This window comes from Lactuca serriola, chromosome 8 (assembly GCF_051521515.1).
Source record: "Lactuca serriola cultivar US96UC23 chromosome 8, Lser_US96UC23_V15, whole genome shotgun sequence".
Taxonomy (NCBI): domain Eukaryota; kingdom Viridiplantae; phylum Streptophyta; class Magnoliopsida; order Asterales; family Asteraceae; genus Lactuca; species Lactuca serriola.
The window spans coordinates 276575851-276647939 of NC_136415.1; the positions used below are offsets into that span (position 1 = coordinate 276575851).

General features: G+C 32.5%; 3 protein-coding genes across 3 annotated transcripts; 1 reads left to right on the forward strand and 2 right to left on the reverse strand.

The window, feature by feature from the left end:
• Positions 1-13350: 13350 nt before the first annotated feature.
• Positions 13351-26684, reverse strand: LOC145068109 (uncharacterized). The gene is made up of 28 exons (XM_079015094.1): positions 26532-26684; positions 26090-26360; positions 25912-26005; positions 25646-25773; positions 25481-25565; positions 25257-25338; positions 24963-25159; positions 24745-24865; positions 24456-24635; positions 24233-24307; positions 23905-24128; positions 23774-23832; positions 22324-22739; positions 22227-22244; positions 21625-21750; positions 19813-19963; positions 19643-19723; positions 19247-19384; positions 19094-19156; positions 18627-18689; positions 18322-18447; positions 17976-18233; positions 17439-17874; positions 17054-17343; positions 16946-16965; positions 16404-16833; positions 15060-16274; positions 13351-14930 (listed from the first exon to the last, which is right to left on the reverse strand). The coding sequence occupies exons 1-28, from the start codon at positions 26682-26684 to the stop codon at positions 13351-13353; spliced, it is 7080 nt and encodes a 2359-aa protein (XP_078871220.1).
• Positions 26685-29115: 2431 nt separating this feature from the next.
• Positions 29116-32384, reverse strand: LOC145070371 (uncharacterized). Its single transcript, XM_079017303.1, has 3 exons — positions 30847-32384; positions 29763-29844; positions 29116-29423 (listed from the first exon to the last, which is right to left on the reverse strand). The coding sequence occupies exons 1-3, from the start codon at positions 31485-31487 to the stop codon at positions 29193-29195; spliced, it is 954 nt and encodes a 317-aa protein (XP_078873429.1). The 5' UTR covers positions 31488-32384; the 3' UTR covers positions 29116-29192.
• Positions 32385-53395: 21011 nt separating this feature from the next.
• LOC145069368 (cold-regulated 413 plasma membrane protein 2-like) lies at positions 53396-54351 on the forward strand. The gene is made up of 4 exons (XM_079016289.1): positions 53396-53595; positions 53712-53819; positions 53907-53977; positions 54098-54351. Exons 1-4 carry the CDS (start codon positions 53402-53404, stop codon positions 54349-54351), a joined length of 627 nt encoding a protein of 208 aa, XP_078872415.1. The 5' UTR covers positions 53396-53401.
• Positions 54352-72089: the final 17738 nt, after the last annotated feature.

Genomic DNA, 72089 nt, shown 5'->3' on the forward strand with positions numbered 1-72089 from the left:
AGGGGATACGTGATGTCTTCCATGTACGTTACCTACAAAAAAGTTTAGCTGAGGAACAAAGTATTTTACCATTGGTCGAGTTATGGGTTGATGAGTCTAAACGACTAGTAAAAGAGCTCAAAGCAATCTCGGAGCATGAATCCAAGCAACCGCGGAAGAAGTGGGTGAAACTTATCAAGGTCTTTTGGAAGAACAAACATTTAGTGACATGAATTAGGGAGCTTAAGGATGATATGAGGGCTCGATACCTTGCCTATTTCTTCCGACTCCTGATTCCAGGACGAAATCCACTTAGGAGGGGGGGGAGGATTGTAACGAACCAAATTTTCCCACTTTTCCATTGAGGTTAGTTCCGTTACATTTTCATGTTAAGTTACTTTTGTAATTGTTAAAGTTAACTTTAAGGGGTTAAAGTTTAAGAAAATGATTCTTATTTATATAAACAGGTCATGGGGACATTTTCTCACCCTTTAAGGGCATAACATGAAAATTACCAAGTATTTATACTTCACTTAACCCTAAATTCGGGAATTGATAGCCATTTGCAGCCAACAAATCCTAATCTAAGCCCCCACCTTGTTGAGAGAGTGTTCTAGGGTTCTTGTCGTTGGTGGTGAGTGGAAATGAAAAAGAAAGGTGAGGTTGTGGGAGGACTTTCTGTGGAATTCTAGAAGCTTCCTTCCAACCTATCATCTTGGTGATTCAATTCTTTATTTCCAGAAGGTAAGAATAGCTTCCTTTTATCCATCTTGATGTTCTACAAATCACACATAAGGAAAAACCTTGGAAATGCAAAATTCTAGGTTTTGGTGCATTGGTTGGTCCCGTTCTTGTCCTAATGATTCTAGTCACTTGGAAATGGTCTTGAGGGGTTAAGATCATCTAAATTGAGGTTTTGATCAGACCCAAATTTAGCATAAGGAAGAGATCAATCTGTTTCTTCAAAACTGTAACAGTCGGTTCTCATGATGTGAACATCCATGTGTCACGCCGTTGCAGTGAGTCTTTGATCGACTAGGACTAGTCCGACTTTCAGTCACGACGTGAACATCTAAGTGTCATGATGTGGCGATAGAACCTGATCGGCCGGATCACAATGAATGTTTGGCCCACGACTTAGCATCCTCTTGGCCACAAATTGGGAATGCTTTGGACAGAACCAATTTTATTCTATGTTCGGTTTTGGATCAACTCTCTGTGTATTCTTTTAAGGGTGTTAGATTACTTGTTTGAATGTGTATTTCCTCTATTCATTTCTCCATATACCTTGGAATAGAGGTGAGTCATTTCTTGTGGTGGTTTAGGTACTTTTATTGGAAGGTTAACATGCTATTGTATCTATCTTAGGACTATTTGGTTTGTGTGTTGCTATAACTTAGAAAGTATGAGATGCATGAAATATGATATTATGAAGTATATGCAAAAATAAAAGATTTAGGAAACCCTTGGTATGCTAGAATTCCTAATTTTATCATACATTCCATAAAGAGAGGAAGTAAGGCTATGCTAGTGGTGAGATTGTGCATGTTGTAAAAATTGTGATGTTTTTACATATGAATCGTGTTTTATCACACTTAAATGAAGCTAGGAAATGCATGCTAGAAGTTGATTGTTAAAAGTTGTAACTCTTTACATGTTACTAAATATTGTTTTATGGTAAATATGTGAGTATGCCTTTGATGTTTGTTATAGGATCTAGTATCCCACTGATTAAATGATAATAATTCACAAACATGATTACATAATGATATCGGTGAGATATGTGTTTCCCATATCAACAAAGTAATTAATTAAAGTAAAAATGGGAATACATGTAGCGGGGGTAAAAGTAGAGTAACCTAACTTAGGTACATTCCTGTATGGGATATCACGATGGAAGGATATCGTTGGAGGAAAAGAGCCTAAGCCAAGTCGATGTCGAGTGGTTTTCTAGTTAACCATTTCGAAACATGGTTATGGTGTAATTGGCGTACTGGGATTGGTGTAACAACCATAAAAATTCAACCAATTTTAACTTTTCAAAAACAACCTATTTTCTTACTGTTATTACAAAAAGGTTTTCAATACAATTATTATCAGAGTCTTCCCAGAATCACATCATAAAACATAATCATGAGGAGCGGTACGATCACGCCTTTGCCTTGCCACGGTCTCCTGAAGAACCTGAAAAACATTAAACCACAACTGTAAACCCGAAAGCTTAGTGAGATACCCCCAAAATACCAACCACATATACCATACACACATAACATGAGATATCATATCCGATCACAGAACATCCATGCACTTCGGGTCTACTGTGTGACTGATCCGCCGCACCGGCCAACAGTCCACCTGGTCCACCCTCCGAGTCTAGCCATATACGTCGAGTCTGCAGTGTGATTGGTCCTCCCGCACCGAGCCTTCAATCCACCTGGTCCACTCTCTGAGTCTACAGTATGACTGGTCCGCCCGCACCGGGCCTTCAGTCGGCCTGGTCCACTCTCCGATCCTCGGCACGTCTGGTCCGCCCTCTTGGGGCCTACAGCCTATCCGGACCGCTCGCTGGGCTTTCGGGACAACCGGTCCGCCCTAGGTATCTTGGCCTACAGCACAAAGCAGGACCCGCCTCAACCCAACCCCAGTCCAACAACCATGTGCACATAAACATACAATCATATAACAATTCACAGTCAACAAGCCGATCTAACAGATCACGTAACATATCATCATCCTAACCAGGATACCGACCTAACCGGTCACTAGCATAGCATCACCCTACATAACAGGATACCGACCTTAACCAGGTCTCTAACATATACCATCCTAGCTACCAGGATGCAAGCATATCAAAGCCATAACATAACAACAAATACCCGGATCTCAATCCGATAAAGAGCTGGCCTTGGTGCCTTAGACCCTGTTGATATAATGAGGATAACTCACCTCGCAACTACCGACTGAAAGATAAGCCCAAGATGCTCCGACCACTGATACGATCTCCACCACTAGCCAACACCAACACTGAACTCAAACAAAAGCCAATAATTACCAAAATGCCCCTGGAAGTCAACTGGTCAACCCTTGGTCAAAGTCAACCTCCTGACTAACTCTACTCGCCGAGTCAACCCGATGAATCGCCGAGTCCTCATGCTCAGAACTTCCCCAATCCACGACTCGACTCGCCGAGTCACCCCGAGACTCGCCGAGTCCCACGACTCTGAGTCCCCTCGCACTCAACTCACCGAGTCCTCCCTTGACTCGCTGATTCATGGCTCAACTAGAAGAAGTTTGGACCTCACGACCAGACTCGCCGAGTCCAAGAACAGACTTGCCAAGTCCAAGGCTATCTTTAACCTACTTGCCGAGTTGTTCTTCCAACTCGCCGGGTTCCAGTCCATCTTCAAGTAACTCGCCGAGTACACCTTTGTGACTCGCCGAGTACCTCTAGATCTTAACCCATACAAAAGCCTTCCAAGCCATGCAGTTGATCCAAAACGTAGATCTACCCTTCTATAACCCATCCATCACGTAAAGTGGCAAACTTTATGTGAATCCAAAGAGATCTAGGCATTTTACACTCTAGGGCTAGGGTTTGGGACAAGATGGCTTCACCAAACACTCAAGAACAGGGACTTTAATGCACTCTAGACCTTCTCCATTCCAGATCTGAGGTAGCAACCTCAGATCTAACCTTCAAACTCGAAATACCACAAGCCAAACTTTCCACACACTCCAAAATTATGATTCTAGATGAATAACAGCCCAAGAAACGAAGTAATACCTCAAAAGGAAGCCCCAACAGAAGAGAAATCCGAATCTTAGCCAAACCCCTTGCTCCAAGCCTCCTAACTCTCCAAGATCTCCTCCAAAATCTCTTCTCCAAGGTTCAAATGCACTCAAATCCCTCACAATCGCATCTTAGGGTTTTCTGGACTTCAAGAGAGGGTAAAGAGGCTGGGGAGAGGGTATAATGTCCTTTATATAGGGCTCATCCTCCAAAATTAGGGTTTTCTCCACTCAGCGCCTACTCGTCGAGTCCAGCCTCCGACTCGCCGAGTCGGCCACTTAACACGCGACCAGAGTCGCGACCCTACTCGCCGAGTCCACCCATGGACTCGCCGAGTTCCCCTTTCATACTTACACTTGGAACCCTAAATTTGCACTCCTAAACTTGGGATGTTACAATTAGAGTGATGCTGGTGATCTTGGATGCCATGTAAAAACATCACGTTTGGGTGTAGGTATGCTCATAGAGGTACCATGTACTACCTTCGAACGACAACGCATAACGACACACACTCATATTCAATATAGTGAGCATAGAGAACCAAAAACAGTGTTATAGGTGGGAGTCGCTCCCCATTTGGTGCACTAGGTCACTAGGTCACGTTGGTAGTGGACGATAGTGAGCGCGGAGTACCAGGGACAGTGCTATGGGTGGGGGTCATGCCTCATTTGGTGCACCGGTTTGCCAGATTACACTAGTAGCGAATGAGGTCTTTCTTGGGGAGTTTATCGATGTATTAGACCCTAGTTAGTGAGGAACATTAATAGTAATTATAGAGAATAAAATAAACTAATAATTACGACAATGAAAACAATTTCCAGATTAATATATGCAACTATATATTAGTAACTATCGATGATTGATGCATGGATTGATGTGATTACATGTTTTTACATAATTTACATGTATGCTTTGTTTCCATGAAATGATCTTGAGATTGACTCACTGTGCTGATGTTGACACTTGTTTCTTACATTTTTTTGTGGCCTTGGCATTGGTATAGGTAGCTTGATATTAATGCCATTGTGAGATTGGGATCTTTTGGGTAGTTATAGTTTGATACTAGCGATGATACCAGTTTGAGACTTGATGTAATGTTTCTACATTTGGTTTGGTATTTGTTATGGTTTGAATTTTACAACTTTGAATTATGAAGGGTTTTTGTGAAAGATTTTCAAGTAACATTGGTTGTGTTTTCTTAATAAGATTTTCGCTAATGTTTTCTAATTAAAATTTGTCAAAAATAAAAGAAAATTTTTGGGTGAAAAATCATGGTGTTACAATTTATGTCTTTAAATAGGCATCAAGGGCCTGATATCATCATTTTTATGAGACCATCAAAAAGTTTGGTTTCTTAGAAAATCCTAATGATCCATGTGTATACATCAAAGAAAGAGGGAGCAAACTTGTTTTTCTAATTTTGTAAGTCGACGACATATTACTGATCGGGAAAGATATCCCAACGTTGAAAGTGACTAAGGCTTATCTAAGCAAGTCCTTTCAAATGAAAGATCTTAGGGATGCTACATACATACTCGAAATTAGGATGTACATAGATAGATCCCAACGACTCATTGGTTTGAGTCAGATTACATATGTTGACAAAGTCATAAAATTCTTTTCAATGGATAACTCAAAATGAGGAATTATACCCATACTTACTAACACCATTATTTCTAAGATAGATTTTCCTAGTATAGATGATGAGATCAACAGAAAGAGTCACATACAGTATGCTTCAGTAGTAGGTTCAATTATGTATACCATGACATGTACAAGGCCGAATGTAGCTTATGCATTGAGTTTAAATAGTCGGTATTAAGTTAATCCTAGTGAAAAACATTGGATAATTGTAAAGAATGTCCTTAAGTACTTGAGAGGACTAAAGATGTGTTCCTAGTTTATGTAGGAGTTAATGAAGAGCTTGTTGTAAGATGTTACACTGATGCTAGATTAACCACTGATCGAGATAATTCTTGATTATAGTCGGGATATGTATTCACACTCAATGGAGGAACCATTGTCTAATAGAGTTAAAAGCAAGAATTAGTTGCACTTTCTGCAACATAATATGATTATATAGCTATGTTGTAGGCAACTTAAGAAGTTGATTGGATGAAGAAATTCATCGGTGATCTGGATGTTATCCCAAGCATAAAAAACGCCATTGAGATGTTTAGTGAAAACACTGGTTCCATCGCTATCACAAGAGACCTGATGGTTACCATCAAGACTATACACATTTAATTTCATTTCTTAAGAATTGGAATTGGGAATGATGACGTGTTACTAGTGAAGGGTCGTAATTTTGAATAAATTAGAGGATGGTGAAGATAGTTTAAGAGAAAGATGTTGCACCTAGATACAAATATTCAACCCCTATTATCAAAGTTGTCTCTTTCCTAGGTTGTTAAGCCTAGCGAGGCTAGTACAAAACAAGGGGGAGAAGGAGTTCAAATTGAGAATCCTTATTTTGCTCCAAAGATGTTTAAGAAACCAGATGCTATCAAGATTACTTTGGGTTATCAAAAGATGATTTTTTTGGAAAGTATTGTTCCATATAAACTTTTAGGATCTAGTTATGCTCTTATGATTGTGAATCCTCCTGAGGGCAATCCTAAAGATGAAAAACCCAAGAATGACAAGGAGCTTGAAAAGTGGAAGCAAATGGAGATTGAGCTCAGCTAAAAGGAAGCATAGAAAAGAGAAAAAAAGGCTAATGAATTGACTTACAAAGATCTATGGCCAGAATTAGCAGTTAAAAGAATGGACGAGGCAATCAAGAATGTCCAAAAATATTGGCCCAATCCAAGATCTTCATTTGTTATTGATAACAAGATCAATTGCTAGTTATATTTTCCGATGCCAACAAAGACATTTTTGTTTAGAATCCTTATGACTGGTTCATGCTATTTTCTATTTTTTTTTCAAAGGACAAGACATAATATGTGAATCCAATATTGTATTTGAAGAAAATGATACGACTCTACTTCATGGATATATGTAACATGGATGTGGAGATACCTGGTTTTTTGAAGAAAAAGATTTCTATTGGTTGTTGTGATCAGCCAAAGTATAAATTAAAAAATAACCATCATGTATTTCATTGAACACATATAAATTATAAAAAATAACTATCATGCATGTATTTCATTGAACACATACAAATTATAAATTTTTTTTAAATCAAAACAAGACAATTATATATATATATATATATATATATATGTTAATATAAAGCAACAAATGTCATTCATTATTCCGAATATAAAATTAGAAAGAAAAACTTAACCACACACTATGTAAAATAATGTCTAGATACCTAGTTCATAATCATATCACTCTTCAAAAATGAACTTGACAAAATCTTCTCGATCTTGTCCATCCAAATTCCAAAAACTTAACACGGTTTTCAGATCATGAATTATTTTCTACTTTCTTTAAACCTATCCAAGGCACTTAATGACTACATTCTTGAAACCCTCGAAGGTTTTATTTGTACTTATGTTTCTGCTAGTATTGCTTGATTCATGCTATTCGCTGTTTTTTCTGGGTTTTCTCTAAGGACATTAGTTGCAATAGTTATTCCCTTAATAACATCAACAACTCTACATTTTCTCTTATTTGAGCCTGCATTTGGAAATTCTTCATTTTTCGTGGTTTGTTCTTCAAAACTGTCTTCTATTTGTTCAGATTGTTATTCATTATTTGCATCTTCTTCCATTTAGGCAAAATGCTTCGCTTTATTACCTTGAGCTCTATCCTTTCCAAAAATAATACATAAATCCTCATAATGAGGTTAGCACATGAAAATATAATATAAATAGTTAAGAAGTAACAAAATATATAAGACTTTTAATATTGCACATGTATGTAAGAATCCCAAACTGCTAGTTCAGTTGTTATAGAATGAGTGGAACTATCATAACCTAAACCACTTGTGTTCATACCATTCACCATATTGTAAATGACATGCCGATCTTTTTTTCATGGTTTTAATCCTTGAATCAATATAGGGTTTACCCAATATGTTTGAGCTAGGGATTTTTTCCATTCAATGTGTTTTCTAGATGTTGTAAATATCCAAATTTAAAGCCATTATCGGCTTTAAATCCTCCCATGTTTACCAATGCTTCCACAAGCTTGGCATCTTTAGTAATTTTCCAGTTGCGAAAGTTTCTTCTTTTTTCTATCACGTCTATTGTTATAAACATAAAAATTAGATGAAACCATGCATGCAATAAAAAAATACCCAACCATATATATATATATATATATATATATATATATATATATATAACAAATATAACTAGTAAATAACAAACGTAGCACAAAATTTGTTCATAGTAAATGATAAACATAACAAAAAGATAAATGATCAATGTGTAGTACCCCAAGAATCAAACATAGTTTGCCCTAAGTTGTTTGTAAATGTAGTCCACTTGGTTGATATACCAACATAAGTGATATTACCATCATCTTCACTACCGACATCTCCGGTTCCCTCGTCTAGTTCAAAGCGGTTCTAAAAATGATAAATTGTCATTTACCACATTATATAATTATGAAGAAGACAACATTTCATTATGATCTTATTTTTTAGATCAATAGGATAATATGAATTGTCCCTTAAAATTCCTCATTTTGCCTTCAAAATACCAAATCATCTTTCTATAACATCTCTCGCAGATGAATGTATCATGTTGAATAATTTTTTAGATGTAGTTTCCTAGTTGGTTGGTTTCCAACATGCCAGTCATTCAAATGATATCTTTGTCCTCTATACGAGGATAAGAAACCTTAACCATTTGTATAACTAGCATCTACCAAATAATAACTTATATATGTAGTATAATTAGTATTATTAATAACCAATACATATCTACAATACCGATTATTATGCATACTCACCCTTGGGACCTTCAATCCATGTGGTCGAAGTAGGGCATCTCGAAGCACTCTACCATCCGTAGTTAGGCCCTTCCATCCCAGTAAAACATACATAAATTTCACATCTTGTAAACACACCCCTAAGGCATTTGCGAGGATATCATTTGTTCTTGTCTTGTATTTAATGACACTAAGCACTATATGTGTGTTCCATCTAAATCTCCTAGATAGGTCTACACGATATAAGAAAATAAATGGTCATATTTCATATCAAGCAGTTCATGTACTAGTTAAAATTTTATAAGTAATATATATACCTTGAACCACTTCCATCTTTGATCTGTAGAGTTTTCCTCAACAAGTTCAGATTTCTTAAGCATATGTGGATGCAACCTTATAACCACATTGCAAACTCGCATAATAATTTTGCTAATTGTATCTCCAGAATGCTGGAAACGACTATCATGAACCGATTATTCACATTATGTGCAATAATGTGAAGAAATATGGCTACTTATTCATCAATATCTATGTCTATTTGTTTTTAACCCACCCAATCTGTGAAGTATTTAACCCAATTTGTCCAACATATTCGGTTCATCCTAAGGTGTGATTTGCACGCTTTTATAAGCATATTTTTGCAATATTAATTGTCGATCCACATCAGACAATATGTTTTTGATTAGTGTTTTACCCCATGTATATTTGTAGTAACTTGCACATCATGATAAAAAAACCATATAATAGTTTTCATAACTTCATTAAAAAAATATAACAACTATTTGCCTTATTTTTTTTATATGTTTTCTTCTAGTTAGACTAAATCAAACCATTTCTTGATCATCTCCTATAAAAGGAAAATTTTATACTTCAAAAGGCAACGGCTAATAATGTTGTGAAATTAGATCATTAATAAATTTAAGTTGGTCGCAGTAAGTTGGTTCAAGCTATGAGTATAAAAAGGAATTAATTGATTGTTTTAAAAAACAATTTTATCAAATACAAATCTATGAAAGTAATAAAAAAACTAAACAATCTGTTAATTTTATTTTGTGAATTTATAGGTTATTAATTATGATTTTGGGAATAATTTATGGACTTTTGTCTCATATTCTCCTCATATTCTCCAAGAAAAGAAAGATATTTGGTAAATGGAGTGAACACAAACAATTCATCGTAGACAAATAAAAAAAAAGACCACATAATCAAAAATACAAACACTTGGTATGCATACTCATAAAAAGAGTGATGGAACATCCCAATAATAATTCTAAACCAAAAAATTTACAAGAGCATGTACATGTAAATAGAAAATTTTATACTTTATCCAAAAAAAACCATAGATGAACACTATCACAAATGTGAATATATTATGTTATTGTCTATCATGCAAAGATGAAGCACAAACGAAAATTGTATAAAACAATAGTAAAACACAGTGAATTGCAGGGAAATAGAAGGATTAGAGAGGCTTACTTGTCAACGGAGACAATCCAGTAAATAACAAGAAGAATGACAAACCATAGGAAATACGGTAGCACAACATTGATCGGTAGATGGAATCGTTTATATATATATATATATATATATATATATATATATATATATATATATATATATATATATATATATATATATATATATATATTTCTTATTTTTGTTTTAAATTACACAATTGTCCTCTTATTATCTTTGCGATACTGTGAAATAAAAAAAATCATCTACGTGATCTTTTCTATGATTATGTACTCTCATCGATTATATATATATATATATATATATATATATATATATATATATATATATATATATATATATATATATATAATCGATGAGAGTACATAATCATAGAAAAGATCACGTAGATGATTTTTTTTATTTCACAGTATCGCAAAGATAATAAGAGGACAATTGTGTAATTTAAAACAAAAATAAGAAATTGAATTTAGATTCTTGTTAGACGGTGGAAGAAATAGAAGTCTTTCAAATAAGGAACTAAATGGTCAATATGAAAATCTAATTCTATTTATTTTGTAAGCCAAACACGTTTTCCATAGAATTTTAGTTTCCAATTTCTTCTAATTCCTTAGGAATCATGCGGAACAAACACGTCTTTAGATTATCGGTCCTAGGCTCGTCTATTTATAGGGAATATTTAGAACCCTTACGGAATAATTACTTGGTCACTAAGTAATTATCTACAAAATTTGACTTTTAAATCTTTATATTTAAACCCCTCGAGTCTACAAGCTTTTGTTAATTAATTAACACTTAAATCCGTCATTACATAAAATCCAAAAAGACTCCGCCTTTAATATTAATATTATCAACTCTTATGACTATGAATATTATTTCCAACAATCGGTAGAAGATTTTGATTTTCCAAAGATATGCCGGCAACTTTGTGTACCTCTAAACATGTTGGAAAAAATTTGACGCAATAACTTGTATTTTGATATGTTAACATTTAGTTTGAAACTAAATTTATTGTAAACATTCCTGAAAGAACAAATAGAGAACAAATGAGACTTAGAGTGGAGGGAAGAAGAGTTGATGCTAAGGCAATAATAACCATGACTTAGAGATGCAATAGTATGAGATTATTATCGGTATCAGATCAGAAAAAGCAAAGAACCGTGAGAAATGGCACCATAGCAAACCAATCTTTAGACATCGATGGGTTATGACAGTCAGAGAGGACTACATCAATAGATCACGCATGGTGCAAATTAGTAGAGATGGATGTGAAACTTTCTTTTAATCGATTGTATGTAGGCTAGCAAACGACTAAACCTAACTTGATACCATGTTAGATTGTGAAAATCCATATGCATTAGTATATTTAATAAAGAATGTTACAAAATGAACCCTCTACTATACATGACTAAATAAATAAACATATTATTTAACAATAATAACCCTTTAACATATGCACTAATTATTTAAATTATTAAATAACATAATATAAATAATTTAATATATTAACTATTTATAAAATTTAAAAAAATATATAAAATAAAAAGCTATCATGAATGTACACAACATTAAGGATGAACTTTTTGTAACTGTGGAACTAGATTACTCAAAACAAGTTTGGTTATCGGCACCAGGTAATTGGATATCAAGTGTGTCGGTTACAGGTCCATCAGGTTTGGGTTAAATCGGGTCTAGTCTTGGAACCGAAATTTGAATGGCCATGTTTTTGATGTTGTTGCATGTGTCGAATTAGGCATGTCCATGCTAAAAGCTAAACCTCTTGCGTATGGCTGTCAGTTAGGTCATCCACATCAGTGCAATGTCACTAATCTTTCAATTGTGCCACATTAGCTTTGCAATAACTCCTCACATCAACGCAATAACACTCATCTTTCAAAAGTGGTCCCCACTAGAATATCAATTAGTTTATATATATATATATATATATATATATATATATATATATATATATATATATATATATATATATATATATATATATATATATATATATACTCAATAAAAATAGCGAATAGTAAATTAATATACATATAACTATTTATAATTCAAATAAAAATAGCTAGACGTTAGAAAACATGAAAATCCTAACATTACGACATTGATCAGGTTATCTTCAAATGTTCCAATTCCATTCAACAAATTCATTTGCAATTAACGGTTTAAAAGGATTGTTGTGTATCCTAAAAATATTTTGATCAACAACAATGAAAATTATATAAAAAAACAAAATTAGTAAAATTTAAAATAATAAAGGATTTAATTTTCATTTTATTAATTTAAAATATATTTATATAGTGTAAACAAATATCGAGGATTCAAAATATTAAACAAAAAAAGTAATTTATATTTAAATGTGGGGCCTATTATCATTTGCAAGCCTTTCAAATTTGAAAGGAGTAATCAAACGTGGCACCTATATTGGATCCTAGTGGCATTGCAAAAGGTTTGAAAGGCCTCGATGCAGATGGTCTTAAGCTATTGCAAAAAAAAAGTCGGCTTTCTTTTTTAACTGCGATCGAATAGGTTTTTGATCGGCTCCAAAAAAAATCCTTCATCACAAAGTTACCAGACAGTTGAAATAAAAATAAATAAACCAAAACAGCCCCTAAAAAAATAAAAATAAATAAACTAAAACAGCCCCTATTTATTATCACAGTACAACTCTCATATCCTATTTTCTTTTATACTAGTAGGGTCAAAAATTAAAAAACAGATTTATATTATTAATAAGAATTAAGTTTGTTTAGCAATATTTGTAATAATTATTTAAAATTAAAATTAATATAATTTTGTAAAAAAGTATATAAATTTGAATATATGTTAAATAGAAACACAATCAATCCATCGAAAATTAAATATGAAGATAACTAAAATACATCTTTGAATATGTGAATGATTTATGAAGTGTGAGGGCAAATCAATATTTTTTGTAATGAGGGAGGAATCAAGAAACACCATGTGGCGTCTATTAAAGTCTGAAAATGAAATATCAAAACAAACTGAATATTATGGATTACAATGCTATATAAAGAATAAATTATTTTAAAAAAATGTTACAAAAAAAAAAAAAAAAACATAATTGTTAGAATTTAATGGGTAAGAAGCAGTTATAAATTCCTAAAAACTTCCTTATACACAACATTTGAAGTTTTGTTTGTAAGTCTACCATCCTTATCTAAAATTAACAATTTCAGTCATTCTCTACTTTGAACTCTAGATAAGGCAACATACAGTTGTTCATGTGAAAAAACAGGATCCTTGAGATACAGACCAACCTTTGATAACGACTGCCCCTGACTTTTATTAATTGTCATTGCAAAACATACAGCCAATGGAAATTGTCTTCTTTGAAATTTGAAAGGAATTTTTTTTTTTTCAGATGGACTTAAAGACATTCTTGGAATAAATGTTTGTTTTCCGATATTAGTTCCAGATATTATAATTGCCTCAATAACACGTTTGTCAAGAGATTTCACTTGTAGTCTAGTGCCGTTACATAATCCATTTTTCTGATCAATGTTTCTTAGTAACATAACTGGAACACCGACTTTTAGAATTAACTTGTGATTTGGCAAACCTGATACCTTAAGACCATTTAAAATATCAGGGGAGTATAAATTGGGATCAAACTGATCATGAACAAACTCGGATTGGCAAAGAGTATCTGAACTTAAATATTCTACTTCTTCTCCGGGAAACAATGCTAACAAACGATCATTGATTTGTTGGACAACTTCATTTTTTGGAGCTAGTATAGCTCTTTCTTGAAAATAACTCGTACCGTTGAAGTTTTCCAAGATTGAAGGATATACAAACTCAATTAATGAACCTATAGGATCATGTGGATCACTAATGAGAATATCATCCGGAACATCAATAATCGTTTCACCATCGTTCAAACCACCAACTTTTCCTTCTCCTATGTCCAAAAGCCAGTTTGCAAAATTTTGTATTTTTCGAATATCAGATGGATCCTTTCCAACGGTTAGTCTCATGTTTTTTGTTAATCTATGGACTTTGCATTGTTGCCATATATATGAAGAGCTTAAAGAAGCATTAACGATATTTTGTCTGCTACCTCCTTGAACAACAGGTAGAATCTGCCTGAAGTCTCCTCCAAAAACAATCGCTTTCCCTCCAAATGGAATATATGAGTTGGTAGACTTATCAAACTTACATACATCTCTCAGAGCTCGATCTAAAGCTTCAAATGCATGTTTGTGGACCATAGGTGCTTCATCCCAAATAATCAATGAGCTTTTTCCTACTAATATGCCGAGTTCACTATCAGGCGGTATCTTACAAACAGAATACTCGGTAAGATTCAACGGAATTATAAACCGAGAGTGTGCTGTCCTACCTCCAGGCAATAATAAAGATGCAATACCACTTGAAGCAACATTTAAAACTATATCACCATTACATCTAATTGCTGCAGATAACGTCTTCCAAAGAAAGGTTTTGCCTGTTCCACCATATCCATAAACAAAAAACACACCTCCTTTATTATCATTGACTGTAGTCATGATATCAAGAAAAATATTGCGTTGCTCGTTTGTTAATGCATGAAACATACTATCAAACTCTTTCTTTAAAAGCGTTATGTCATACTCCAGCTCCTCCATGATAAGTCGATTTGTTGAAGAAGAAACTGTGTCGGAATCAGGGTAAGGCATTTGTTTATAATGTTTAAGACTCGTGTTGTTACGAAGTAAAATCTGTTCGATCTCGAACAAAGTCAGGTTTTTGAGTTGATCCTCATTGAGTGATAAACCTGTAAAAAATGAACAATATGTCAAAAAGAATATAATATTAACCAATTTAATGGTAAAAAAAATTATACCGTGCATATTTAAAATATATATAATCCGTTTTTACATATAATGATACGAAATTATAATACCTGGAGACTTTAATCTACGCTGTTGGTTGTAAAGAATACCATCTGACAAGTGTTGCCATGTATTTTCCCAAACAAACTCTGGTCTACCCAAACTGTTAGACATTAACATCGTAGCAAATAAGAAACGAAGATAAAAACCAGTTCCTGAATAACTTGCTTCCTTAATTGCATCAACGTATTCTTTGTCATCATCTAAGAGGCCCAAAGCATAGCATGCATCTCGAAAAGTAGGAAATTCTTCACCGTTTACCGTGCGAATTTCTTCAAATGATTTTGGACCTTTCACTTTATTTAAAAGAATCCGTAAGAAGTAAACTTCGCCAAGTTTAGGTGAAACAGAGTGAATCCTTCCTATTGAACGCCCAATTTTCCTTGGCTTCCACAACTTATCATCAGGTTTCCAAACAAACTTTGTAGGAAATTCAACATATGTAAGTTTTCGTGCATCTTTATTAATTTTATTACATTCCATCCAAGATGTGAACATAGAAGAAGCAACTGAAGGTTGTTCAAGAACATCGTCAATATCATCGTCTGCGGCATATATGACTTGTTGTTGATCAGGAAGATGAAAAGGTAGTCGCATCACAGAAGGATATCGGTAATGAACATCGTATTTAAATATTCGCCATGATGCTTCACATGCAGATATATATCTACAATCATAATAATCTTTTATTTCATCGACAACCTTTTCGTGATTAGAATCAACGTTGATGTCAATAGCAATTGTAGCTCTATCTGGACCTTTGTTTATATATTTAAACAGATACTTTATGGAAGATCCCTGATTGCACCATTCAACATTAATGTGTGCCTGATATCTTTTCAACAGATATTTGTTATATGGAACAACACTTCTATTGTCTAACTTGACACCTGATTTTTCGACAAAATATCCATTGTTTCTTCTCATATATAAGGGATAACCGTTGACATCAACCGAAGAATGATCACAGAATTTCTTTGGAAATTTTTTCGAACATTGCTTGTCAACCATGCATGGACAATTCATATTTTCAGCTCCACAAGGACCATGTATCATGAATTCACTTACAAGTGAATACAATTCTGGATCTTCATTGATATTTGGAATCTCAGCAGAAATAATCATATCAATATATTCAACAGTAGGCCGCTTGGAGTTAGCATGCATAAACAGACAAATATGACAATGTGGCAAACCTCTTTTTTGAAATTCAATCGTATAGACCACTGCAAATTAATTTTATAAATAAGATAATCTTTGTACTGGATGAAATATATTTGCAAATAACCAAAAATATTAACAAACTAAATAATCATTATAACAAAACTATTAGAAATAAATACAAGTTTTATTACCTCCTTGAACAATGCCGAAAATTTTATTTTCCCGTATGTCTTTAATCAAAGCATCGAGCTTTATTTTGAATAGCCTACATAAGATATCAGGTCTATCTTCTGGATTTAGTGAAGTGTTATGAAGAAACCTTTTAACTTCAGGCCATTTTGGATTACATGTAAAGGTTATGAAGAAATCAGGATATCCAAACCATTTACATAAGGACATGGCATCAAGGTAGTTTTGCATCATATAACGTGCACCACCAGTGAATGAGGAAGGTAAGATTACACGTTGTCCAACGTTGGATATATCTTTATTCCCTAGGTTCTGTTGAGTACGTAACTTTTCATAAGACTCACATCTAAGAATTTGTTGTTTGCTCCTTATGAAATGTAATCTCTCACTTTCAATCATAGTATAAGCATCAACCAAAAACTGTTGAACAACCTTTTTGAATTAAGAATTAGTGAAAAATATTGATCCCTGTCTTGTATTCTATAAGAAAAAAACTCTCTCATTGTACAATTGGGCCTCTTGCTGTTGCTTATTGGTGTAATACCTCGATGTGGTATGTCAACCCTGTAACCATCATCACCATATGGAAACAGTAGTGGATACTGAAGAGGAAGGTATGATGGATGTAATTCACTAATACGCCGTAGAGAACCTGATGACGTTTGAACAACAATATCTCTATTATCAATTGAATCACCAATATCTCCAACAATTAAAGCGGCAACCTTAGAAGCAGATGGTAGGTTGTATATCCTTCCATCTTGGTCCCTTCTTCCAATAAGTCTCAACTTGATATCAACATGAGGGTTTTGATGAAAACAATCCCTAACCATTCTATAAGACTGAACCAAGACATTATTTGAATCCAACGTCAACTTCAAATCTTGTATAATATCATTATCAAGGACAGAAGAATTTGACGTAGATCGTTGATTATCTCCACTGCAAGTAACATGAACATATAAACATAAGATAAATAAATAATATAATGTTGATGAATAAGATATCTATTAATGTGATAATTGTGAAAAGTGTACCCAAAACATGTCCGTCTATTCGCGATCTCATTATCAGTATCGTATATGTATAACTGAGAGAATTTTGGTTTTAACCCATGTTCCGGTAAAAGGCTTCCGATACTATGATAATTTTGACCGCTAAGTCTAAAAATGTATGGAGCATTTCCTCTATTGATTGAGGAATCAATCTTTCCACCCATTGACGTAAAAGAAAACATAGAATTGTAAGAACGAATGTTCTTCATGAAGTGTTTGCTTTTAGAATCTCCCGATGTAAAAAGATGGGCATAACTTGAAGGTGCATTCTTTAAAGTTGGTAGTTCAACTTTGCCATAACCACAACATAAAGAATAATTTTGACTCTCATTTTTTTTACATTTGATAGATTCATCTTTCCATAATTTTGCAAAACATGTTTGGCATACAACAATCTGATCACCATGATCCAAATAATCTGTCAATTAAGGTTGACATAAAGATGTTAAATTTGTAAGTTTATATAAGTGAAAAATATTGAATGAACAAATATAAATATTATATTTGTATCAAAATTACCTTTTGATATACCGTTGTATATGTTTTGCTCATTTTGACCATCGATTTTGTCTTGATCAGATCTCAAACCAAATATTGGAATAGGAGTTAAATTTGGCCTTTTTTTCTTTGCTTTATTATTTGGATTAGCTAACAGGACTGAAGACGATTTTGATGTTATTGTAGATGATTTGTTGGATGTGTCGCCATTTGAAAATACAGAGAATTGTCTAATATTTGTTAACGGCGAGTGACAACTATTATTGGAAATATTCATGGCTGCGGAAAAAATTGAAAGTATACATTGTTAAATATGATACAATAATAATATATGTTACAAATTAAAATGGTAAAATAAATGAGTTACCGTTGGAAATGTTAAATAACGGAGTTCTAACATTTAAATGTGATGGAGGAGGTTGTAACATTGCTTGTTTTGATGTATTTGAACTTGTTTTTGATCGGTATGTGCTTTTATTTCGATGTACAACTCCTTTGAATTCATATAAAAAAAATGGTTATCAGAAATGTAAAATTGTTTAATAATTATTTTAATATTATATGAATATGAATATTGATAAAGAGATGATATAAAAAGACGATGATGTAATAAATTTTATTACATATATTTAAAAAAAACTTAAAAAGTTTAAAAGCAATCAAGTACGTTACCGTTTGAATCCAATTTCATGTTTGGTAACGGTGTCTGAAAACTGTTATTGGGAATATCGATGACTGAGAAAAGAAGATTGAAATGTAGATTATCAAATATGATACAATAACAACATATATTATAAAAAAATATGGAAAAATAAATGAGTTACCGTTGGAAATGTTAGATAACGGACTTCTAACATTTAAATGTGAAGGAGGAGTACGTAACATTGTTTGTTTTGACATATTTGCGCTTGATGTAGATGTGGATACACTTTTATTTCGATCGACAACTCCTTTTAATTTGATTGGAAATAATATCTTATTAGAAATGGATAAATATTAAATAATCTTGTAAATTTTTAAATAGTATATGAATACTAATAATGATAAATAGATAATATAAAAAAATATGGATGACAGAATTTTTATTTTACAGATTTAAAAGAGAGAAAAAAAAGTGTATAAGCAATCAAGTATGTTACCGTTTGAATTCAATCTGATGTTTGGTAACCGTGATTGAAAATTGTTATCGGAAATATCCATGACTGGTAAAAGAAGATTGAAGGTATACATTATTAAATGTGATACAATAAAAATATATATTATAAGATAAAATGGTAGTATAAATGAGTTACCATTTGAAATGTTAGATAACGAAGTTCTAACATTTAGACGTGAAAGAGAAGTTTGGAAATTTGATTTTTTTGAAACATTGACACTTGATGTAGATGCGGATAGGTTTTTATTTGGATGCACAACTCCTTTGAATTTGGCTGCAAAAAAAATTGTGATAACAAATGGATAAATTTGTAATAATAATGTAAGTCCCCAAAATATTCTATGAATATTAATATACAAAAAGACATAATACAAAAAATGAGCATATGAGAAAATTCAATTTAGATATTTAAATTTAAATTTAAATAAAGAATAAAGAAGAAAAATGTATAACGAATTAAGTAAATTATCATTTTCATTTATTTTAAAAATATGTGATGTTGATGTAGTTGTATGGATTCATTCGGTCGAACCTTTTTTTTTATTGTCCAAGTATAATTTTCTTATTCTTCTTTTCTCTGTAGCCTGAACATGATAGATATTCCTATTTGAAGCTGCATAATCAAATATACACACATGAAATAGTTATAATTCAGATTAAAAACATTGATAAAGAAAGTTGTAAAATATATAATGAACGTACCGTTATCACCAGGGTTAGTAACATTTGTAGAAGTTGGAATTTGACTGACTGATGTAGTGTACGAATGTAATTGTTTTGTATTATCTAGATAGAAATTATTTAATTTTATCTTCTTATTAGTCTTAAAGGAGTCCATGTTAGTAGTTGCTATCTGAAATGGAACAAAATATATAACTTTATACAAAAACATTATATATTGAAATTTATTGTCAAATTTAAAAATAAAAAAAAATGTTGTCGATTGAACTTACGTATGACATGAAATACTAAAGTACAATGCCTTTATATGTAATGTTTCCGAATTTTGTTGCAGATATAATTTTTTTTGTACTGTATTGTTGGATTACATTTTTCTTTCATTCTGTTATTTTACTTTGTAACTATTGGAACTAATGTTTATTATGTTATAAAAAGATAAGCATTGTTGGAAAAGATACTATTAGGGAGGATGATTTTGATGAATGACTTCCAATTCCATAGTTACAGATTATGATATATCAAGGATATTAGGTCTAAACATATTAAAAGAAACTATATACCCCTGATGTGAAAATTACCAATATGTCCTGGAGTAGTAGGCAGATAAAAAGATAAAAAACAAACAATGACAGCATCAGTGGTTCAAGCATATCAGGATAAAAAAAAACAAAAAAAAGATAAGATTGCGGTAATTGGAGAGGGCATTTTCGTCCATTGAACCTAATTATAAATTGTTAGTTATTGCAAGAGGTAAGCAGTGAAAACAAACATTCATACAAAGAAATGAAAATCTGAAATAAACATGCTAACAAACATTCATGGGATTACATCTTAGTGGTATGTGCTTTAATGGTAAACAAATCTATGTTATTTTGGGCTTCATTTATTACATCACAAGGAATTCCATGGTGAGGGCATTTTCGACCTTAGCATATATAAATGTTGTTATGTGGATTGTTTCGAATTTTATTGCATATATATATTGTTAATAAAAATAAAAGTGTTGAGATAAATATAGAGTGACATAACAAAAAACAGAGAATTGGACAAAAATAACAAATGTTTAAGTTTGTCAAATCCATGGCGCAGGCATTTTTGACCATTGAAGTTAATTATAAATTTTTACTTATTGCAGGAGGTAAGGTGTCACAACAAACATTCATACAAAAAAATCAAAATCTGAAATAAACATGCTAACAAAAAATATATACCCCTGCAACAGGTAATGCCTTTATATGTATTTTTTTCGAATTTTATTGCATATATATTGTTAATAAAATGTTGAGATAAATAGAGAGTGACATAACAAATCTTTAAGTTTGATAAACCGAGTGAGATAGCAAGAACATAATAAGATCAAACCCACCTAATAATCAAATTCAAACAGGGATTTGTCAAAAAACAGTGATTCAAGCATATCAAACCGACCATAAAGACCCTGTTGAATGTCCATATTCATATTATTGTCCTTAATGCCTGCTGCCATATTCAGATTACTGTCTTTAATGTCCTTTACCGAGCATATAACGAAATTTGATTCAAGCATATCAAGTTCATAAAAAACAAAAAACAGAGCGTTAACTGTTTACCAATCGATAACGTACGTTCAATACTGAGAAAGGGGACCGATAGATGAACATAACATAAGTTTTTTATCGTTGTTATGATCGTATGTTTGCAATTAACACAGTTTTTTCCCACAATTGATAATAAGAAACTTACAGAATTACTGTTGTTAATGTCCTTAATCGAGCATATAACGAAAATTGATTGAAGCATATCAAGTTTAGAAAAAACAAAAAACAGAGAATTGCATAAAAATAAGAAACTTACAGAAGGATTGAAGTTGCCGATTGAAGAATGATTCTTGATTGCTGGAACACAATGTGTCGATGATGCTTGATTGCTGAAGTGTCGATGATGCTTGATTGCTGGAACACGATGCAGTAAATTCCGAATCTTATTCGTATGTTTCAATTATATATTGAACATAATAAAATCCAATCGACCCAACAATGAAACTTAAATGTAATTGATACTCTTGATATTGATACCATAAAAAGATGTAGTTAATCGGGCATATAAATAAAATTGATTCAAAATTACATTCGATTTCCATCCATAATCGGAATTTCACATTGAAATTGCCATATTGCCATAATGCCATATATATTTGGATTATTAATCAAATCAAAGATTGTAATAGTACGTGAAACCAATCAGGGGTAAAAATGGGATTTAACATTGACAGGAATGTGAATTTTTGGTAGGACAGAAGTCAAAAATTCAAACAATCGTTTTATTTATTAATTTATTAATTTATTTATTATTTATTTATTTATTTATGCTTCCAAAGGACAACGTTAAGGCAAAGAAGTATTTGCCAGTTATAATAACATACCAAAAGAGCAACATACGAATTCAATTCATATTACAAGCCGATTGCAATTTGACTTTCAAAAAAACAAGATTAAAAAACCCAAAAAAAAAAAAAATTCCATCATATAATGTCTTCAAATGTGTTTTAGAAACCACAAAACCAGCTCTTCTTTCTTCAAAGGAATACTCAATAACCTCTTCAGGAACAATCTCCTTTATCAAAACAGGGGTAGGTGTAACAGCTGTTTGCATCGCAATAGAACCCGTAGTATATGGGGTGGAGGGTAAAATCGGAATTAAATTTGTTTTTGGAGTTCTATTTGTATTTTCATCCTCTAAACCAAATATCGTAGTTTTAGTAGGGGTAGTAAATGGCGACATATTGTTATTGTTATTTTGAAATGTTTTTTGTAGCATGTCGTGTTTTTTCTCAGCTTCTGTTGTGACATTAGGGGTAGTTTTGGAAGAAATGGGAGAAAAAGGCTTGCGGAATCCATCGCTTTTTTTGGTAGGACGGGAAGTAGTAGGGGTAGTTTTGGAATTGATATCCGGTTTAGGAGTTGCATGACCTAATGATAATCTTCTGTTGCTTGTAGTATTAATTTATGGAATTTAAATGATTGAAATTTTAGAGCTGATCAAAAGAATTGACAAAGGGCAAAATTGACATTTGATGCATTGTTTATTCTGTTGCGTGTTCAATATTATGAGAAATCTCATTTGACAGCTTGATTACAATTTTTTTTAATACAATACCTCAAATAATATCAAAGCACATTCCCAAGAATGCATGCACCAATATACCATTTTATTGTGAAAATTATGAATATGTCCATGTTTAAAAAATGATCATTATTTTGAACAGGAATTTATTGAATGTATTCAAATTTGAGACATCTTTTTTATAAAGCAAATATACTGATATCTTATAACACGAAAATGAAAAGTAGAATGTTATTGATTGTAATTTTTTTTATTTTTATTGCAAATATATTGGTAAAAAAATCTGTAAAAACATAATGGTTTCCTTCAATTAAAGTATCAATAGACACACATAATTTAAAAGAAGATTAATCTAATTACAGCCATAACCCAAAAAATAGTTTTTTACAGTTAATGAGAGAATGCTGAATGTGATAGATGAACCTAGAAACAACACACGTTTTAGAGTTATGTTGGGCATTTAGTTGGTTGTGTATTTGATGGAAACTCCATTGTTGCCCATAAATTATTCCAGAGCTATGTACTTTATTTATGTTATCACTTTAATTTCACCAGAAAAATTATTTATGAGGTTAAAATGAATACATCCTTGCCCAAAACCAAAAATATCCCTTATTAGTATCTATGATTGTAAATACAAGTAATGTAATTTAGTTGTATGTAATATACTTATTTGTATATGCTTGAAACGAACTAATACTTGTCAAGACCACCATCGTTAAATAATTAGTATATTTCTGATAAGACTCTTTAGAAACATATTTCTTTGCTTATTTTACACATAAATACACAAACATATATGCCACACATTTATTAAAAGAAGATTAGTCTAATTACAATGATAACCATAAAATCATAATCGTATTAAAATATAGAATACCAGCGAAAATAAAGCAAGAAGTATCAATGTTTGAACAGTGGACACCACAAAGAGCAATACTGTGAAAGAGAATCCAAAAAAAATCCAAATTCAAGAACATTGTTGATTAAAAAAAGACAATCTGAAATTACTTTTCAAGCTTTGGTATTAATAGACCTGTGTTGGCATCAACTTTGGAATTCAATTGAGGGACCTTGGTGGACGAATTCACATTATCATAATCATCAACATCAATGGTATCTCCAACATTTCGTTTTTTTACTATTGTTGGGGAATTATACTTGAATGGACTTGTAGCTTCAAATTTGTCAGGCAATGTTGGGGTCAAATTATCACCTGTTTGCGATATCGCATCCTTAAAACAAAATGTTGTAAATAGGTTTAGTAATAAAATATCAACAAAAAGTAATTTTTAAAATAGATTATATAAAATTAAATAATGTAAATTTATAATATAACCTTTAAGGACTTTGTTTCTTGAGATACTTCATGAGATGCGATTTCTGTATCATCAGCATTTGCAGGACTACCTGCCTGATTTAGAAATTTAAATATTTATATAATTTGTGGGACATAGCTCTCAATCAATATAGATTTACAATTTATTAGTGAAGATCATTAAAAAAAATATGCATCATAAAAAGTAATATTAAAAAAACAAATAAAAATAATATATAAATACCTCGACAACTAACTTTTTTTCCAAAGCATCGATAACGTTACTATCAACCGTATAGCCAAGTATCCCAAACCGATTGTAGTTATTGGATACATTAAAACTATTAACATCTATCTTAAAAGCCATCTTTTTATGCTCCAAACATTTGAGGTCATAAGGATATAATCTTGGATTATCCCCAGCCTGGAATAAATGTGTTATATAATATATTTATGTTTAAAAGCACATTAATATAAAGAAAATACAACAAATAACAGCAATTAACAAAACAAAAATTATAATTATGTTATACCTGTTTGATTTTATCTATAAGATCACGTGCGCGTTTTTTGACGAGTCTATAAGCATCTCTATCGAAGAGAGTTAGAGTGATTGTTCCAGAATCATCTTGCACACGAATAGGTATTTTATACCTATAAAAAATTCCCACATAAATAAACATTAAATATGTTTAATGGTTAATAATGTAGTTAAGTTGTTCAGTTAATATTTTCTTAAATGTAAAAAAACCTTGGAACAGAAGAGATCTTCTTATTTTTACAATTATCACCATTGCATTTTAAAACGACACTTGCATCACCACTATCTGGACCACTAAACACATCTTCTGTTTCAACTTTCTTTCCACAGTTTGTACACGCATCATAATACCAATCAATATCTTGGCGAATACCATAAATGGTCCCGACAATGATATATTGGCCGACCTAAAAGAAATCAAAACGATCATAAAAAACATTATAATTTTATTATCTGTTAAATAGAAAACAATATCACATCAATACAGATAAAATATTCACATACATCTTGTGGTTCTATCAAATCGACAACATTTTTAACTTTGTAATTATTCAAAAAGTCATCAGATTCCGAATATGATTTAGAACTTTCAACAGTCAAAGAAGCAGAAGGGTTTTGAAGTCCTCATAATCCAACCAAGCTGTTTTTAATTTAGGAGTTTGAAAATAAAATTATAAAATTATTGAACAGAAACAACAAAACGATGAATTATTAAAATGTACAGTTACCTATCTGTGAATGTAACAATTTCGGGAAGATTAGCATTTATGAACATCCGTGTTTGTTCATAATAACTGTTAACAGAAGGTGTTGCTGATGAAACAAAATAAAATAATATATAGAATGAGTAATATAAAAGACTAAAATAAGGTTGATTGGTATAAAAAATTTACCGTTATAGACATTAATTCTTGCAAATTGCAAAAGGACAATCACACGACCAACTTCTTTATGAGCTTCAAGATAAGAAATTAACTGGTATGCAATATCTCCAAACAACGTAACGTTAACCTGCAAACCTCTGCAAAAATAATAATGGTTAAATGAATATATAATACTAAAATTCTACATGCAAGTTGTAAAGTAATGAATGTAATATATAAGATATAAGATATAAAATATAAGATATAAGATATAATATAAAAAAAGTTTTGGTTACTCTAAGTTTCTTATTTGTAAAGGCAGCCTATGTAGAGATTTGCTGACATCACGGGAATCAAGCTTTCCTAATGAAACAACTTCACCAATAATATCTACAAAATGATAATACAGAATGTCAAAATGATGTGAATTTAAAGAATTAAATATAATATACAATCAATAAGGAGGGAAATTACCAATTGATTCATTAGATGTAGCTGTTGCAGAGATAATTGTTTCAAAAGAAACAAACGAAAATCCATATGTTGTTTTGGATTGAAAGTGTAGACACTCGTTAACAGTTGTTCTTCCATGCAAATTTAACTTGGAGGTTACATCACTTATTTTAAAAGTGTATTTGTTAGGAGCGATAGTGGGGGACCGGATGTAAACAACTTGATCTTCTTTCAATTTGGACTCAAACCTTTGAAAATCTCTTGGATACACACTTGCTCGGATTTTTGTACACTATTCACATAGGGTAAGAATATTATATAATGTTAAAAAGGGAATTTTTAATAAATATAAATTGGTCAACATTGAAGATAACATCTTCAATGATTGAGTTTGAATAATATTATTGGAATGATCAAATAAAAAAATGGTTTTGAATAATGCTATTAAAATAGTAGATTTTACCATTTCATCCATGAGTATCATCTCAATTGATCTGACAATAGTGGGGTTGCCATCTGAAAGCGATTTCCACAGCCGGATGATAGACACTTTTAGTGTGTAATCATCATTCATATTGTCCAAGTCTCTAATGAAAGTAATCTTTCTTTCTGCCATTGTCACTATAACAGAAAAGTACACAAAATAATTACAATTATGTGTATGGAGTACTAATAATATAAGAACAAACTGAATAATACAATATGGTTATATTGAAACATTCATACGAAGAAAACAAATTCTGAAAGAAACATGCTAACATAAACTATATACCCCTATACAGCATTCATAATTAAAAATAATAATGATAAGTTTGATCTGTATATGATTCCTTTGTTTGAAAGAAAACTTCAATTTACTAATATACCAAATGTATCCTTATTAGAAAGAGGCCCTTAAGTTGGATTTGTAAAATTTAGTAAAAATAGGTAAAAATGTTAGGAAAATAAGTCAAAATTCTGATGGATTTAAACAATGATAAAACATAACCTAAACAGGAAAATCAGAAAAATAGGAACCAAGTAAGATGCTAAATTTGACAGAAAACAAAAGTTAAATGCTATAAACAGTGGTTCAAGCATATCAGGATTAGAAAAAAACAAAAAAAAAGATAAGATTGCGGTAATTGGAGAGGGCATTTTCGTCCATTGAACCTAATTATAAATTGTTAGTTATTGCAAGAGGTAAGCAGTGAAAACAAACATTCATACAAAGAAATGAAAATCTGAAATAAACATGTTAACAAACATTCATGGGATTACATCTTAGTGGTATGTGCTTTAATGGTAAACAAATCTATGTTATTTTGGGCTTCATTTATTACATCACAAGGAATTCCATGGTAATGAATTTATTAAAAAAATATCGATGTAAAATTTTGCAATAGTAATGGATTTAAACAATGATAAAACATAACCTAAACAGGAAAATCAGAAAAATAGGAACCAAGTAAGATGCTAAATTTGATAGAAAACAAAAGTTAAATGCTATAAACAGCCATAAAACAGAAAGTGCAAAGTGTGATTCAAAATTTATATAGCCATTTTATAGAAATTTGACAGAAAATGAAATGCTAACTGTTTTGTTATAATTACTTGTTTGAAAGAAGCATGCTATAACAGGTAAATAACTGAAAACTAAAATTCTATATTATGGTAGACAAAGGGTGTTAATGGAATTGTAAGTAAAGTTTACTGTCGTTAATGTTTGCTGCCATATTCAGATTACTGTGTCTAATGTCCTTAACCGAGCATATAACGAAATTTGATTAACACAGCAATCGAGAATCATGGCCGTACATATACACAACCAGAACCAAAATTGATAATAAGAAACTTACAGAATTACTGTCGTTAATGTCCTTAATCGAGCATATAACGAAAATTGATTGAAGCATATGAAGTTCAGAAAAAACAAAAAACAGAGAATTGGAAAAAAATAAGAAACTTACAGAACGATTGAAGTAGCCGATTGAAGAATGATTCTTGATTGCTGGAACAATATGCAGTAAAGAATGATTGTTATTCCTATGTTTCAATTATATATTGAACATAATAACGAAAATTGATCTTGATCTTGATACCATAAAAAGATGCATTTAATCGGCCATATAACGAAAATTGATTCAATAGTCCATTCGATTTCCATCCATAATCGGAATTGCACATTTAAATTGCCATATTGCCATATTCAGATTGATAAATTCCAAATCTAATTTAAATTAAGTTCCGATTCTAATGTTAAGTTCCGATTCTAATTCCGATTCATATGATACGTGAGACCAACCATGGGTATAATTGGGATTTTACATTTGGAGGAAAAGGTTTTTTTGTATGACACGTGGGTAACCGGTTTTGTTTATTAAGAAGGGAGATGCCTGTAAGGCTGTAATGGTAAATTAATTGGAGATGGGTTCCTGTATATATTGGAGAGTACAAATCATTATGTTGTAAACCATGCATTATTGGTTGCATAAATTTCAATAACTGTATCCGGAAATTGTCACGTACCTTGAACAAGTCAATACATTAAAGACATTAACTCATTTATTTCTACATTTGGCCATTTCCCGTTCCAACCCCAAATCCAGTTCCAAGCGGTCCATTTTGGTTCCAAAAACTGTTTACCCGGACCCGTATTTGGAAACCGAGTCAGAACCTAATATCAGTCCAGTTCCTGGTCCTACTAATATTCAAATTCCGGTTTTTGGGGCTATTCGGGTCGGGTCTTGACCATTTACATCCGTATTCTTGACCACAGAAAATTATCATTTATGATTTATGCAAGTCCCATATACTCGGTTTGGATCTTGATTACGAAGTTCTTGAGGAAAAAAGTCAAAAACAGATCTTTGAACCGATTTTTTAAAAACACAAATCAAATCAGAAACATTATCATTATATACTTATGACTTTTAAATTCGAAAAATTCTAAATTTATATTCGGTTCATAGTCCGGTTTGGAAATGAACAGGTTAGAACCGGGTCCACTACCCAATGGACAGTTGGGCAACCCTACCCACCTAAGTCCGAAATCAATGAAACCAAAAAGACAAAAAGTATAGTCTACAAATTAATCTTGAATTTTAATGGAAACAACAAACTATTACAACTACAACAAAGTAATCTAAATACACTGAAACTTATGCAAAAAACAACTAGAAGGCAGCTTAATTGAGAAAGAAGAAGGCAGGTGCCCTGTTCTTCTTATGTAATCTGCTCTTTCAGAAGTTTTCACTGCCTGTTCATTCAAATTCACCTCCGCTTTCGCTCTTTTCTCTTCAGCAATCCTCCTCGTCGATGCAAGTTTGTTCGTATACTTCTCTTGTGCTCGGGATTTCAATCTTTCTGCCTTGGCCTAATCAAGATTTCACAAAAATAAAATTATAAAAGAACATATAAATAATCATTGTGTAGATCTTTTGACTCTGTAAAATGGTTGGTTATTGTTCCAACAACTCTGTCGTGTTGTGTCCAAGGAGCATGATATGATGTGAGATTTAGATCAGGTACACAGTGGCCCATAGGTGTCTGGCATAAAGCCAGACAAAAAGTCCAAAATCCACATTGGAATTGAAACTCCCACACTGCACTGTTGAGACTCGAATCTTTAACTTTTCCACAAGTATACCACCTTGGAACCAATTGCAAATTCATATTCATATGATTTGGATGAGCATTAAGATCAAAATGTTACCTCCATTCTTTTCATTTCCATTTCGGCTTTCCGCTTTTCGTGATTCTCCCATGCTTGTATCTTCACTTCTTCGCGTTTGTATCTAACAATCATCACCATAAAAACATACTATTAAGTCTTCACGTACAATTTCATTAAGTAAAGAGTTTTTAGGATTTTATGGATGCGCGTTTTGAAAGAATTATTGTGATTTGAAGAATCAGAATCAAATAATTGGATACTTATGTGCTTAAAGCTATGGGTGGTTAGGTAATTTTATTTAGGTTAAATACAAGAAATAGCAATATACTTTTGTTTCTATCACAACATTGTAATGACGTTTGTTTTGTTATTAAGGCATTGTACACCAAAAAGCCTAACAAATTATAGTATTGTACTTTTCTTTTTTCCAATCAGGATATTACACTTTCAAAATTCTACCCAATTATAACACTGAAATTTGCTTTGTATCCAGACAACATTGCTACAATTACATATATTTTTCAATGTACAATGTTGTAACAAGACAAAATGCAAGTAATATGATACAATAAACAAATCAATGAAAGTACGTTGCAACATCACTTCAAAAATGCAAATAATATCTTTCATTTAATCTGTTTTATATTTATCTCAATAATTAATTTTCTCAGACCAACTTCTTACTTGTTTTTTCATACCGGATTGATCTTAAATCATTACAAAATCAAAACTATTATTAAACACTCTAAACCGATTATTGCAACATCACATCAAAATAATTACTTTAAAAGCTCATCTAAACACCCCCTTAATCACCCACCGTATAAATGGGTTTTCTATAGAAAAACACAAGTTAAATCACATATGCTATATACGTGGGACCCATCATAAGTTAAGGCTGCAATTGTTACATAGGACTTGAAAATAATTGTATAAACTTTTAGTGTTATTTTGATTGACAAAAGAAATACAACTTTCAACTTTTGTTGACCACCAAACACAGTACAAACTTACAAACTGTTATGTTATTTGTTATGTCCATTAAAAAAACTAAATGAATTTAAATTGAGGTTTTCATAAAAAGCATACGAATTTAATAAAAGGGTTGAAAAAATGTTGTCACCTTGCCATGTACTTTGCACGTTCGGCTTCATCCCAAGCCATTGCTCGGTTTTCAAGAGGATTAAGCTTAGCATCTTGATGAATCGTTTTGTTCTCAGCAATATTTGGGTCGACCCTTTCTCGCCCAAATCTTGTGGGCCCACCAACATCAGCACCATTTGGTCCAACCGGAGTCGAAGACCCAGAGGCTACAGGGCTCATGGCTCGAACCGGTGTAGCGGTTCTTGAAGGCTCCTGGCTAGCCATTGGAGTCATTTCGGTTCCCATATCTCTAACACAAATCGATCTAACTATTGTCCCAGGGTTCTCATTAGATCTCCACAATGAATCATCATGATCCATTTTTTTTGTTTCGATTCCTCCATCAACTCCTTCCTCCTCGCTACTTGGGTACTCTTTTTTAGGAACAGGTGCTATTAATCTTCTATCATCTGCGTTTGAGTTACGTGGTGGCGCGTGGTTTGAGTGAGCCTTGTCTCCGCCTCTAGATAACTTGACTAACCATTTCTGGGCATCGTCCCATTTTGATGGTGTCGGTTTGCCTAGAGCTGTATGGTGCCGATGACCACCACCACCGCCGGCGCCGGAAAGTTCATGACTTGACACAGGATTCACGCAACCCTTGTCGTCAACTGACCTCATCTTCACTGATCTCTAAAACAGACTTTTTTTTTTTTTTTTTTTTTTTTGTAATGAATTAAAGAAAAATACCCATATTCTAGATTGGTAAAAGGATCAATATTAACAAATACAACTACACGGATCTAAACACATTGACGCTTTACAAGTAGGGAAAACAAGAAGACACAGGAACCTTAAAAGCTAACTTCAAAGTGGAAGAGCAGAAGAGCTCAAGTAAACCACTAAGCCACATGCATTGGCCAATTAGTTTAAGATTCGAGTGAATCAGTGGAGCGAAAAGCTGAAGACTTGCAGAAATTGACAGTTTTACTCGGATCAAACCTCGCAATTAAAAAATATATTTATTTTTTAATCAAGAATCTACTATATGCTTTCTGAAAAAATGCTTCACAGAGATGCAGGTAGGCTGTTTGATAAAATGACTCAGAGAAACAAGAGAACACCCAAATTAAGAAGTATGATGAATGTGCATGCTAACTTGAAATGCAAAAAAGCCAAGAAACAGAGGGTTTGATTGGGGAAAGATTTTAAAACTTTTTTAAATATGAGAGTATGAAATCTGCAGAGAATAAAACCTTGAAAGTAGGTATTGATTTTGAGAGTTGCAGGTTATAATACAATAATGGAGAGATAGAGATCTGATCCACCAAACAATGAGAAAAAACAAGGAATTTGTAAGTTGATTTTTCCAATGATGGTTAAAATTAAATGAAAACCAACAATAAAAATCAAATCTTTTGGCATAGAAAGTTGCAAACTTTAATTACTACTTACTACCTCCATTGAATCTTGGGAAGTGTTTCATGACACTATATATCATTATATATTGTTGTACTGGCTCTGTTCTTCATGTAAGATGATGTTGGGGGCAGTAACATATTACCTCATTTTTTGTGCGGCTGACATTTTTAAAGAAATCGTACATTTAGGTTTAAAGTGTATTTGGTTGTACAATTTTTATAATATAATAGATAAACAACAAGTTAGATCCGGATCGGATCGATTCGAAAACCGAAAATCATGAATTAATTTATGTGAAACCGGACCGTTTTTGAATGTATCGGGTCGGGTTCGGTCCAGTCTAGTTTCGGGTTTTGGACCGAATTAAACTTTGACAGTGTTATTTAATATTTGAATTCGAGTAAATTCTTTCGTTCTTAAAATATGTAGAATGTAAATAGGTTGTTTTCATGAAACATTTTTTTCAATGCAATTATAAAGGTAAGTATTATTGTGGCTTTTGTTTGAATTTGGGATATATGTTGAGTTCGTGAAGTACTTGATATGATACTAAGTCATTTATGAGCTTGTATAATAATAGCACTTTGATTAGTTTTTAACGAGATGAAATATTTTGAAGATTTACATAATTATAAGGTTTTTGTGTAAGATAGTAAAGTAAAATGTAGAGATTTAACTAGGAATTTATAGGGAAAAATGCAGAAAAGTCCAACCAATTATACATGTATATGATGAAAAACCCTTATATTATTTTATGTTCAGAAAAACCCTTATATTATTATTTACATTTCAAATAAAACCAATTTGTAGATTTTGAAGAGAAACGACCAGCTAAAAATATGATATGATATACATATCCCTTATACTTCTTCGATTATATGTAAAAACATGTCAAACCGAAATACATTTCGATTACTTTCACTTGATTGTATTCTCTATATGGTTGATTTTTCCCTCCTTAACTAATTGTTTTTATCCTAATTAAAATCCGTGTCATATTGATAGACAAAAATGTAAGCGACATTAGATTTTTAGTTGTCAATTTCTCTTAAAACCCCGTATTTTGGTATTTTTCGAATGGTAACTATTAATATAAGGGTTTTTCTGAACATAAAAATAATATAATGGTTTTTCTGCATATACATTTATAATTGGTTGGGCTTTTCTGTATTTTCCCGAATTTATAATGAAAACTTGATATAAATGTAATATAATGTTAAATGAATTTCAAACATAATTTAAATGGATTATTAAAATGATAATTACAAAGTGATGAAGCTTAGTTGTAATTATTTTAATTAGACCAAGCTTTATGTCAAGACTTGATACATATCAAAGGTGCTCATTTGATGTTTATAGATAAACTTATGTCATTGATCATTCGTATTTTGTTTTGTTTTGTTTTGTTTTTGTTTTTTTTTTAAACCGGCAAATAGAAGGTAACCCGACCCGATGGATCAGGAATGCCTGGCGGGCCACCAAGAGGGACACCACTCACCACCAAAGGGAACGAAGAATCGAACCCACGCCAATCCAGGGAAAATCCCCCAAATATGCTCAGCCAAGAGTAGAACTCTTGACCTCACCCACTGAGGCCTATAACCCAGGATGCATCACAACCAGCTAGGCTGGTGATCATTCGTATTTTGTTGATCTTATCTGTTCTTCATAAATAATGTTGTATTTGCCCAAAATATTTTTGATAATCCAGATTTTACATTTTAGAAATCTTACAATATAAAATTAACTAATAATTCAACGTCATTGTCTATATATTTAAACTTATGTTGATATCTATAAAATGAATTAAGGTGAAAATATTTTTCAGTCCGGTCCAGGTTAAATCCTGTATTTTGGGTACGGTATGGTCCGAACCCAAAACCTGATTATTGGTAAAAATAAAATTTGAAAACTGACCCACTAATATGAATATCTGGACCAACTCCGGTCCGTTTTTTTTCGGTTAGGTCCAACGGATCGTGTGTTCATCCTTTCTTTATAGTGTTTTTTATCAAATGTTTTTAGTTCCAAATACATAGTTCTCTATACTCATATAACGATTTTTGTTTAATTTAGGATTAATTTTTGCAATAAGTCGATAATACAAGTTATACAAAGAACAAAAAATTACTATATCCACCACCTTTTAAGTTGAAGATTTTTTTATAAAAACTGTTATGAAGATGTTTTTTAAGGGTAAATTAATAAAAGTTATTATGTTTTTTTGTTACCTTGACACTATTTTATTGTTTAAATTAAGACATTGTTTTTTTCAATTTGTTTCAAACTTAACCATTTAGCTGTTACATGTTCATTCAGTTTTAAGTTGACATGACATGTTGATATGTCATTAAGTTGACATCACATTCGAGGTGTCAAAATCGAAAAAAAAAATGTAGTGATGTTTGTAATATCCAAAATGTAATGACTTTGTGCAATTTGTTTTCCATCGTAATAATGAAAATTCCTACAAAACAAATCATCAATGTACTTTTTAATGTTAGACAATATACATGTCTCTTAGACGTGTTAAATGTTACTATTTAATAATAATGACCGACTAATCCTTATGTATAATCCTTTTTCTCAACCTAAATAATCTATATATTTTTAGCTTTTATTTAATTCATTCGTTTTTTTTTACGTAAAATGACAGAGGTTGTGGTCACATTTTACCTTTCACTTTTTTTGTCACCTCAAAACCATCTCATTTTCACATCACCACTTCATTTTCATTTCACTATTCTCTCATTCTTCAAAATCCAAGTAATAGTCACATTTCATTTCACTCAACCTCATTTTTTTTCTTTTTTTTAAATAAAATTACTATAACTATAATTTTATAAATAAATACAAATAATTAAATGAATAGTTTGTCAACACATGATTAATAAAAATCCTAATATTTCATTATTTGAAAAAAGAAAAATACATAATAGGAAAAAAATATGAATTAAAGGAAAATAAACTACGCGATCAAATCTAGCCGATATTTTTTTATCCTAATCACCCCTTCATCATCAAGACCATTTGGAGGTCGTCTTCCGAAAAAAGGTCGGTATTTTTTATAAAATAATTCATATATTCTATATGGTGTTTTTCCTCGCGCTCTTTATCGGAAAAATTTTCACTTTCAAATGTCATACGTTCGGTGAAATTCAAGTTATATTGTTCAAAGCTCATTACCATTTTAAGCATTTCTTTCAATTCGTTGCTGAATCCCGGTACATTTGAGGAAGACCCCTTCCCTTTCCTTTTTTGCTTTGTCCCTACCCATTAGATGAAAATTTTCTTCTAACTAAAGCTTGTCATCTTCATTCAAATCGATCCCAAACCAATAAAATAAAATGAACTTATGTGTTTTTGTGTTGTTCAATCGAAGGATAAAAACAAAGTAAAATTACATTACTTCCAACTAACTTTTTGTGTGTACTGTGTTAAATTAAGCAAAATGAATACAATAATTTTGCCATTGTAGATGACATAATCTCCCTTGAACCAAAGTTCTAAGGTACATGACCAAAATACCATCAACTTGGTATCTTATTACAGAAAGAAAAACAAAGTCAAGAAAAAGTTAAACTAATCCTATAAGTACACCACAACTAATGCTTCTTTCTCCTAGTGTGCCCTAACTAACTTACTAAGGTACATGATTCAAATAATCACATCAATTGAACTTGTTTTTTTTATCTACATACAAAGCAATTTTATCTACATACAAAGCAACAAAGGTCAAACTGTAACGTCCCAAAATTCAAGACCAAAGATTTCTTTTAATAAAACATTACTTTAAGCAAATACATCATTCCAAAACATAATCTGAGTATAAGTTTTCAAAACACATGTTCATTATCAGAGTAAACATTCCCAGACTGACTAATCTATGGTGTGTGCCATGCGATCACCCCGAGCTCCTCCCTCCGCTACCGGAAGTACCTGAAAAAAAAAAACTAAAAACCGTAAGCACGAAGCTTAGTGAGTTCCCCACTTTACCACATACCATGCATAACCACATACTGCACATACTGGGCCACGCCCGCTATCCGGGGCCTCGCCCCCTTCTTCGGGCCTCGCCCGCTACAACGGCCCCGCCGCTCCAGGCCCCGCCTGGCTTCGAGCCCCGCTCGGATACAAATCTATTTCACTTAGGCCTCACCTGTCACAGGGCCCCGCTCACTAACATATAATAGCACATACACATATCACATAACATCACATAAGCTAAACGTATGCTAACAGCTCTTGCTCTAAGGCTTCGCCTATCTCTGGGCCCCGCCCGTGTCCTGCTACTGATGAGTCATGGAACCTCGTCCATACTCCTGCTGATAGTGAGATACGGGCCCAGCCCACTCTCACTCCTTTCCTAACTTGGGCCTCGCCCCTGGGCTGCTGCTACTGAGATGTGGAACACCATCCACACTCTGCTATTGGTGAGATACGGGACCTCGCCCATACTCACCTCCCTACCAGGCACATACAAGTATCACACAGACAACAAGTATAAACTATCACATAAACCATCTCTTGGGCACCCGCCCTCTATCATTGGACCTCGTCCGAATATCATACTAGCATACTGTGCCTAGGGCTAACCCCAGGTCTTCTACTCATAACTACATGGGCCGGCATTGTGGCCGTAGACCCATTTACACAAAGGGAAACTCACCTGATACTGTTGAACTGCTGCTGCTAATCCCTTTGACCGCTACCTGACCACTGACTCCGAACTGCCGCTCCACTAGCTCCCCGAGCTACCAAAATCAACATAACACTTAGATTAACTGACCTTCAAAGGTCAACCAAATCAACTCTTGCCAAAGTCAAAGTCCTTGTCAAATTCAACCTTCTAGGTCAACCCTACTCGCCGAGTCCACTTACTGACTCGCCGAGTCCCTATGCTCAAAGTCCTTCCAATCACGACTTGACTCGCCGAGTCAGCCCTTGACTCGCCGAGTCTACTGATTCCCGAATCCTGTCCTGTCCAACTCACTGAGTCCTTTCTCGACTCGCTGACTCGAGTCTTAACTCGAAGGGTTTGGGACTACGTGACCTGACTCGCCGAGTCTAAGAACAGACTCGCCGAGTACAAGGCAATCTTCATCCAACTCGTCGAGTTGTTCATCCAACTCGCCGAGTTCATGCCCATCATCATCCGACTCGACGAGCTGTTCATCCCACTCGTCGAGTTCCTCCTCATCTTCAGGCTACTCACCGAGTCCACTCGAAGGACTCGCCGAGTCCATTAAGATCTACTTACATGCAGAGGACTTTCGAGTCATGCATGGACTCCAAACTGTAGATCTACCCTTCCCAAGCCTATTCCCCACGTAAAGTTGCAAACTTTACGTGCAAAGATGGAGATCTAAGCAAAATACACCATGAACTAGGGTTCAAGACCAAGAGGCTCCAAAATCCACCCAATGGCTGATACTTTACGGGATTCTAAACCAAAACAAGCATGGATCTGATATAGCAACCTCAGATCTGGACCTCAAGCTCGAAATTGATCTTAGACATGGCTTAAAAGCCCTAAAACTCATAACCAAAGAAGATCTAAAGGAGAGAAACGAATTAATACCTTCAAATGCTCTGAAATGTTCCCTAAACTTCGGATCCAAGGCCACTCCTTGATGCTTCAAAGATTCCCACTTCTTCTTCTTCTTCTAAATCACTCAAAAATGGCTAAAAGCTTGAATGAGCACAATGGAGGCTTAGGGTGCGGCGTCCTGGGTGTGAGAGACAGTAAAGGAGCCCTAGGAAGAAGAATGAGGCGATTAAATAGGCTCCAAGCCTCGGATTTAGGGTTTTCCTCGCACAGACCAGACTCGCCGAGTCACCTTGCGAGTCGGTCACTTACTCCTCGACTCGGATCCCGCTCGGACTCGCCGAGTCCCTCCTTGGACTCGTCGAGTCGACCCCTAAACTTAGGGTTTTCTTTCCTTTCTTGGCCTTCAAAACTTTGGGTGTTACACAAACCATGGTTCAAGCTCATATGGATGTATGGTTTGAGCTTATGTTGACTGATAAATGTTTTTGGGTTGGAGAAACCAAGATGCATCAAAGGGTTGCATATAAGGATTAGTTAGCCATTATTATCATATTATAGCAGTCAAAACACTAGACATAGGAAGTCCCTAGTATAGGATGTGTGTATATTGTATAACGTTAAAAGGTATTGTAATGTCCTTAACATTTTGGATGATTAGTAATGTATATGAATTTAGGGGTATTTTGGTCAAACCAACAAAAGTTATCAAAACTTAAGTACCAAGTTTTGATTACTTCACTGTGTATGTTAATATGATTCTTATAAATTGTTATTATGATCATTAAAATTGGATGCATATCATTTGATTGTGTGATATTGGATTCAAGGGTAAACTTGAAAAAAAATCTATAAGAAATAGATTGGGTAATTACATGATGTGTAATTATAAGTTTATGCGATGCATAAAAGCTATGTGAATAATAATATAAGTGTTTTGACATAACATAGTGAAGTATGATTCCTAAGTTGGAGGATAGCCAAAATATGACGCATAACATTAACATACAAAGGGTATGAACATAATTTATGTGATACATATCATAAAAGTAACACGTCGTGTTTGAAAGCATGATACTGAATCAAGAGGATGAGAACATATCGCATAAATGTTGAATAATGTGATGCAACTTAAAACCAATGTGACGCATTAATGCTAATGTACGTGACACATCGAACTGGAAAAACAGAACATGGATTAAGCATGGGGGGTTCAACAGTCTCATTTTATCACTCACTCGCTTTCAAGAGCCCCCGAGTGTGAGTTTGCAATTCAAAATCCAAATTCTTGAAGTAAATCCGAGGAGGAATAAGATTGAAGTCCTTCAAGTATATTTAGGGTTTGGCGAGGGGATTGATTAAAGTGCACTAAGTGAAGGATAAAGTCTAAAGTGATAGTTAGTTTTCACTAACTAATAAGCTAAGTTTATGGAATTATTTTAATTAGAGATGCATGGCTTAATTAATTAAGAACTATACTTAAAGACACTCTTTATAACAGTAAGTAATGGTTGTGCCAATACGATAGTACATAGAAGTGACCAAATCTTATCCAAAGAGTGATGGCATCCAAAGAATGTATCAAGTCGGTGAAGTATTGAAAACCGATGAAGTTGTTATCCAAGGAAGTTGTAATGAAGTGTTTTGTGCTTTGTATGTAGTTGGATACGGAAAAAAGATCAATAAGGATCGTTTGGTCAGATTGTACGAACGTGGTGATTAGTGTTTGTATTGTACCCATTGTTCCCTTGGGTCTTAGTACACATACACCTTGTCTATAAATAGATAGGTCAACTTCATTATAAAAAAAATTATGCAACATTAAATATATCAATCTATCAAATTTATCCATCAAACATTCCTATTATTCTTTATTGACTACTTCGGTCATTTATTCCTTGCATTTACTTATTACATTAAATACTTGTTGATCTTCAAGTCTTAGACTAGAGTTCTTTAGACTTTGGGGAATCCTTCAAACTTTGACTGGAACCTTATTATTAGTTTCATTGTTAATCATTCATCTCACCTTATTAATTGGTATAAGAGCCCAAGTGGTTGTACTTTGAATCTATTTGACTTGATTATCATTGCTTAAGAACACCTTGGAGTTCATTTTCTTTTATGTGTCTACCGGGAAAAAGTTCTTTATATATAGAACTTACGCTCTAGACTTCAAAACTTAATAATGACTAATCCTAATCAACCTTTGTATTCAATGCATATAACTAACAATGTGGGTTGCCCTACTCGACCCTCATTACTAGTGGTTAATGAATATGATCATTGGAAGATAAGAATGGAAAGCTTTTTAACTTCTAAAGAAAAAGAAAAAAATATAGAGATCTATAACTGAAGGTCCCCATGTTCCAGTTAGAAATTTCATCAGAGATGCAACTGCTCAACTACTTGTTCAGGAAGAAATTGTCAATGATCCACTAATAAATCTTGATCTTGAGAAAATTCATCCAAATAATCTTTTCTTTCTTTGAGATGAGTTTTGGCATCCTGCTCATGCGTTCAATCCCATCAAGTTATGAAAAAGTGTCAAGGAGATCTTCGATGAAAAAGTGCCAAGGAGATTTGGTATACCCTCAAGGATTTACTTAAAGGGTATGAAATGTCAAATAGAAGAAATTAACCTCTCTTGTTAATGACTATGAAAACTCTTCAACTATTCCTAGAGAATCTATTCTTTCTGCCTCCGACAGATTTCACGTTCTGGTGAACAATCTCACAGCCTATGGAGTTTCAATAACTCTCATTGAAACACAGTCTAAAGTTCATTAACAATTTGAGCAAAGGGTAGGGTAACATCAAATCCTTCAGAGAAATGGTTCATTGAAAAAGCTGACCCTCTTTCAACTTTTTGATGAACTTCAAGGTCACGAATCAAATGTGGCACAAACTCTGAGAGAAATCTTTGGTAGACATCTTGCACTTGTTAGTTTGACAAGTAACATACCACCTGTAGTTGTTATGATTGAATCACATCTTCACGAGTCTTATGTTTCAACGCCAAAAGAAACTTTCAAGATGTTGATACTTTGAATTCTTTCCATGTTAACGGTAAAATACAACCAATATTCCCATCATGGATGAACAACCAGAATCTAAAACCCTATTAGAACAATAAATAGAAACCAATATACTAAGCTCCTCATCAATCCAACCATCAATCTTATCCCAAGCCAGTCGAAATTGATCAAAAACCTACTATTTACTAACCCAACCTTCCGATAAACCAATATTTTCTTCCCCAAACTCATACAACGACACTAGTAGCTAAGCCATAACTCATTTTCCATAAATATGATCTTGAAAGTCACTTTTTCTAGAGACTGTCAATCCGACAGACTAGTGAAACCAAAGATAAAGGACTCAATTTACTATGTCATAAGGTCATGTTGAGTTTTATTCAAAAACTATTTTTTAAAAACACTAGAAATGCCAACGTGAGCTTTAAAATGTTGAATAAACTTAAAACCATTTTAACCTATCAAATATCATTTTTTCAAACATGGAAAGATTGAAATAACCATAGAAACAAAATATTACAACCTTTGGAGTCTTTGATTCCTCTTGGGAGGTTAAAAGTTGATGAAGAATGTAGAGTATAAATCCACCTTACTAGAAGCACTAACAATTTGTAAACTTGATAATATGATAGTCCTTCTGTAATAAAAGAATATCTTAAGCCTTTAAGACAAAGAGCGAGGTTATCTTCAAGGAGAGAATTCAAAGTATCAACATCTTCATGCTTTTGTTCTTAAACCTTAAGAAAACTAGAGAGAAAGATGGACCATTTTCAAAATTGATCAAGTGAGAAAGGAAGAAGAAAAACTATCTTTAAGCTTATTCCCTTAAGTATTTATCCTATGGTTCTTTGAAATTTAAGATCCATGATTCATGATTATGTCAAGACATACTTTAGAGGCATGTATGTCTTAATATAATAATAAAAAGGCCTCTCCTTGTACCCTCTCATGCATGTTACGATTTTGATTATGAAAAGAAAGAGAATTTATAAAAAAAAACCTCTCCTTCTTTAATAAGTTATAAACCCTTATCCATTTAGATAAAAGTCAAAAGTCTTTCTAGTCCAAAAAGATGTACATGATTTATAAATATTCATCAAGAATCAAGTTCTTAATAAATAATTTATTTGCATCAAGTTGTTGTTAGTGTGACCTTTTAGGATAATATATTATTAGCAAATATCATTCTATAATGATTCTCGATCATATAGATCCTTCAATCTCCCGCTTGCACAAGACTCATTCAAGATTGATATGGACAATGATGAATGTCTAGCAAAAATTAACTGCCCCTAATAACACATGACAAAATGTCATTCTATCAATATCTAATTCCCTAAAATCTCAAAGATTCGATTGATGTATAAGGTAATTTTATTAATTATCCCTTTGTTAGAGACATCCTATTAAATATGAGATATAGATCACAATACATCTTTGTAACACCCGCGGATTCGAGCCAAGCGCTTAAGATATTATAAGCAATAAATATGACTCTTTTATAGAATATTATTTAGGATAAATACTATTAACCAAAATTATAGTATATGAGACAAGGATTCCATACCTATAAAGAACAGTGAAATCCGACTTTGTATGTAGAAGTTATCATTCTTCGAAGTTTTGTGATTACACTGACACGACTCTACTTATCGTAAAAATTGAATTTTTGATAGATTACTTATTAGCCTAAGTAATCTAAAGAAAAGTCGTAATAGTCATAAAACCGAGAGTGTGCATATAAAGAACGCCTTAATCTGACTTCGTGAGAGGAAGTTATGATTTTTCGAAGTTTCAGCGCAACTTTGTTAGCACATAAATCGAATTTTAGATTGGTCGATATTTATCCGAAACAATATAAAAAAGAGTTGAAGATCTCGTTAATACCTATTTATCAATATAAAGACAATCGAAATGGATATCGTAGGAGAGAGTTATTAATTTTTAACAAACTTTAATAGTCTAAGCCTGTTAAAAATATAACTTTAAAAATAAAGTCAAAATTAGCCAATGGAATCTAAATGAAAGTTGTAGATCTCATTGATAGTTACACGTGGATATAAAACATGTCGAAAATGGAGCTCGTATGAATAAAATATGATTTTTTTAAAGATTTTATAAAAACTTACACACAGCCGCACACACAAATTGTATGCGCGACACACATCTGACGTGCACCAGATTTCCGACATGTGTCACCACTCAGGAAAGGCCACGTTAGCACTCGACCATTTGCGCGACATGCCCCGACTTAGTGTGTGATGCACTTTTCAAAAATGGTTATAAATAGCTTGCTCTTTGTATATGTTGCTCACAATTCACCCCTGCATCATTTCTCTCTCGAGTTCTCCATGCTTTAGCTCTAGATTTCCCTTAGTTTCAATCATTAGTGAGTCCCTGAGGTCCCTTGGAGCCCGAAAACTAGTAGCTACCAAGCAAGATTTACGCCAACACAATTTCCATACTTCTGTCTAGGAAATCTTTGTAAGTTAGATTACGCTCAATATTATTTTAGTGTAATTTATATTTATATTCATAGTCGTTACTATGAATCTATGAATAAAATTTATCAGTGATTCTAAGTCATTATACTGATTGATCTACTTACGGGGATGATGTCTTGGCTAAATTTAGTGAGGTTTTTAAAGTGGGATTTCCAAAAAGTATACTATGTATACCAAACGGACCCTACCTCCGACATGATCCTACCTAGTTGTTCCTTATTAGATAGATCTTGATGTAGACATTAAAATTAGTGAATAATCTAAACTATCATTAGTGACTAATAATATAAGACTAAGACTTAGTGATGTGAACATAGGTCACGTCAGAGGAAAATATTAAGTACCAAAGCGAAGTTCTACTCAAATTCCGAGGCATCCACTTTTGTCAAGTGAGAGCATAGTTACTTTCATCTTACACATAGATATGAAGTATTTAGATAATTGAATGCTAAATATGCTTATGTGCAAAGATTTTTTGTGTTAGATAAAATGTTATAAAGAAAAATCTATATGATCTATATACTATATGTATTTTTATGAATATGATACACTAGGTAATGAAAGGTAAAAATGATAAAATGCCATAGTACGATGAAAGATGAAAATAATAACAAAAAGGAACTAGTATTACTGTACTAACGATGTAAGAACTAGTACTACTGTACTACCAATGTTGGAACTAATACTATTGTACTAACAATGTAGGAAATAGTACTAATGTACTAACGGTGTAGGAATTAGTAATATTGTACTAACGATGTAAGAGCTAGTACTATTGTACTAACAATGTAGGAACTAATACTATTATACTAACGTTAGTCATCTATTTGAATATATATGGAAATAAAAATGGTCCTTAAGGTAGTACTCTATAGATGAATAAAGAAGAAAACGAGGATGGGTAATTAGGTTAACTGTTTGACAGTTAAACATATTAAATTAGTGTGGGTTGAAAACCCTATATACTCTCCAGGTTTCTCGACCTGACCCACCCAGTTTCTTTGTATCACAAGTAACGGTACAATGGTACATGAATGATGAGAGATTCAATGAGACGTAGACTGTTATCCTAAGATACTATAAGGTCCATTTATGCTTATGTTTTGTATTAGTTCTGACATTCCAAGCTTTTATAAATCAATGAAAAACATTTCGTTGGAAATACTTTTACAGGACCAAATTCTGCATTTATAAATAAATTCTGTTTTAAATAATGATAAATAAAAAGTTTTAAAATGGCCTTAAATTTGTGGATGCCACAATCTCATTTGATGTCCAGCTTTAGACGATGTACGTTAAATTTCTAACTCTCAACACATAAGAGGAACAAATCTCATCTTGACTACATACACGTCTTGTATAGTTCATACCAAACATGGTAATGGCCTTTTATAACTGACTATTTAAAGATCAACATTTGGCAAAATCAAACCATAGGATTCCCTACACTCAAGTCCTACTATGTATCTTAGGTATTAATGATACAAAGATAGTATCTTTATAAAGTATCATTCATGATAGTAATCCATGAAGTGATCTTGAAATGGGTCTTGTCCAATACTTGTTCTCTGAATAGTATCTATGAATCTTGGTTCCAACCTTTTGCCGATTTTCATCTTACGATAGTCAACCAATCCAATCCATATTAGTTTTACTTCATAATTGTTCCCATAATTATGATCGACTATGGAATTTTAGAACAATCAGATTATTCATGGAATAAACATTTTAATATAGAACTCAACAAGTATTAATGTAAAGATCATATCCTAATATATCAAAACAATGTAATAGTTTTCGTCACAATGTTCTAATATCCAAATACTAAATATAAATCAAGTCTATTTTCTAGAATAACGAAGTCCCATAGCTAAAGTGTGACCTTTCATGCTTAGCTTATGAAAGGACTTCATTAATGGGTCTGACTAAATTTAACTTGTGTGAATTCTATGAATACGATAATCTCCTTATTTAACTTTATTCTAAGTATAGTTAGATATCTTGGAGAAATGATTAGTTTTCTGACGTAACTTATAGTTTTTAGCTAGATTAAGTATACTCTTGAAGTCACAAATTCTTTTTAGGTTATCCTTGACTAGAAGGACTCAACCTAGTTTTTCATTGAACTTATTCATCCAATCATATTAAATTGCAGCTTCTGAAGTAGCAATGTATTCTTTTTATGTGGTAGATTGTGAAATTATGTAACAATTTGCATGAAGATCTTCTTCTAAAGCAATTAAGTCATAAAAAATCTCTAGTTCTTCATATGTACCTTATAGAATGTCCTTATGTTCACCTAATGACTTTCCCATGTATCTTATTAGTATCTTATGATATGCTCATATCATAACCACATACTCTATCTTGTGTATATTATGAAATAAGTGATGGATTCATTTGTTAAAGCAAACAGAATACAAATCATTATATCTAGCTCAAACCTTTTTGCTAGGTCCTTTTGAGGCAAACTCAAAATGGTGAAATATAGTATTTAGCAAAAATCCTTCCTAGGAGTCATGCATCTTGATCTCCTTCAAGATATTGTCAAAGGATTTTAAATGTTAACACTCATATTTATCTATCATAGATTTTACTTTTTAAGAATGTAGTTTGTCTCTCCTAAGTTTTTCATTTTAGAAATACTTTCCAAGTCAAGGCGAAGCGACCTTGTATAGTCGGAATGTAATTTTCCATGATTAAGTATGTATCATTCATACAAGATTAGGATTAGCACTATGCTCCCACTAGTTTTTAGTAAACGTAAATGTTGTCTTCATTTTGATGTAAAAACATACTTTATGTTTTCCTTACTAAGATGATGATTTTAACTTTGAGATGTTTGCTTCGTATCCATAAATGGATCTCTAAAGATTATATTTGTTAGGATATATTGGATTAACAAAACATCAAGGTTAAACTATATAGACATCTTAAAGTAAGTTTCTATTAAGGAAACTGGTTTTCTTGAAATCTATTTGTCATATCTTATAATCATAATATGTAGTTATGGTAATAATATACCGGATGAAATAATCATAGCTACTTGAGAAAAGGTCATAGTCAATAACATTAGTATGAGTAAAGCCTTTTACAACAAGTTTTGCTAGATTTGTATAGATCTCCATGTTTGTTTTCTTTCTGAAAGAATCACTTACCCCTTCTAGTCTCATTATAGGGAGGAAGATTAATCATGCACATACTTAATTATGATACATGGATTGCATCTCAGTGTTCATGGCTCTAGGTCATTTGTCAGAAACTATCAAGAAAAATATAAATTATTTCTACCATATATACGACAAATTTGTGTTTCTGAATAACTATTATCATGTTCAACAATTTCTTATTGAAAACTAGTGCCAACTTTTTTTTTACATCGGGCTATGTTTCTTAAGCTACTTCAAGTTCCATATGCCTCCCATTTTCTTTTTAATTAGAAGCTTACTTTGTAACAGCTCAACTTTCAGAGAAATAAGAGACCTTATTCTTGGCGGGTTTGTATAAATAATAAACTAAATAACCTTTTAAGATATTCTACAAATATGTATTTAGTAGATCTTGAGTTTCAAGGCTATTGTGTTACACAAGTTTCACATCCTCAAAACATTAAGTAGGATAAGGTTGAAGACTTTCATGCTAAATCTCACAATGTGTTTTGTTTACTTCTTAGTTAGAGATTGTATTCGAAATACGAGTGATAGTGATTAAGGCATAATCTCAAAAGGATAAAGGAAAACTATCTCTTCTTATTAGAAGGTAAGCCATATATAGTAAGGTCTAATTCATCCTTAATTATCTCTAAGGCTTTTGATGATACTACTGATTTGTTTCTCAACTTTATATTTGTAACTTCACAAGGTTTCACATTTATCTTTTATTGTATAAAATATAACTACAAATATATTTGTTTATTAAGTTGATAGGGGTATCTTGTATTAAATCTAGGCATTCATCAAAAATGAAGTCATACATTACGGTGTATTGTTCCTTAGTAATTATTTTCTCTACTATTTAGTGAAAATATCATTAGTAATTGTTTATACATAAATAAGATTAACATATGTGAAATAAACTATACTTATTTTCCTTCAAAAATTCATTTCTTGACGTAGGAATAAGTGTATATTCTTTATATATTTGATTTAAATCATATCTAAATCTAAGTTGCTTGGTTATAGAACTTTTATGTAGAAAACATTGATATTTACATTATAATTCGATTAAGAGATTCGATTTTCAAAATAAGAATAATCATTTCAGTATATGAATTTGATTTTATGAAAAACGATTAAGTAAATAATAAAGTATCTAATCAATCAACTGAGACATATATTTAGTCAATAGTAAATTCAACATATATTGTTCAAAACAAAAGTTCTTTTATAGTACAAGTTGTCTATGATCAAAACATAAATAATGAGCTCCAAGAGTGAACTTCCATCTTGCTTGTTCTTAGCTGCTTACTCTTATTGAATATATGCAAACATTTATAAATATTAGATTAACACTAAGTATCAAGTACTTGATTATTAATTGAAAAGTAAAAGTTCTATCATACAGATAACTAAAGAGCTAGTCTGACCAATCTTTCTCAGATAAGAGGAGCAGTTCCTCTTCCAATGTCCTATTTCTTGACAATAGAAAAAAGATCCATCTTTAAGGGTTTTTCTAGATTTCTTGGGGTTATATTTACCCTTTCCTTGATGTATGGGCCTCTTATAGCACACATTGTGACTCTCTTCATCCTTGCATTCTTCCAATATTAAACTGGCTCAAATCAAATATCGCTATATTTTAGGAATATCTGCTTCACCTGACTTACATTTGATATGCTTCTAAATTCAACAAGATTTTCTAGAAGTTCGAAATTACAGTTCCTAATGTGATGTCAGATACATCCTCAGTATCACAGTGATGCTTCCACCATGCATCATATTCATATTTACTTCTTAGAACAGGTGGTTCAGGAATATGACCTTTAATAATAGATAATTTCTAATATTTCTTGAGAATAATCCTCATGGTACAAATCCATTTGGTAAAATTATATCCATCGAATGTTATTATCTCTTGTAGATCAGCAAGAGAAATATGATGCATGATAATGAGAGTGGATTTTGTTTTTATCTGCAAAATTTAGTAGAATTCATTTATTATTTTCAATAGTTAAATCTTCAATAATTAATACCCTTTAGGTTTATAAAACATTAATTATCAAAGTCTGGGATCGAAGTTGCAAAAGAACTAAATGGTTAGGTGACCTTTTATCCCATTTATGTAATTCAACAAGCTGGTAGATATTGACAATTAATTATATTCTAACATATAATTCCTAGCGGTATGGGATTGCAAACAAATTTTGTTAATAGACATGTTTGATCCATCTATTCTTCCAATCTCTCTTGCTTAGGTATCATTTATCACAAAATATTTCAAATCAAATCATCCAATTTTAAATACATGTAGAAACGACACATAACTAGCGATTATGTATCCTTTATCCCACTAGAAGGTCCGAAACTACCATGTCCATCCAGAGATAACACAATTGGTTAGATATCCTTTATCCCACAAGCTTATACAATTGGCGTTCAAGTGTTTCCAAATTGGAAGCACATACTTGCATTTAATAATGGGTCATTTTTGAAAGATCTTTATGTCCAAAAGTTATTATAGAATGGTATTTGCTAATGACAAATGATCCTATAGGGTCACACCATATAGAAAGTTACTACTTATTGGTTATTTATTAGAGTAATTTGATTATTAATATATATATATATATATATATATATATATATATATATATATATATATATAATCAACACCTGTATTTAATTGAAAAATTATTATTTTATGAAAATAATATGTTAACAACTAATTAAGAATTATTGTTTGTAGGAAATAATAATAAAAAAGATTCAATGTAATGTCCTTTTTTTCGTTAGTAATTCTGGAAAAGAATTTGTTAATTTATAAAAAATAATAATAAATAATAATCATGTAATTAGGAATGTATGTTTTTAAAGAATTATATCGGTGAATACAACCAATAAAAGTACATTCGCTAAATTAGAAGTGGTTAAATAAAAATAATAAATAAATAAATAAATGAAACAAACTAAATATTATATAATAAAATAGCAATTAAAGACCATAATGAAAGATATTGCTTTATTAGGGGATGGAAATGTCAAGGATTAAAGTTGTCAATTGTAAAGAATATTGTTTATGGGGTAGATAATGTCATTTTGGGAAAGTAATGGGATGGAATTGAAATTTTCATTTTCTGCTTGGAGACCAACAGGAATGGATGGGCTTCATCCTTGAGGGCTGATGTCTTTTATTTTGGATTCGTATATCACCATAAACAAACCCTAATCGACCTAAAACTCATTTGTATATGTGTGCGTGTGTGTTTACACTCTTGTCGGCTGAGAAAAGAGAGGGGAGAGGGGTTGTTGCAATTAGAAGAAGAAAGAGAACATGAAGGGGGTTATGGACGAGGAAGAAGGGGTTGGAGGTGTTTCATTTTTAAGGAAGAGAGAGGGGAACATGTTGAGTCGATTCAAGAGCAAATAAGTGATTCGATTCTTTCTGCTATCTCTTTTCTTCATAGAGTTTTGGCCATTACCACCACCATTCACTACCACCGGCCACTAGTAGGTGGGTGGTGCTGCCTCCTGCCACTATGGGTGAGTTGCTGTGGGTTGTTCGTTCATGTAGACCTTAGAACGAAATCTAATGAAAGGAAATCATGTAATTTGTTTCTTTTTATATACCTTCAATACCAATATACTTATGTTTTTGGATGGTTTGACCACCATTAACCACCAAAATGCCACCATTAGACCACTAATAAGTGATAATGCTTTGAAGAGAGCATTTTATAGCCGATAGGTTTCCTAAGGAGCATAACTGGTTAAGTTGGTAACTCAACCCTAATAAGGGTAAAAATGACATTTTATGTGAAAATCCCTAACTTTGAACCCTAATTAAGCCAAGTATTAAAACCTTTGGGTTAACCTAAATTAGACTTCCTAATAATCTAATAAGTAACTAATAATAATGTTAAAAGTGTTAAAGATAAAGCTTAATCATTAAGTCCTTAATGGGACACTATAGTGATTCAAAAGCTAATATGTTAGATTTCACACAATTTGTCCTCCAACTTGTAAAAATCATACAAGACTACTGGAAGCTCCAAAAATAATAATTATTAGTTTTATGGAAAGCTTAGTGTGTCTAGTTTCTCCTCACTTTGAATCACTTTACCTAATTCCAACTCTTTGAAAGGTAAAATGGTCAATCTTCTCAGATTGGTCTGTGTTGTCACATATTTCATGCATTTGTCTTCTAAAAATCATAATAAATTCATTAGGACTGAAAAGGCCAAAATTCCAAAGCCTATAGTTACATATGGATGTCTGGTTTCTTCCTTATTAAGGGATTGATGTAATTCCTAGTAGATTTATACAATTTATTCAAAGAGTACAGAGTGGTCAGGTATTGAAGTTATACATCAACTTGTAAAATGAATATTTAATTCTACAAAACCCCGTTTCATGAAAATGTAAAGGTTGTGGTTAGGGTATGATGTCTAGTTTAACATGATTGTTTTTAAGACTTAATTTTTAATCCTACTAGGGTAAAAGTTACCACCACTACAAAGTGTGTCCAGAAAGTGACAACTCTGAGTTATTAACTTGTAAAATTAATATAAAATCACCAAAAAATCGTTAGGACGAGATATTTATATTTACAAAAAGGTAAAAGATGGAAATATATGAATGTAATTTTATCATAACCTAAACATGATATTAAAGGCAAGAAATCAGGTCCCATACATAACACTATAATAAAATAAAAGTTAAAGTAATACAAAGAAAAATATTTTAAAGTATAGTAAGGAAGCACAAGTTAAATAAATGTTATAATTGTTGTGTAGGTGTTCAGAAAGGATGAGGTTCATATAGCTCTTGAAACTAGCATGTTTCAAGTTATCAAGAGAGGCGAGTTATACTAACTCTCCTATTATGTAGGCATTACTTGTTATATGTTGTTGTCCACAGATACCCTAATCCGGTGGAGTGGACAAGGATATGTTCTTGACCATGATAGACCCTTCAAGGAAGTGGTCAAGGTTTGGATGATCATGACAAACGGGGAAGTGATTAGTCCCCAGTATGGTAGTATCTGAGATAGACCCTTTGGGGGAATCAGTTTGCTGATTAAAGTTGGTACCAACAATATGTACTAGGAATGTTTATGTCTTATGCTTTATGTGAAATGTTATGTTATATATAAGTAAGTGATCTATATAATGGTAAAGTAATGTGTATGCTCACTAAGCATTATGCTTACCCGTTGTTATTGAACTTTTTTCAGGATCATCAGGTATTGACAAGGGAAAGAGACTGGTGTGACTGCAAACGACATTATCTTAAAGATTCATGAAGTTACTATATTATGTTTTAAACTCGGGATTTTTTTCTGATTCCACAATTTTTTATAAATATTATTTTATAAAAGTGGTTGAATGTTTTTTAAAACTTAAATTATATTTTAAAAGGGTAACGACTGTCTTTACTTTGTGTTTATATATTAAAAAAATGGGCCGCTACATTAAAACTAGTTATGTTCGTATGGTATGAATATATATGTTATGTATAAATATTTGGACCCTTAGTGTTTCATATAGTTACAACTAGTGAGTAAGAAAGAGTGCAACACATTCTTGGCCCATACTTCCTTCGTGAAAGGCATGGGGTAGAGAGAGGGTGTAAGAGTTGCTTGTTTGACTTGCATCTTACATCTCATGCCTTCTTACAAACCTTATTTGCTTATTTTAATTAGGGATGGTCTTTTCTTACATGTAAGGTAGTATACAAATAAGATTAAGGGAGAAAAACTAGCTAGTTTTTTCAACTCTTCTTCTTTTTCATTCCCAAAACCGTGAGCTAGATGGAGCTCTCCCCTCTTATCTCTTGCAATGTGTTGTGTAGAGTTTGAGTACTTATAAGTTGCTTCTCCTTAATTTGGTATTAGTTCTTAATATCTTAAGGAATGCTAATTACAAGTGGATACTAGCATCATGAAGTGTTTTACTCTTGCTTGGTGGATATATTATAGATAGCTTCTACTTTGCAGTCTTTTGCCATCTTCATCAACTTCCAACCTCCCGATAGGAATCAAAGTCTTCAAAGGTAGTATTTATTTCCTTCCTATAGTTGTTTTAATCTTTCCATGCTTTGAAAAATGATCCTTAATGGGTTAAAATGGTTTTAAGTTAATTGATTTTAAAATCCTTTCATTGCTAAACTCGTAGTTTATTATAGACTATTTTAAAAAAAAAACCTAACAGTTGGTATGAGACCTCGTTTTGCAAGCTTGGTTAGATTATTAGATTATTTGGTATTATCTTTATTATTGGAAAACATAGATGGTTTTCTTTTTATAAGAAAATTTCATATATATTTTCTTTGAAAATTTTAAAATGTTTATTAATGTTATTTTTTTATTACTATAAGTTTACATGCATCTTTTTAGTCATAAAAGTTGTCTTAGAAAAACAAAATGTTGTTTAATATGTTTTTGTGTGCGTGTATATATATATATATATATATATATCTATATATATATATATATATATATATATATATATATATATATATATATAGAGAGAGAGAGAGAGCTAGGTTCAATTGTTTAAAGTATTTATTGTGTTATTGTATGCATAAATGTGGACCAACCAAAAATTAAAATATAAATAAATAATTAAATAAATAAATAAGGGTAATTAAATAATTGTATAAAGAACTCCACAAATACTTTCTTATAATTATGCTAGTTGATTTTAACCTAATTTATCCCCTTTTATAAACAACTTCCCCCAAATTCATTGATGAAGGTGAGAATGAAAGCACGAAGCGGCTGCAAGGTCCAATGGATGTCGATCGATTGCAGGCTAAGGAAGCATCTCCGGGGTTGACTAGACTGAAGCAACGAAGTGAAGCTTGTCATCGTTACCAACGCCAAGGGGTAGAGGACGACGCATCCAAGTTAAAACTAGAGATCACGATGAAGGGAGCTAAGAATTACTTGAAGATGTCGACCGATCCAACTCTATCAGAAGCAGCATCCAAGTTAATCAGCTCCGATTTGAAAGATATCGGAGAAGCTACGAGGAAATTGGCTGATCATGTCATCAAGATCGGAGTCAGCGGTGGTTTCATCACTACCTTCCTCCAATGGATCGCTTGCTTCGCCGCCATGTAAGTACAACTCTAGCTTCGAATGATTGAATCGTCTTCTTCAGTTCATCGTGTTTAATTATTTGATTTTAATTGGATCTAAATTGACAAATTTTGCTTGATGTGTTGTGTTACAGTTATTTGTTGATACTCGATCGAACAAACTGGAGGACGAAGATCCTTACTTCACTTTTGGTCCCCTACATCTTCTTGACTCTTCCTGAGTGGCTCTTCGGAATTTTGCAGTAAAGTATTGATCCGATAATTGAAATTTGTCTCTCGATTCATCCTTCTTTGTGTTTTAATCAGAAACAATTTCGTTTTTTTTTCAGCGGAGACATCGGGAAATGGATCACATTAGTCGGAGTCGTATTGCGTCTCTTCTTCCGTGAACATTACCCAGGTCTAGTTACCTAAGCCATAATACAATCCCTAATTAATTTTGGTTTTCAATTGAAATTGATTGAAATGAATTTCGTTAATTTGAAATTAAATCTCATTACGATTGTTTTGAAAAATACATAATATCTAGAGTTGCCGGGATCTTTGCTCCTTTTGGTTGTGGTAGCTCCAAACTTCGTCACCGACTATGTCAGAGTAGGGTGGATCGGAGTGATTGTCTACTTGGTTATCAGATGCTATTTGCTTCAAGAACACATCAGAGCTTCTGGAGGATTCAAGAACGCTTTCACCAAGAGCAATGGCATTTCCAACACCATTGGTATCGTTCTCTTGTTCATCTTCCCTATCTGGGCTATAATCGGGTTAATATTCTGAGATGTTTTGTGCTTTCTATGTATTCGATAACATGAATCCTTCGATTGATGTGTGCATTGAAGGTTCGTTTGTATTTATGTGACGTGAGTCTTTTTTTTCTTTGATTCGAATTCGTTAAAACACCTTCTTCTCAGTGAAGAGATTTATCGGGAGGAAGATGTCGGAGGTGGACGAGGAGTATAAGCAGATTTCTTATACGGTGGTGCGTGACGAGAACAGGAACGTTAATCTTGATTGTCCTGCTATTGGAAAACAGTTTGCTGCAGAAGAAATTTCAGCCCAGGTACACCAGTGCTCCCTCTACCTCTTAATTTGTAACAGTAAGATATTTTTTCCCTAATTTGGCTTCTCTTGTTGCTTCTCTATTATCAGGTTTTGAGAAAGCTTGTGGACGATGCTTCAAAATTTATGAATGATAAGGTCACAAAAGTTGTTGTAACAGTTCCTGCTTATTTCAATGATTCCCAAAGAACAACAACAAAAGATTCAGTTCCTGCTTCTCTTGTTGATTCAATGGATGATATCAGTGAGATTCCAATTCTATTGGAATCGAATCACGAATGCTAATTCTGTTTGAATTGAATTACGAATTCCAATTCTGTTGGAATTGAATTATGAATTCCAATTCTGTTGGAATCACAAAAGTTGATGCTTTAAGAACAAGCCATAAAAGTGAAAGTGGTTCTAAGCAACATTATTCTTTTAGAATGTTTAGTCGTTGTTAGATTTTGATTTTTCTTTCCCGTTTTGAAAGTTTTTTTAGTTTTATTCTTTAACAATAAATGTAATTCTTAACAATTGTTACCCGTATTCTCTAAGAAATAATGTATTTTTTGTTTTTATTCTTCAATTGATTGTTCAAGAATTTGTTATTCTACAAGAAGTTTTTAAATTCATGATCAAGAAATAGGTTCAAGAATATTTTTATTATTTATGGTTCAAGAATATTTTTATTTTTGAATATACTCATAAACATATTCTGTCAGAATGTCCGAATTAAAAGAATTATAATTCATAAAATCGGATTTTTAAAATTAATAGAATCTATGATCCCTTAAAAAATGCAATTTTCCTTTATTAAATCTATATTATTTGACTAAATTATCGTTCTAATTAATTAAGATTATAGTTTTCAATTATATTTAATTCAATAATATATATTAATCACTTTCTTAAAATAAGTAAAATTGATTGGCTCATATTTATGCATACAATAACACAATAATTAGTTTGAATAAAATAACCTAGGCCTATATATATATATATATATATATATATATATATATATATATATATATATATATATATATATATGATGTGCATAACCTAGACATTGACCTCTTGTGATGTTTGTGTTGATTTGTTAAAATGGTTGTAATAGTTATTTTTTCATACGGTATATAATAATTAAATAAATAGTTTCATTTTGTTTATTTTTGTAAGTAATAGATTATGTAACATTCATAAAATTTCATAAAAAATTAAACTTTTCAAAACCAACCAAAAATCATAACAATTTACATAATAGTTTTTAAAACATGTTTATCATCAGAGTTTTTCCCAAAATCGCAAAACATAACATGAGGAGGTGCACGATCACACCTTCGCCTTTCCCTGATCCTCTAAGGTATCTGAAACATAATCAAAATTTGTAAGACCAAAACTTAGTGAGTTTCCCCTAAAGTACCAACACAACACAAAACCTGAATAATAGAATAAACAACATGCATACATAGCCTTCAGTATGACTGGAATGCCCTACCGACCTACAATCTATCTGGTACACTCACATAACCTTCATAATGATTGGTATGCCACTTCAGGCCTTCGGCCTATCTGGAATGTTCTCCCGGCCTTGGACCTGACTGGTACACCATACTGGCCTTCAGTCTATCCGGGACGCCCTGGGTCTGTTGGTCTTTAGCACAAAGCAGGTCTGCCTATACCCAACCACTCATATCTCGTGTCGACACACACACACACACACACACACATATATATATATATATATATATATAACAAATGATCATGCAGTTAACCAACCAATAACAAACAAAAAGATCTTACAAATCACTAAGCATAACATCATCCTATCTACCAGGATACAAATCTAACAGATTACTACAATACTCAATCATGCAATAATCAGGATAATAAAAGGGGTCGGCCTTGGTGCCTTCGACCCAAAAGTACAGTGAGGAACACTCATCTCACACTAACGAATCACATAGAAAACTTTCGGCTATTGGCCCACTAAAATCCCGAACGATCACAACAAATAAACATCTAATTAATAATTAAATCACCTCCCTTGACTAATGAACCAAACTTAGGGTAAATGGACACTTTAACCTATCCATAATTAGGCCAAGACCTAGGCCCAATTCTTGATCTAAAAAGCCCAAAATTATACAAGGCCCATCATTTGCCCAATTTTCCAAATTGGGCCCAAAACCTATTTTGGGCCTTATCCTAAGGTCCAAATCTTCACTTGGGTCAAAACACTCATACTGAGATAGACCAATAAGGGCCCAAGAATTCAAGCCCAAATGGTGGCCCAACACTTGAAGCCCAAAATCCGAAGTCCAAATTGTACGAGGGGCATAATCATTCGGTCCGGCTCGTATTAACCCACAATGGAGTGGCTGACCGAGTACGCGAGGTTTACTCCCCCTTACGCGGGGGGTACCCTCACAGAGTCCAAAATCTCAATAAGTGCTTAATGGCTTAAGCACTTAAGCCCAAACTTCAGATCCATGGTCCAAATGCACCATAGAGTCATAAAGTCTCCAAATTTATGACTTTAGACGTCCAAAAAGTCCTTAATACATGGTCTTAATCCATTAAGACCTTCCACAAGAAGCATGGAGCCAAACTAGCTAAAGGGATCTCATTTTTATAGCTTAGAACCCTTCTTAGGGTCTGAAAGGATAGCCCAAAACATCCAACACAAAACATGCAGAACAACGGGACTTTTGGGACAAAAGAACATCAGAAAGCTACCAAAATGAGATCTAAGCAAACCAAGCATAAAGGTAGCAACTTTATACCTTTTGGAGCTTCCTAAGAAGATGATAACCCAAGATCCATAAGCTTGTTTTCCCTTCTAGACTCCTTGATGCACTTCCTTCTCCTTTAAGCACATAAAGAACACACTTTAAGCTCTAAACAGTCTCTTACGGGGTTAAGGTTTTCTAAGAACGACTCAAGGGTTTGAAGGCTGAAAGGATGAGGCTAAATGATCCATAAAGGTGTTTAAATACTCCTCAAACCCTAAAAATTAGGGCAACCCCCAAACATTAGTATGCCCAACGTATATATTTGTACGCCTAGCGTACTCACGTGTACGCCCAATATATAAATCCTGCTCCCAAAATTACCATTTTGCCACTAGAGCTTCCTAGGGCTACATCTTTATAATCTAAGGACCAACATTACATACTTTAAAACCAAAGGAAGGATTTGAAAATACTTGAAAACCCGCGATGTTACATATTAGTTTTAGAAAGAGCTTATGTTTATAGAAATGTAACAAGTAAGAAGATGGTGACCATTTTAAAGATCAAAAGTTCATGGACTTGATTTTATTGAAGTATTATAAAATTTATAAAATTATTTCATGAATTTGCTCAAGGTGTTGAAGCAAGTAGGAACATGAAGACATTGAAGAAGTTTTGGTCCCTTTATGTCCCTTAGGAATTGACTTGTCATTTCTGTAATGACTTACAAAATATAATTTATTTATGGTTGGTTTATGCACATATGTTTTATGCTTTGTGATGATTGTTTATATTACGGATGTTTGTAAAATTAGATTTTAAAATACTAGATAATATTTTAAACATAAAATAATCACAAGAAGTTTGGTTCTAATGAAATTTCCCTTTTTACATAAGATGGTAAAATGTTTTAAAAATAAAACGAGCTTTATTGTTTAAAACTTGCTAACGGCAAATTTCTCCGATTAAATATTTATATAAGTTTAAAATTTGGATTTTAGAGACTTATCAAACTCTAAAGCTTATAACATAAAAGGAAATTTATTAAAAACTGTATAAATGTTCTTTAGTGCTTAAAACGTCAAAACTTAATACTAGATATTAAATTTAAAAAATTGATCGCGTATACATAAGATGGTAAAAATGTTTTAAAAATAAAAGGAGCTTTATCGTTTAAAACTTGCTAACGAAAAATTTCTCCGATTAAATATTTATAAGTTTAAAATTAGGATTTTAGAGACTTATCAAAATCTAAACCTTATAATATAGAAGGAAATTTTATTAAAAAGTTTATAAATGTTCTTTAGCGCTTAAAACGTCAAAACTTAATACTAGATATTAAACTCACTTTGGACATGACAACTATAGTGGGCATTCCCTCAATTTGCCTACTATCGAAAGTTTCGTCTGACCTTAGTTGGCTTTGGCATTGAAGACTTTCTCATCTTAATTTCAAAAATCTAAACAAACTTGTTCAAAATGATCTTGTTCATGGTTTGCCAATTTTAAAATTTGATAATGATTCATTATGTACAACTTGCGAATAGGGTAAAAAACATCATCAAGGTCATCCAATTGTCATAGATTCCAAGATCCTTGAACCGTTGAAACTTCTATACGTTGACTTGTGTGGTCCTTCGACTATTAAATCTCTCAACAAGAAGAAATACATAGTTGTTATTGTTGATGATTTACACGATTTACTTGTGTTTTCTTTCCTAGATAGAAATTAGAAAACAACTCCAGTGATGATCAAATTTATCAAAGACATTTAACTAAGCTTGAAGAAGAAAGTTCACAGAATAAAGAGTGATAATGGATCTAAGTTTAAGAATCGAATTGTAGATTCGTTTTTGACAAACTTGGGAATTTCAAACAAATTTTTTCCCTTACACACCACAACAAAAATGTGTTTTCAAGATAGGGAATCGTACGTTATGCAAAGTAGCTTGGACGATGTTTACATATGCGAATTTTCCTTAATACTTATGGGCAGAAGCAGTTTTGACAACTTGTTTTATGAAAACTCGTTCCTTCATTCATCGTCGTTTTAACATCACGCCTTATGCAATCATTAACAAAGGAAACCTAATAATTTTACATGTTTTTGGTTGCAGATGTTTCATAATGAATCTCAAAGATAACCTTTCCAAATTTCAGACGAAAGCTGATGAGGGAATTTTCTTGGGATATTCACACAACTCTGTTGCATATAGGGTGTTGAACAAGAGAAAACAAAAAGTTGAAGAAACATTTCATCTCACATTTGACGATTACTATGCCAAGAGAGTTGAACAAGAATTTTCAAATAAGCTAATAATTTATGAAACAAATGAAGAATTTGAGCAAATGCTTACTTTCGATGTTGATTTTGATTTAATCTTTGGTATACCTAATAGGGCAATTAATGTTGAAGTTCATATTGAAGATAATCAAGTACCGGAAGCATCAAAGCACTCAGATGATTCGACAATTACTAATGAAGAAAATGAAGCTCATTTATCATTAACCTCATTAGTCAATTTCAAAATAACTCAAAATTCGAATAATAGTCAAGTGGAGGGGGAGCCCTTGATTTTTAACCTCATATGGAAACGAGAAATTTAACACCTCAATATCAAGTTGAGGGGGAGTTGTTGAATTTGCATATAGACGTTGATGGGGAGTTATTGACTACACAATATGGTGTTAAGCGTGAGCACCAGACAACGATTCCATTAATTGAGGGGGGAGCCAAGTGGATCGAATCGTGATGATGATGATGATGTTCAAGGTAATGAATTTCATGATACTCATGATACTATCTCTATTACAAATGAATTATCAAAAGCTGAAGAGACTTTTGAGGATGCACATTTGGAGTTTGATCCTACATTCGCTCCCATAGAGAAATGGACAAGGGATCATCCCAAAGAGAAAATTCTTGGTGTTCCTAGTTCGAGTGTTTTAACACGAGCACAAGTTTGAGCCATGAATGAACTTTTAAATGTTCATCATGAATTATGTATGTTTAATGCCTTTATCTCAAAAATCAAACCGAAAGTCAAGAATGCATTACAACATCCCGATTGGGTTGTTGCGATGCAGTATGAGTTGGATGAGTTTGAACGAAACAAAGTTTGGAGGTTAATGTTGGATTAGGTGTCTAAGCCCATAATTATAACCTGTATGTACTTGATTTGATAGTAGCATGGTCCTTTTGGGTTGCCTTCACTCATGCAACTTGACAACATGACTTATGGAGATAGAGTAGGATTTATTATTTGAAATAATAAATTGGTACTCAAAATGATTTTATTAATATATAATAAGATTAATATATTATTCTCAAATCATATTATTAATTAGTATTTGATCAGAAATTAATTTGGTATTAATTTTGGGATTAAAGGAACTGATTAATAATGGAGGGGATGTTTTGCAAATCATTAATAGTTGCTGAACTAAGCTATTGGACTCCTTAATTAGGAGTGGGCGAAACCTATAGGGTTTCGTCCAAGGCCTCATAAGGAGGAGTCTATAGGCTGCTTAAGCCTTAAGCATGAATTAGGGTTTCCTCCAAAAAGCCTAGCAGCCCACAACTATATAAAGAGCCCCACCACTTGGGATTTTCGGCCTATTCATGAGATACATAACCCTAGCCAAAATTTACTTGTCTCTCCTATCATCCTTTGCATTGGGTGTTTGTGACTCCATTAGAGGTGCAACACTTGGGACACTAAGCTTTCAAGAGTCAAGGATTATTCTTGTTATTACTATATAACAAGTGAGGTAATATTCTAACCCTATTCTCATATGGATTTCGAAAATTGTATGCTAGTTTTTAGGGTTATTGCTTTGGTGTTCTATTTGCATGTTAAATCAGTGAAAAACTTAGATCCAAAACAATTAGGGTTGCATGATCACATAGGAATGTAGATATGCTCTGTCACACCCCAAACCAGAACAACGAAATCGTTCGAGGGCGGATGACTTCATGTAGTATCATAACAGTTGAATAAATAGTAAAGAAAGCAAACAAAACCATCATAAATATAATTTAAAAAGTTACATTGTTGATTTGTAATACATGTTTCAAAAGAAATTACATTATGATGATATAATAAGTTTGAAATTGACGCCTTAGCGTCCCTTCCCAAAAGCAGTTGTTACCTGTATTACTGAATCCCTGAGAAATACAAGTAGTTTTGAAAAAGTGTCAACAATTAAGTTGGTGAGTTCATAAGCATTTTTGTATAGGAATTGAATGCCCTTTTTGTATAAAGTAACTGTGTTTGTATCTTAGAAAATCCAATATTTTCCATGAATGAATAATAGTTTTAAATGATTCAAAAACGAAATGCATAAGTATTTTCCATACCTAAAATAGTGTAAGTAGATTTATATATGTATTTATAATCACTAAGGCGATTGATAGCATCGTAAATCAAAGGTTTTAATACTTCATGTGAGTTTTATAACTGTACTATTGACCAGACTGCCTGTTACAACGTTCTTCAGGCGTTGGAATGATATGACATTTGTCACCCCAGACCTGCCGGTCCAACTGTAGCTAACAGTTTAGGTGCAAGATTGTCAATCCCGTATAGATCTATAGACAACTATCACGTTCTCCCTACAAGAGATTATGGTATATCATACACGAATTAAAATGTGTACGTGAAAGTACGTGAAGTAAAATGTCTCACAAAGTTTGTATCAAAATAGGAGTTACATATGAAAAGTCTATTGTTCTTGTAAATGTAAGTATTTCCTTTCTATAATGTTTATAGAGTGTAAAATATTATGAATATCTCATAAACTATACCTATTAGAGTTTTCCAAAAATGTATTTCATTTGCATGATAAACCTTAATGTGTGATTCACTTTGTATGTAAAGTATAACATTTGTAAAAATGTTATTCAATGTATTTAACATTTATACACCAAATGTAGATAAAGTATTTGAAACTATATGTAACGATTTGCATTTTAACATTTGTTTTTCTTACGTTTCACTTGTATTTCTCCCCCTAAAATATAGTAAAAGTGTGAAAATATGGGGGGTATGAACTCACCTGGAAAGATTGATGATTTGAAGAAAATGAGGCTTTTCGCGGGCAGCACTTCGACAGGAAGGAAGTGAGTTTCTCGGGTATTTCGGAGGTTCGGACCTTCGTCGGGACTTGGATACGTAATCGGGGCGTCGGGGTAGTCTCGAGGGGCTCGGAAGTGAAAAGTGGGAGAGAAAGAAGGTAAATTAGCAAAAATGGCCAGCACCCTCGCATCCTATTTATAGGGTGTGAGAGGCTTCATACGTTGGGCGTACTCCGAAGTTACGCGGGGCGTAATGCCGTCGCAGCTCGTACGCTGGGCGTACTCTCGTACGCGAGGCGTACATCATGCATGACCGCATCCTCGGATGTCGGTCTTCGGATGGGTTAGGGAGAAGAGGCATAGGTGGAGACGTGGCCGATCTGAGGCCTTGTACCCGGGTATGCTGGGCGTACCTTCGTACGTTGGGCGTAACCCTCCTCGGTTTGTGTGCCTCAAACTTCTAAAATGTGTAACTTTCGCATACGAGCTCCGTTTTTTACGTTCTTTATATCCACGTGTAGGTGAAAATATAATCTACAACTCTCGTTTAGACTTCGTCTGCTAATTTTTAATTTATTTTTAATTATTTATTTTTAATATGTCGGGACACGGAAAGTCCGTTAAAAATCCATAACTTCTTCATCCGATGTCCATTTTCGTCAGACTTTTTATCGTTGTGATACTATTGACGAGATCTTAGATTCTCGTTTAGGTTGTGTCGGCTAACTATCGCTCGATCTCTATTTCCAGTTTTTAGCTGTCTACCGCTACTCCGAAACTTAGAAAAATCCTAACTTCCTTATGCGAAGTCAGATTTGGACTTTCTTTTTATGTATTTTCATGGTTTAAAGATATCTACGACATTCGTTTAGGTACTTAAAGCTAAAAAGTATTTTGTTGAAATTTTGCGTTTTACGCTTAATAGTGTTTTACCGGTTTTGCTGTGGATTTTCGATTGGTCATAACTTCTTCGTTAAAACTCGGATTTTTGTGTTCTTTATATTTCTGAAAACCTACTTACAACATCTATTACTTTATGTATCCCAATTGAGACTTTTGAACATTTCATTTTTGATGCTATATTTTTATTTATTTATTTATTAATTCAAAATAGATTACAATACTTGGCTTGTGTCATTATATTGACTTGAAATATTGGGTTGTCACATGCTCAAAACTCATCAGCGGTATCAAAACCTAGGATGTTTTTCAATTGAATTGATGCAATAGTGAATTATCCAAAGAACAAGAAAATTGATTTTTGATGTCTGGAGCATGAACTCGACGAGTTCAAGTATGAACTCAACAAGTTGGGTGAACTCGACGGGTTCCTTGGCCAACTCGACGAGTTGACTCGTCAGTTTCCTATTTTTTTCGATTTTCAGATCAGATTTTGAGTAGGATAATTGCCATAATTCGTTTTTAAAGCCTAAAACCGAATTTTCTGAAAGATAACATATTATCCTTATCAAAATTTAAATATTTGGTTGAATTTGTGGATTATGATAAGATTATATTCCTAATTTAAATTTAACCTAGTATTTCGAAAAGTTTTAAAATACACCCTTTGGTTTTATTATTTAAAATTTGATTAAATAGCTTTAATTTTGAAATCTTAAAGCTATTTAATCAAATTTTAAATAATAAAACCAAAGGGTGTATTTTAAAACTTTTCAAAATACTAGGTTAAATTGAAATTAGGAATAGAGTCTTATCATAATCCACAAATTCAAGCAAATCTTTCAATTTTGATAAGGATAATATGTTATCTTTCAGAAAATTCAGTTTTAGGCTTTAAAAACGAATTATGGCAATTATCCTAATCAAAATCTGATCTGAAAATCGAAAAAATAGGAAACTGACGATTCAACTCGTCAAGTTGGGCAAGGAACTTATCAAGTTCACCCAACTTGTCGAGTTCATACTTGAACTCGTCGAGTTCATGCTCCAGACATCAAAAATCGATTTTCTTGTTCTTTGGACAATTCACTATTGCATCAATTCAATTGAAAAACATCCTACGTTTTGATATCATTGATGGGTTTTGAGCATATCTACATTCCAATGTGATCATGCAACCCTAATTGCTTTGGATCTAAGTTTTTCACTAATTGAACATGCAAATAGAACACCAAAGCAATAACACTAGAAACTAGCATACAATTTTCGAAATCCATATGAGAATAGGGTTAAAATATTACCTCACTTGTTATATAGTAATAACAAGAATAATCCTTGAATCTTGAAAGCTTAGTGCCCTAAGTGTTGCACCTCTATTGGAGTCACAAACACCCAATGCAAAGGATGATAGGAGAGACAAAGAAATTTTGGCTAGGGTTATGTATCTCATGCATAGGCCGAAAATACCAGGTGGTGGGGCTCTTTATATAGTTGTGGGCTGCTAGGCTTTCTGGAGGAAACCCTAATTCATGCTTAAGGCTTAAGCAGCCCATAGACTCTTCCTTATTAGGCCTTGGACGAAATCTATAGGGACTCATGGATTTTATTAAATTAATTAAGTGTTTAATTAAATAGCTTTAATTTTGAAATCTTAATTTTGAAATTTTAAATTTAAAAAATAAACCTTCATGGATTTTATTATATTAATTAAGTTTTTAATTAAAAGAGAATTGATAAATCCATATATGGTTTAAATTTAACTAAATTAAAAGTTTAATTTACTAAAGGATTAAACCACTTAGTATTTTAAAAGGTTAAAATCCACCCTTATACTATATAAAATTAAAAGTCTAATATATTATATATGTAGGGTGAGGTTCAATAAAGAACCATAATTAACCAAGGAATCAATGAACCAATCGTGAGCGTCAGAAATCATAACGATCAACGGCCAGGGAAATAGATGTACACTTTTATATTGGATGCACATACACACACCATATTATACCAAAAAATCCACCCTTTACAAAAAAAATCCACCACTTTTTTTCGTTTAAAATTTTTTTTAGGCCATTTTTTTATCGAAAAAAATAACCGAATATACCATTGTTCACGAATTTCTGTCCCCTTTCCATAGAGATCTATGATGATATATAAAAAACCGAATATACCATTGTTCTATTTTTTTATAGAAAAAAAAATAATAAATATATCAAAATTCATATTTTTTGTACTTTTTAAACATAGATTCATATTCATGTTAAAAAAAACGATATTTCAGTTCAGATTCACATTCTGAACCTGTTCAAATTCATATTGTAAACCTGTTCAGATTCACATTGTGAACCTCCTCAGATTCACAGTGTGCATAATAATAAGTCAGATTCACAGTGTGCATAATAATAAGTCAGATTCACAGTGTGAATCTGAACTGATCGGAGCTTTTTCACTTTGTGAATGTTAAAATTTGAAATATTTACAGTTGACATTCACAGTGTAAATCTACACTGATCGAGGGTTTTTTTTGGTGAACCTTCTCAGATTCACAGTGTGCATAATAGTAATTCAGATTCACAATGTGAATCTAAACTGTTCGAGATTTTTCATATTGTGAATGTTAAAAATTGAAATATTTACAGTTTAGATTCACAGTGTGAATCTACACTGTTCGAGGTTATTTTTTAATCGGTGTTGATGTTTATTAATAGAGTACAAAAAATTAATATTTTTGGTATAATTAGTTTTTTTTTATAAAAATAAACTTAAATATTGAAAAAACTAAGAAAATTAAGTGGGTTGTTTTTTTCGAAAAAAAAAGTTCGTTTTTTATATATCATCATGGATCTCTATGGAAAGAAACGAAATATCGTGAACAACAGTATATTCGTTTTTTTTTCGATAAAAAACTTGGCTTAAAAAAAATTAAATGAAAAAAGGAAGTGGGTTTTGTTATAATCCGGTACATGTGTGTCCATTATAAAAGTTTACAACACTTTCTTTTGCCGTTGATCGTTTCAAATTCTGACGCTTTGGATTGGTTCATTGGTTCCTTTATTAATAATGGTTCTCTATTGAACTTTTCCATATATATAAGAAAAGTCAGTCTTACCGTTAGTAGGCCTCATTCATGAAGCTAGTCTATAAGTGGTGTTTAAGAAAGCGGCTTGTAAAATGATTGCCATTGGGTATCCACTCTTACCCACCGTACTCTTGACTAGTGGATGATCGTTAGCCGAATGGGTTGGATACGATACTAAACTCTCATAAAAGTATAATGAATTATAAAGTAACTAAACGCTTTTATAAATTCTCAATCTTATTTACTTTAGGAAAATGTGAATTTGATGTTAATCCATGAAATTGCACATTACACCTTATTGGTCGTTAGTGGAGTGTTTGTGGTTAACCGAAACACTAATATGAGACTGATATTGTTGGTCATGGGTTTCTTGTAAATTATCGTTGATCAATGGAGCGTGTATGGGTAACTGACACATTGATTAGACGATAAATGACATTGAAAGTATCAAGCTAATTTGAATGGTTATTCACACCTTATTTGTGATCCTTGGTATCCCAGTCACAAATTTGAAGGGCATAATCGAGATTAAACACGCCATTGAAAAGTTAAATGAATCTCAAAAGATCTAGAAATTTCATTTAAAAACTAATTCGTTTAAAATTTCATTTTCATGGTGGAATTGGTAAATCATCATTTACCTACCTTCAAATAATTTACAATATGATTACAGCATCCCGCTTCCGAATTGTAAATTATTGTGTTGGGTCCTAGCCTTAATATTTCATTTGGGTGTTATATTAAGGATTAAATCAACTAACCTGAATTTTCTCCCTTCATAGACGTCAAGTTCAGATAACTATGGTCTTCCTAATTCTTTTAGAAAAAGCTTTCTGTCTGAAGATGATTTTCCACGTGTCGATCAAGGTGAAAGATAATTCTAGTCTTCGTGCATTAGTGGAACAGGAAATCATACTTCTCTTCCTCTACCTCCTCCCATGATACTCCCCGACCCACTTTTTCGTCGACTTGAAAAGTTCAAGGTCACTCAAGCCCTGTTGGCATGAAAACAGCGAGATGGAAGTTCTGTGTGTGCACACGTCCTGAAGATGAAGTCTCACGTTGACAGACTGAGAATATTGGGTGTCGTTTTCCCAAGGAAGCTAGTTATTGACATGGTTCTTCAATCGCCTCCTGAGTCATATAGTCAGTTCCCTAAAGACTACTTTGTGACAGATCACGGCGTGACCCTTATTGATCTGACATATTTGTTAATTGCTGTTGAAGCAGCAATGCTTTCGCACACTGGTCAAGCAAATGTGCTTGGAGGATCTACCTCCTAAATTTCCATGGACCTTAACAATGGAAACATTGGTAGTCCAGAAAAGGTTTCTCGTCCCAATGGAAAGGGATCAGGCAAGGTCAAACCGTTTGACCATATGGTAAAGAGAAAGGTCAGTTCCGAGATAGTCTCATGTGATGTTCCTGAAGTGTCCATATGTTTCTATTTCCAAGTGAAGGGGCATTAGAAGCAAAATTTTCTTGACCACCTGAGAGATATTAGAGATGGTAAAGCCAAATTTTATAACTCTCCTTCAGGTACATCCACCATCTAACTCTATTAAGTTATTGTTTATAGATTCTTATCACATGATGTGTTAATCACACTTTGATGATTTGTAGGATCAAAGAAAATAAAGGAAGCTTAAGAGGAAGTAAAGGTTTATTCTGATCTGAAGAAATCAAGACAACCCGAAAGTTCTATATCAAGCAAAGTCTAAATTGTAACCTTGTTACAATAAGACTTTGAAAGCCAAAAAGGCATAAGTATATATATATATATATATATATATATACACACACACACACTTTGAAAATCATATTTAAGATAACCTCTTGAAAGTAAACAAGTTTTAACGAAGCAGAACTAGTCAAACAGTTAGAATAGGAATCATGAATTTAGAAAATTGTCTTATAGTATTTAGCCTAGTACCCCACCAACCTAAAGCACCCCTAAACCAAAATCACAAGCTAGGAGTATCACTAAGGCCAAAAACTCATGCCATTGGTCCATTAAGGCCGAAAACACCAAGGACTAAACCATTAAGGCCGAAAACTCTATGTGTGGAGGAGTTAGGACTGAAATCTCAAAGGAAATGGGGAGATTTCGGTCATACATGGACGAAAACACTACCATGTACCATCCTAACTTGATTCCAGTAAGGTACAAAGGATAAGGTACGACTTTAAGATATGATATCTCATCAGATTCCCATGCAAACCAATACACAATGTATATCCATGTATTAACCCACAGTTAACCTAGTAAACATCACATTACATTCCTTCCTTCTATTTAGATGAATTCATCTCCACAAATCTCATCACTTCTTTTCATTCTACCTTCTGTTAACTCCCATTCTCTCTCAAAAGTAATTCCAAGCTCCAAAGGAGTTCAAATCTTCAAGCTTATTCTAGATCTTTGGTAACTATTTCATGAATTCCTAGTAACTTAATACATTTTCATGTCCATATCATCCTATTTACACACATTAAAATGTGTTAAACCATTAGGATAACATTATTCTCAAGGAAAGTTCATCGACTCTATTCAAGAGTTTAGGCTTGAAACCTTCACCACATCACTTCGAGCAACCCGCAAATCCACTCAAGGTGAGTTCATACCCCCACATTTTCAAGCTTTTTCATGTTTTAGGGGGGGGGGGGGGGAGGGATACAAGTAATACTTTATTTATCTCACAAATATTTACATGTTTTCATCTTTACGTTAAAGATAAGATATTATTTGCATAAGGCATGGTTAACACTAGTTTTTGGTATAACTAATTGATATATATATATATATATATATATATATATGTTTGAATAGAAAAACTAATAAAACAAACATAATCTATGTTATAAAATCATAATAAAATTTATGATTTGTAAAACTACATGGTTTTTGGGAACTTTTACTAAAACATAGATTTTCTAGCAAAAATGGTTACATTATAGTCACTTACTAATTTGTTGGGTTACAACCTAAAAATATTATGTTTTGATTTCATATTTTGACACTAGACAAGATAATAACTTCATATTTATATAATAGAGTATATAAATAGTCTCAACAAACACCTAAGGTAAACTATAATTGGTATAGTTTGGAAGTCACAAACCACACTTTCATTTCAAAAGAACCATATAATTTTTCAAAGGTATAGTTATTTTACAAGAAAAAGGAGTCATAGTTCATGTAAATCTGTTGATGCTCTTGTGAGACGTTCCTTCACTGTACCTACCTAGCGTACACCTTAATTCCTGCATTATAACCAGAGTCTCCTTGAGGGAGAGAGAGAGAGATAGTTGTGTATAGATCTATACAGGATTGAAAACCCCACACCTCATCTGTTCGCTACAGTTAGAACGACAAGTCTAGGGTGACAAAAGTCTACCGATACCGACGCCTGGAGAACGTCGTTCAGGCATATCATTCATATTAAGCATGGTTATAATAACTCACATAAGGATTAAAAAAACGACTTGCTTTACAGAGTAACTTACACTTCATTCATTTTATAAAAGAAATGAAACTACATTACTATTTTCAGTACAACATTACTTACTTTTTGGTCTTAGGGTTTAAGACTACAGTTCATATTTAAGAAAATATTAGATTTTCTTGAAACATACATAATCATTTTACAAGGAAATGATACAAAGGAAATACATACAAATACAATTCATATTTAAGAAAATATTGGATTTTCTGAAAACATAGATAATCATTTTACAAGGAAAAGATACAAGGGAGATACATACATTTATAGTTTATATTAAAGAAAATTTCGGATTTTCTAGAAGTATATAAAAAAAATCAATTTTACACCAAAAAGTTACAAATCCTTCTCATACAAAATGCTTATGAACTCACCAACTTAAGTTTTGACACTTTTCAAAATCACTTGTATTCTTAGGAATTCAGTAAATAGGTATTCAAATCATTTTGAGAGTCGGCATTGCTGTTTTATGTTTTCTACCTTTAAATTATTTGTGTTTAACTTTTGAACAAATAAAGTTTTATAAACAATGTAATAATTGTATTATCAATGTATGAATGTTTGTGTTGCTATGCTTCGCTAATATTCAATTGTTATGATATTGTACATGAAGTCACTCCATCCACCGCCAGTCGTTTCTGCCGTTTTGGTTTGGGGGTGTGACATAAATGGATTTCGGTCACATGGTTCAAAAAGATCGAATTTGGAGCTACTAGTTAGGATTTATGATAGATTGCTTAGGAATAGTTAGAAACGTAGTTTTCATTTGTATTTGCATTGTAAGGACAAGTTTTCCGCATTTTATCAATAAAATAAATTTTGATTTTATCTTATTTTCGTTTTTTGTCATGGCATTTATGAAAATTGGTGTTTGTATTTCTATTGTTAGCGATGTTGAAAATGAATTTGATTCTTAGTTATAGCGTTTGTGGTAGTGTCATAATTTACCTAGTAAGGAAGGATTCTCATCACCCAAGTTGCAATTGGATAGAAACTTGGAATCATGTGATGTGTATTGTGTGATGTATGAGAATCTTAATCTTTGGGAAATTAAGACTAATTCCTTGTTCACATGTATATGTGATTCAAGTGAAGGATTAAAGGATCTAGTACACATTGATGTGAACTGGTCAGATCCACCACAAAGGACAATAAATCCTATTTACATGATTTACTGTTGGTTTGGTAAATATGGTTATGCTTATAAGATTAAGTATAATTCTGATACCCTAAAAAAGTTTCCAAGTATAGCAGAACGAATAAGAAGAATCCAATGGATAGAAAGTTAAAAGTTTCTCCAATCTGAAAGGAAAGGAGAGTACTTTAGTATCACGTTTTATGATCATCCTAAAGATTTTAAAACCACGTCAGAATTCATCCTCTAAAACACCTTAGTGAATTTATATGACTAAGAAGAGGAATCGGGTATTGTTGAAAACGTTAAATCAAGAAGATGAGTCACACTTCATTCCAAAAACAAGTTTTAGAGTCATACTCCATTTACTCCCAATTGTACCTTGTGTAACATGTTCTAAGTAGGTTTACAACACCTCATGAAATATGGAGTAGAAATTTTTTCTTACTCTTCCACATTTGAAATTGGTAGTTGTCATGTTTTAGTTTAACCAAAGACCAACTAAGACCAATTATATGAAGTATTTTCTTGATAAGAACGCACACTAACTCTTGAATATTTGTTTGTTTAGAAATGTTCTTTGACAGAGAACCTTATATGTCAAGAAGTCAGTGGGAGTCTTGTTGATCTTAAAAAGTTTCAGGAGACAATTGAGAATAAACTTTTCAGTAATCACTAGCACACAACCTAAGGTTGATAACCTATCGTGTTGGCACATTCTTGTTTCTATTCCAATTCCACTTAATTTGACTATGTTGGATTAGTGTCTAAGTCCATAATTATAATTGGTATGTACTTGACCCGATTTGGTATGGTCCATTTTGGGTTGCATGGCATCAGAACAACTGGATAGACAAAATGAGAAAAAGGATACTAGTTATTTATATTAATATATTATAAGTCCTAATATATTAATATGAAATCATATTATTTAATTAGTATTGATCAAGAATTAATTCTAGTGATAAAAAAGGAACTAATTAAATCTGGACTCTTATATAAATGGTGGGCCAAGTTCATTTAGGTTGGGCTAAACTTCCATGGA

Excerpts from the sequence above, each read along its gene's own strand:
- LOC145070371 (XM_079017303.1), bottom strand. The coding sequence starts at position 31,487 with ATGAGGTCAGTTGACGACAAGGGTTGCGTGAATCCTGTGTCAAGTCAT. Across the intron at positions 29,845-30,846 it reads CGTGCAAAGTACATGGCAAG|ATACAAACGCGAAGAAGTGA; the intron begins GTGACAACATTT and ends GATGATTGTTAG. Across the intron at positions 29,424-29,762 it reads TGGAAATGAAAAGAATGGAG|GCCAAGGCAGAAAGATTGAA; the intron begins GTAACATTTTGA and ends AATCTTGATTAG.
- LOC145068109 (XM_079015094.1), bottom strand. The coding sequence starts at position 26,684 with ATGGCAGAAAGAAAGATTACTTTCATTAGAGACTTGGACAATATGAAT. Across the intron at positions 19,157-19,246 it reads GTTATCTAACATTTCAAATG|TCATGGATATTTCCGATAAC; the intron begins GTAACTCATTTA and ends TTCTTTTACCAG. Across the intron at positions 16,966-17,053 it reads TGTTGTTCAAACGTCATCAG|GGTTGACATACCACATCGAG; the intron begins GTTCTCTACGGC and ends TGATGGTTACAG.
- LOC145069368 (XM_079016289.1), top strand. The coding sequence starts at position 53,402 with ATGAAGGGAGCTAAGAATTACTTGAAGATGTCGACCGATCCAACTCTA. Across the intron at positions 53,820-53,906 it reads TGGCTCTTCGGAATTTTGCA|CGGAGACATCGGGAAATGGA; the intron begins GTAAAGTATTGA and ends TTTTTTTTTCAG. Across the intron at positions 53,978-54,097 it reads CTTCCGTGAACATTACCCAG|AATATCTAGAGTTGCCGGGA; the intron begins GTCTAGTTACCT and ends TGAAAAATACAT.